Source organism: Pleurodeles waltl, chromosome 2_1, assembly GCF_031143425.1.
Source record: "Pleurodeles waltl isolate 20211129_DDA chromosome 2_1, aPleWal1.hap1.20221129, whole genome shotgun sequence".
NCBI classification, from domain to species: domain Eukaryota; kingdom Metazoa; phylum Chordata; class Amphibia; order Caudata; family Salamandridae; genus Pleurodeles; species Pleurodeles waltl.
The window spans coordinates 230,630,924-230,703,012 of NC_090438.1; positions in this window are offsets into that span (position 1 = coordinate 230,630,924).

Here is a 72,089-nt window from a genome sequence, read left to right on the forward strand (position 1 = left end):
CCAACAGGATCCTTACACAACATCACCGGACAGGAGGTGCCAGCCATATCCAGTCCCCCCACAGAAGAGGCCCACAGTGACGACAGCAGCTCTGTATGCCTGGATCAAGATGACCAGCCCTGCCCATCAGGGCCCTCTGGACAGTCGGTTCCCCTGCCACAGTCCCAACCCACCACAGAACCTCCCCCCTCAGGAAACACCACCACAGCACCCACCCAGCGGGCCTATGTCACTGTCCCTAGGACCCGTCAATTAGCAGTGTGTCCACCACTATAGGGACCCCAAGCAAACACACTAACCCAAGCAAATCAGGGACCTGGGGTCAGTGGCAGTGGTTCACGGTTTAGGGGACAGAGGCACAGGATAAAAGGGAAGCTGAGAGGGCTGCTGTGCGACAGGGGGAGGACAGGCCCAGGGAACCAACCCTCCATTAGGCACTATCAAACATCATGGGAGCATACCACCAGGAGACCATGGGCATGGTACTGACCAGGTTTCAGGAGACCCAGCGGCTGCAGGAGGGACAGTACCTGGGGATCAGGGAGGACTTGAAGTCCATTAACACCACCCTGGTCACCATTTCAGGGGTGCTGGCAGACATGGCCTGCACCATGAGGAAGACATTGGCATACCACCGAGACCCTGACATCAGCCCGAACAATGAACAGCCTTCCACCAGTGGTAGTGGACAGGAGGTCCCGCCACAGGACCAACAGGCCACCAGCACCCCACCCCTCCAGAAGGAGAACCACCCCGCAAACAGTCCCTGCGATCTAGGCAGAAGACAGAGAAAATTGCCAAGACCACGCCCGGAAATAAGACTCTTCTGATTGACACCCTTCTGTTCCACTCTGTCACCCTGTCCACCTTTAACTGACATTGCTCCACTTCCTATGCCGCACTGGACAATGCACCTGTGATACCGAGAGACGGGCCTCTACTATGGACCTTCCTCCACCATCACCCCAGCCCCTTCCACATACTCCTATACACATTACACCATAAATAAACACCCTTGAATCACAAACCAATCTGGAGCCAGTCTGTACTTTCACAAATGTATAATTACAAATTAGTTCACAAATATCAATGTAAATGTTCATTTGCGCATACCAATGTATGACAGTTGTTGGGCAGCAATAAATATAGCAGAAGGCAGAATGAGGTACCTAGAACTGTGAAATGGAAAGCCAAAGTGAACTGTCAGTGTCCATACTCAGAGGTTAAGAGGCTGACTTATACAATGTCCTACAGTAGTCAGATATGATATGAGCAGTGCCAGTCTCTTACCTGTGTCTCACTGGAAGTACTGCATGATGATGTTGTTTCGGTTGTCAATATCTTCTTCCTCTGCCTCTTCTTCCTCGCTGTCCACAGGCTCCACAGCTCTCACAAGACCATCATCAGGCCCATCTTCCTGCAGAAAAGGCACCTGGCGTCGCAAAGCCAGGTTCTGCAACATGTAGCATGTCACGATTATCTGGCACACCTTCTTCGGTGAGTAGTATATGGAGCCACCTGTTAGATGGAGGTACCGGAATCTGGCCTTCAGGAGGCCGAAAGTCCGCTCAATAATACGTCTAGTTCGGCCATATGCCTCATTGTAGCATTCCTCTGCCCTTGTCCTGGCATTCCTCACTGGGGGTCAGTAGCCATGAGAGGCTGGGGTAACCAGAGTCACCTGCAAATGTTGAGGGAAATCTGTTAGACACACACTAACCCTTAGTGACTACCCCATACCCAGACACCTATCCATACTGTGTGGGGACTGTGGTCTCACCTATTAGCGTCACCCGGTGCCTCTGGAGTTGGCCCATCACATAAGGGATGCTGCTATTCCTCAAAATGTAAGCGTCACGCACAGAGCCAGGATACTTGGCATTCACATGAGAGATGTACTGGTCTGCCAAACACACCATCTGCACATTTATAGAATGGTAGCTTTTTCAATTTCTGTACACTTATTCATTTCTGCGGGGGGGACAAACGCCACATGTGTATCATCAATGGGACCAATTATGTTGGGGATATTTCCCAGGGCATAGAAGTCAGCTTTCACTGTGGGCAAATACTCCACCTGGGGGAATACAATGTAGCTGTGCCTGTGTTTCAGCAGAGCTGACAACACTCTGGTCAACACGTTAGAAAACATTGGCTGAGACATCCCTGATGCCATGGCCACTGTTGTTTGAAAGGAGCCACTTGCCAGGAAATGGAGCGCTGACAGGACCTGCACTGGAGGGGGGATTCCTGTGAATAGGGGGATAGCTGACATCAGGTCTGGCTCCAATTGGGCACAAAGTGCTTGGATTGTGGCACAATCAAGTCTGTAGATGATAATGATGTGTCTGTCTTCCATTGTCGACTGGTCCACCAGGGGACTGTACACCAGAGGATGATGCCATCTCATCATCTGCCCCAGCGGATGTGCCCTATGGAGCAGAATGGTGAGCAGAGGGTCTTGTACCACATAGCTTGCACAAGTGTTTTTGCTATAATGTGAGTAAATCATGTGAGGCGTGCTTTGTCCGTATTTCTGACAAAATGTGCTGTGGCTCAGTTAGGTGCCATGCCATGTGCCCCCTTGAAATGGGAGCTGCCTGACCTGTAAGGAGAAACAAGGGGAAATGAGGTAACTGAACTGGCTTTGTGCAGCATCGCGATAGGCGGTCGAAGACCGCCATGCAATTTAGCATTGGTTATCATTGGGCCCTATGGGTTCCAGGAGCCAATGACGAGGAACGCCGGCGGTGACGGTACGCACTGCCGCAGACGTGACCGCCATTTTCTATCTGTTCACTCACTTGATACCTGACCTTCAACAGGAGAGGACTCACACACCAAGTGCTGCTGTGACCTCAGTCTGGAAGAGACAATGGTTCATGTGCCTGGGGAACGGGCCCTTACATTCACCGCAGAGGAGTTGGACAAACTGGTGGATGGGGTCCTCCACCGGTACACACTACTCTACGGTCGTCCAGACAAACAGGTGAGTACACTGTGAGCATGATGCGTGGGCAATGAATGTATGGAGTGGTGTGGATGGAAGATAGATGTGGGAGGGGCTGAGGCCTGCATGTGAGGATGGTGAGTGTATGTGCGTCAGAGCCTGGGTGGGAACTGGTGGGCAATGAGTATGATGGTCCAGATGGGAGATTAATTTACTTTCATCCTGTACCTTTTCTCTAGGTCAGCACCCACCAGAAGAAGGGTATTTGGCGTGCCATCGCCAAGGAAGTGCAGACCATGGGGGTTTATCATAGACAGAGCACCCACTGCCGCAAGAGATGGGAGGACCTGCACCCCTGGAGCAAGAAGACGGCGGAGGCCCAGCTGGGGATGGCCTCCCAATGTGGAAGGGGTGCCCGTCACACCATGACCCCCCCCCCTGATGTTCCAGATCCTGGCGTCTGGCATATCCGGACCTGGATGGGCGCTTGAGGGCGTCACAACAGCCACAAGGGGGTGAGTACAGTCTCATTCAGCTGATTCTGCACCCTTTACGAGGTGTCTGGGTGGGGGATGTGGGCTGTGGGTTCTGCTAGGCCAGGACAAACTTGGTAGGGTGGGTCCCTTGTTAGGAAGGCTCTGAGGCACTCCAACCCCAATAGTGATGGTGGGCATCTACAACTAGTCAGGCTCCTGTGGGTTCCAGGTGTGCAGCAAATGGTGTTGGGCATAGTTCCCCATGGGCAGGTGCTAGTGCATAGGGCTGCTCCCTGTGTGTTGTGTCCACCAGCGGTAGTGGTGTTGCTGGCATTGACCATGTGTCTCCTCTGTCTTTACCCCGCTTCTTGTTTTGTCACCCTGTCTTTGTGTGCATTAGCATCATCTGGTGGAGGAGCAGAGGCACCGGAGACGGAGGGAGCTGCATCCCACATGGCCCAGGAGGGTGAATCCACGGAGGGTGAAGGCACCAGTGGGACGGAGGGCAAGGGGAGCTCCAGGACAGGGACAGGAAGGGACACCAGGGACAGTGGCATCTCCTCTGATGAGAGCTCGCTTGCGGTGGCGGGCACCTCTGTGCCCACAGCAACAGCAGGTATTGCCACCAGCCCCCCAACCAGCACCACCCTCCCAGCAGCCCCTCAGCGTGTTTCCTGTGCCTGCTCACCCAGGAGGGTGGGCATCTCCTTCACCCAGGCACCTCAGGCCCTGCCCTGGTTTTGAGAATGTAGCCTCTTTCTAGCCTTGTTACCCCCAATTTTGGCATGTTTGTGAGTATATGTCAGTGTGTTTTCACTGTCTCACTGGGATCCTGCTAGCCAGGGCCCATTGCTCATAGTGAAAACCCTATGGTGTCAGTATGTTTGTTATGTGTCACTGGGACCCTGCTAGCCAGGACCCCAGTGCTCATATGTTTGTGGCCTATAAGTATGTGTTCCCTGTGAGATGCCTAACTGTCTCACTGAGGCTCTGCTAATCAGAACCTCAGTGGTTATGCTCTCTCTGCTTTCCAAATTTGTCACTAACAGGCTAGTGACTACATTTACCAATTCACATTGGCATACTGGTACACCCATATAATTCCCTAGTATATGGTACTGAGGTACCCAGGGTATTGGGGTTCCAGGAGATCCCTATGGGCTGAAGCATTTCTTTTGCCTCCCATAGGGAGCTCTGACAATTCTTACACAGGCCTGCCACTGCAGCCTGCGTGAAATAACGTACAAGCTATTTCACAGCCATATACCACTGCACGTAAGTAACTTATAGGTCACCTATATGTCTAACCTTCACCTGGTGATGGTTGGGTGCAAAGTTACTTAGTGTGTGGGCACCCTGGCACTAGCCAAGGTGCCCCCACTTCGTTCAGGGCAAATTCCCCGGACTTTGTGAGTGCGGGAACACCATTACACATGTGCACTGTGCATAGGCCAATACCTATGTACAGCATCACAATGGTAACTCTGAACATGGCCATGTAACATGTCTAAGATCATGGAATTGTCACCCCAATGCCATTCTGGCATTGGGGGGACAATACCATGATCCCCCAGGTCTCTAGCACAGAACCCGGGTACTGCCAAACTGACTTTTCAGGGCTTCTGCCTGGATCGCAGGGACCGTTTGTGGGGTGGTTCTCCTTCTGCAGGGGGAGGGGGGGGTTGGTGGCCTGTTGGTCCTGTGGCAGGGCCTCCTGTCCACTAGCTTCAGCGGAGGAGAAAGGCTGTTCATCAGAGTGGCTTGTGTCAGGGGCCCGTTGGTGTGCCACTGCCTCCCTCATGGTGTTGGCCATGTCTGTCAGCACCCTTGCAATGGTGACCAGGGTGGTGTTGATGTCCCTGATCCCCAGGTACTGTCCCTCCTGCAGACGCTGGGTCTCCTGCAACTTGGCCAGTATCTGGCCCATGGTCTCCTGGGAATGGTGGTATGCTCCCAGGATGTTGGTGAGTGCCTGGTAGAGAGTTGGTTTCCTGGGCCTGTTCTCCCCTTGTCGCACAGCAGTCCTCTCACCCTCCCTGTTGTCCTGTGCCTCTGTCGCCTGAACCGCGTGCCCACTGCCACTGACCCCAGGTCCCTGATCGTCCTGTGTTTGTGGGGTTTCCTGGGGTCCCTGTAGTGGTGGACACACTGCTGATTGATGTGTCCTGGGAACAGTGGTATGGGCCCGCTCGGTGGGTGCTGTGCTGGTATTTCCTGAGGGGGAGGATCTGTGGCGGTATGGGACTGTGCCTGGGTAACCGACTTTCCAGAGATCCCTGATGGGCCAGGTTGGTCATCCAGATCCAGGCGTGCAGAGCTGCTGTCATCACTGTGGGCCTCTTCTGTTGGGGGACTGGATGTTGCTGGCACCTCCTCTCTGGTGACATAGTGTGGGGATCCTGTGGGGATGTAAATGCAGTGTCATTGTTTCTGCGTGTGACATTTTGTGCATGGGTATGTTGCTCTCTATGGTTGTTATTGCCATGGCAGATTGGCCTTAGTCTGAGTTGTTATTTGGTTGGCTAACTGATTGTCTCTAGTGCGCATGCAGTGGTGATGGTTGTCCACGCCGGTCTGTGAGTGATACCCATGCATTGGTGTTGCATGCAGGGCTTGGTTGAGGAAGGGATGGGTCGTGATGGTGGGGTATGTCCTCCTGCTACTTCTGCCAGGCCCTCAGGATGCAGTATTGCCAAGACTTGCTCCTCCCATGTTGTTAGTTGGGGGGAGTAGGCGGGGGTCCACCACCAGTCATCTGTACAGCTATCTGGTGTCTTGCAACCACAGAACGCACCTTCCCCTGTAGGTCGTTCTACCTCTTCCTGATGTCATCCCTTGTTCTTGGGTGCTGTCTCACAGCATTGACCCTGTCCCCACGACTGTCTGTCAAAGCTCCATCTTCCTTGCAATGGATGTCAGCTACACCTGTGATCCAAATAGCTGTGGCTCTACCTGGATGATTTCCTCAACCATGACCCTTAGCTCCTCCTCAGAGAATCTGGGGTGTCTTGTGGTGCCATGGGTGTAGTATGTGTGGTGTGTGTGAGGGTATGTGGGGTGAGGTTTTTGGGTGTGGGGTGTGAGGTGTGTGGATGGTGTATGGGTGATGGTGTCCTGTGGCTCTGGTTCTATGGGTGCTCTTGGTGTGTCTTTCTCTCTGTTGTAACTTTTTGAAGTCGTAATGGGTTGTGGGTAATGGGGGGGTGTGTTTTATAGTGATGTGTGGGGTGTGTATGTATGTCAGGTGTGTGTGGTTTGAATTGTCCAATGTGGTGTTGTTTTGTAAGGTTGTGTGTATTTTGATGGTGTCAGTATGTACCCCTTGAATGTCCACCACAGTGATTTGTGGGTCATAATGCTGTGGGCGTAGTTCTGTTGGCATAACAGTGTGGGTTTTGGTACCACCAATTTATCACTGACATTTGGGCTGGCGGACTTGTGTGTGTGTCTCTTATATTGGTGGAATTCTATGTGTGGGTCATAATACGGGTAGCAGTATACTGCTGCGGTCACGGTATGTTGGCGGCAGTCAGCCTGACTGTAAGCAGCACTTACTGCCAATGTCACAATGAGAGTCATAGTCCATTGTCAATTCATCATTCAATGGACGATTCCCCATGGATGAGAGGGCAGAGCACTTTACTATTCTTTTTCAATTCCACACCCTTCCATCAGTTAATCACACTGCATTATTCAACACATCCACAACTTCTATTGGTCTTTCTTTGGGTACCTTTCTAGGTTTCTTCACTCTTACCTCCTGACCCACTACAGTTTCAAATTTTTTAGTGCCATGTTTGTTGTCATACCAGTTCTTTCTGTTTGACTGAATAGATTCCAATCTCACCTTTATAGACTCTTACGACCACTGTATAATACTAGATCTAAATAACCATCCAGACGTATTCTTGGTCCTTGGGTTACCACATCTCATTAAAACAAAAGACTATCCCCATTGCTTAACACACCAATACACTTCATGTCCAAAATATTTTCACCAACTGAAGCTCACATCTATTTTGGGTTTGGCCTGCAAATTGAATTGTGTTCTTTACCACTCGGTTAAAGCGCTCAACCAATTCCATTATTGTTTGGGTTGTACTGTACAGTAGTTATATGCTTAATGCCCAGTCTGTCAAAGTATTCTGTAGTTTTTTGAGATGCAAATTGCACCTATTGTCACTAAGTATGTTTGCTAGAATACCTTCCAACAAAAATCCCTAATCCAGAAATTACAAAACCATGGGCCAGATGTAGGAAGCCTTTTGCGCCTCGCAAACTGCTAAAAGCGCAGTTTGCCAGGCGCAAAAGGCTGAACGCGATGCAGAATCACATTTTGCAAGTTGGTACCGACTCGCAAAATGTGATTCTGACTCGCAAATAGGAAGGGGTGTTCCCTTCCTATTTGTGACCGCATCACGATGCAGAGTTGCTTTGTGACCGCGAAAGCGGTCGCAAACCAACTCGCAGTTACCATCCACGTGAATGCTCACAAAAATATTTTTTCAGAGCAGGCAGTGGTCCTATGGACCACTGCCTACTCTGAAAAAACCGAAACAAAAAGTTTTCGGTATTTTTTCTTTTTGCAGCTCATTTTCCTTTAAGGAAAATGGGCTGCAAAGAGAAAAAAAAAACTGCTTTATTTAAAAGCAGTCACGGACATGGTGGTCTGCTGACTCCAGCAGGCCACCATCCCCGTGAGTGCCTAGACTCGCTATGGGGTCGCAAACTGCGACCCACCTCATAAATATTTATGAGGTGGGTCTTTGCGACCCCATAGCGAGTCGCAGAAGGAGTCTGAGACACCTTTCTGCATTTCCTTTTGCGAGTTGCAAATTGCGAGTCGCTGGGACTCGCAATTTGCAACTTGCAAAAGAAAACCTACCTACATCTGGCCCCATGTCCTTGTCCACCTTTTCCACCAAGAGGCCATACAGAAAACATAAACTATAAGTACTATGATATACCTATGGTCCATGTGAGTGATACTCAAAGTAAACCTGGGGGTAGCATGTGGCCCTCCTGACCTTTACATGCGTCCCCCTGGTGGACAGCAGCACTGGGCTATTGTTTAGTCAATTCAGTAATAACTTTAAAAATATTTTAAATAGACAAGCATTTATTCAAAGGTTAATTGAAGTTAAACAAATGGAGTTACAATTAATGACACCTTGCAGCTAACAAGAACAAATATGTCAGAAACATATAAAATTCTAAGTGTATTTTATTAACATGGACAACAAATTAACCTTAGTAAATCAGATTATATCAGTGTTTTGAGAAACATTTTTTTAAAGGGATAGTTTTCAAACATGATTTTAGAAACATTCAGCCTTCCCACCACCCTGGCAACAATGCAAATAATGAGCTAAGAAGCAAGTCAGTTATTATGTGCACCCTTTGGGTGGCCTGGTTTGCTTTTATACAGGAACAATATTATAGTTTATTAAATCAAACACAGGAGACTGTTTTCTACAACGCACATCCTGAAGTCATGTATTTTGAGGTCATCTTATAAGTTGCAGTGAAGAAAAATGATTGAACATGAAATAAAACAATTGTCTAGGATCCTACAATTTGGTCAAGTTTGGAAGCTTGGATGGATCCCAGGTTTTCTGGTTTAACATTGTGCAATTCAACCACTAGACGTCAATGTTTTGCTTCCCATAAATCCACCTTACATTGCTCTCTACCCTCCCATTCTCTCCCCCATGTCTACCAACCTGCTGGCATCAGGATGACCTTCAGTCACACCACAGACAGCATTTTTGGCCCTGGGAAAATGTTTGTGAATAACCGTACTCTATGTCTGATGAACTCATAATGGCAATAGCGACACATATTTTATCAGTTGTTCTACAGTCATGTACATATGTCTCCCTTTCCACATCTATGTGAGACCACCAGAATGACACTTTAGCAGTTTGTTTAGTCCTGACAATGCCAAATTGTGCTTCATGGCACAAACATACAACTGATTTTCTTAAACGTTTCTGGGGAATTACCCTCTCACCTCTCCAATTGTATCCTCCCTGCACACATAGTTAAAATCTTACTACCCAAAGAAGGTTTTATTGGTTTTACTACTCCCACCTTCCTTGGCCATCCATCTCTAAGATGTTCTCTGATCTTGAGAAAATCCTCATCTTTTTTTGTACTCAACCTCACATATATCTATTTTGATGTAAGTGTTACCATGGTCATGTACATATTCAATTTAGTCTGCATTCCACAATTCTTCTTCAACATATATCCAGTTTAGCCATTCTACATAGGAAATCAGCAATTACGTTTTCTTTGACATGAACAAATTTGATTCTACAATAATAATCCTGCAATATTATTGATAACCTTACAACCCTAGCTGATGAGTTATTTGATCCTAGAATTATAATCCGAATATAATCCTGCAATATTGTTGATAATCTTAGAACCCTAGTTGAAGTGTAAATCGTAACTTCAGTTGTAAGCACTTTTACTAATGGCTTGTGATCAACCCTCAGTGTGAAACATTTTCCCCACACAAGCACTCTAAAATGATCCACACCCCAAACACAAGCCAGTGTTTCTTTTTCTTTCATAGATTATCCCTCTTCTGAAGGTGACAACAATTTGGAAGCACACCTTATCACATTATGTTTTTCATTACTCTCCATTTAATTAAGGCCCATCCCTAAATCTTTACCACTTGCATCTATGGCAATCACACATATTGCCTAAGGGTCAAAACTTTTCAATGAGGCTACATTTTCAAAACATTCCTTCACATTAAATACGTCTGATTCACATTCAGGTGACCACTTAAATTTGCTCTTGTTTTTCATTAGTTGTCTAATGTTGTAAGTTCTGGCCAAAAAGTTTGAAAGATACTTCAAACAGAATTTTGAGAAGCCTAAGAATGATCCCACCTCTTCTTGGCTGCTTGAGGCTGGCATATTCTGAATAGCGTCAACCAGAGAGGGTTTGGTTTAATGCCATCATAACTGATTACATGACCTAAATAAGTAACATTACTTGCATCAAACATACACTTTGAATATTCAGTGCTTAAACCATTTAACCCCAGTATCACAACTCTTCCAATGTTTTGTCATGCTCCAACTTACTTCATATATCGTACTGAAAAAAGTTTGCATCCTTATTATTCCCAAATAAATTATGCACTAACCATTGAAAAACGTCAGTCACTGATGCCAAACCAAATAGAATTATCTTAAATTGATATCATCCTTGCGGCATAATAAATACAATATACTTTTTATTATCACTATTTGATGATACTCTGCAGATAAATTAAATGTTGAAAATAACTTTGCCCTTTTAAACAACGATAGCATTTCATTTATCTTTGGCAGCGGACTTGTTCATGATATTGATATTGACATGACATTGTTGTTTACATGGTGTAAATCTACATGCAGCCTCAGTTTACCATTGTTCTTCTGTGCTACTATCAGTGACAAAATCAGTACAGATGCCTCTATGGGTTATTTATTCCAGCAACAAACAATTTATCCAGTTCCTTTGCTACATCCTTCCTTAAAGAGATGGGATTATTTTTAACCTTATGCATTTTTGGTACAGCCCCTTCTTGAGTCTTAAGTCTAATCCTATTCTCAAATCTACCTACTTTGCCAATTTTGTTTCTGAACACAGGTGGAAAAGTTTATAACAATCGTTATCCTACTTTCACACCTTCATCCGTAACCAAAACCTGTTTTTTGCCATTTGGATAAAGAATGAAGTGCAACTCTTTCTAACCCCAAGGACAGATGGACCCTTCTTTAAAACATACAGTTTCCTATATGCGCTGCAGTTCGTGAATTCAAACATGAACCAGCTGCATCCTGCCACTGCAATCTTTTCCCCTCCATAAACTTCTGGTTCAATATCAGGAGGAAATAGTTTTACACCCACTTAGGGCCTGATTTAAGAAAAGTGGAGCTGCACATATTGCGTATAAAAAATATTACATAAAGAAATCTTTTAGATTTCTTTGCACCAGTTTTTCAGCACCCCTAACGGGGGAGGGCCCCCTTTGCATAGAATATGCCAGTGGCAGGCATAATGTAGCTTAAAGATTTACAAAGTGTGCAATGCATGTATTATGCCACTTTGTCAATTTGGTGCAGCAATTTTGGCCTCGTTGGGCCATATTAGTGTAAATAAAATTCCACTTATGTAGTGCAAGGAGGTGCTAGGAGCTCTTAAATCTGCCCCTACGTACATTAACACTTTCAAGTAGGTCTCCATATGATGGGTAATAGGGGCATTTTGCAACATCCATTACTGTAGCTCTTTCTAGTGGGTCTCTTTTCTTACAGCATTCACACAGGTTTTTTAACTGCCCAACAATTTCTGTTTGCAATCGGGTCACGGACAAGAGCTGTAACTTGCCATGTAATATATCAGAGCAGCTCTTTTCCTGCTAGCATTTATGCGGTCTTTGGACTGCCCAGTCATTTAGGTATTTGGATCTTTGTATTATAATTAGGCATGTTGTGTGGCTGTTCATATCATAACTCTATATAAACCATGAGAATGATGGCACATGGTTTAAATGCTTCGAGCAAACAAGTCCATATCATGGCCTTAAGCATTTATACATTCTTTGGAATGCCCTGGAATGTTGTATTAATATTATTTTAGTTTTTGCAATTGTGAATTCCTTTGAAATTTAAAATAGCATTATGTGAATTCTTATGCTTCATATTTATGGTGAACCACTATGCAATAAGTTTTTGATATACTATTGTTACCTTTCCATTTCCCTACACTGGTAAACAATGTTACTTTCCTGCAGAAATAAAGCACTATATGTTATTTTCCCTCAGATGCAATTGGGATTTCACACAGTGCTGTGTATTCCTTTGTAAAAGCCATAATAAGGCCTCATGGTCACTTACCTGTGTACAGCTGCGGTCTCTCCTCCATCCTCTTCTCTTCCTGACTCCTGGTAGCACAGAAGCACACAGTCTCCCAGCCAATCACAACGCTGCTGTCACCAGCATGATAGCAGTGTTGTGATTTGTCTGAGCAACCTGGTTCGGCACTCAGACAGGTAGTGGGAACCTGTGCATGTTCTCCACCTGGCTGTGCAATACAGCTGAGTGGAGAAATGTCAAGTGCGCATGTCTGTTTAGCTGGCTCAAGACGGCCAACCAAACCATAATGCGCACTTATGGTGCACATAACACTCCTCCTTCCTGTGACACAGCCCAGCCCTGCCTTACCCTGCTTCCACACTTAAAAAATAAAATGATAATAACCTTGTGTTATTATCATTTTATTTTTCCTTTTTTGCACTGCTCAGAGCAGTGGGGATACACTCCTCCAACTTAGTGGAGGAGCTGCTGTTGCTTCTTAGTTTCTCCAATGTTTGTAGCCAACTACATTATAGTCTGTCTCCAAAAATGCCATGGGTCTTTGAGCTCTGTTTATTGTTTCGCTTGAGTTTTCTAATATTGATTCTCTGTGGGACATTGTGAAAAAATGCATTTGCTTGGATCATAATATTATGTTGAAATCTGTGAAGTGCATTTCAACATATGAATTACAGTTTTGATAAGTAAGCTATTTGCTATTTTTACCTTTCCATGTACTTACTCTGGTGATCTATTTGTTATTCCTCCTCGGATACAATTGGGACATTGCACATTGGTGTGGATTCCTCTGAGCAAGCAATAATAAGTTATTTAGTCTTTCCTTTGCCTTCTTTAGTTACTCCAATTGGATTATAATACTGTGTTGAGCTCTGTGAAGCTCATTTCTATATATAACAGGATCTCCAACACCTTTGGTATTTACAAGATCAAGTTCATGAGATACACTTCTTCATAGATAAATACTTAACAACAACTGAATATGTATGTGGAACAGTAGTGGTTAACGAATGAGGTATTGGTTTTTGTATACTTAATTCTGTCATGGGTTCTTCTAAAGAATAGAATAAAACAGTTCAACTATGCCAACTGATTTAAATGCAATTCTGATTAAATGAAGCAGGATAATTCTTTGTTTCTCTTTATTTAATATGATTATATAAGTTTGGCGATGGTCCTAATTTATGTGCTGATGGCTCTAAATTATGTGGCCTAAGTGAAGTTAGTACTTTTTGTTTTTGAATAGTTCATCTAGATGGTTTTCACCTGTGTATTTGTCTCTATAAGTGTCTTCTATAGTAAAGAAATACGTTGAATATGTATTCATTAAAATTTTTGTAACAATGAAGAAGTTCTTAAAGAATGAAACACATTAGTTGGTTTTGACTACAAGTAAGTTGATTTAAATGAAGTTTAAATAAAGTACTTGAAACAAACTGTGTTGAAGACCATCCTTGAATACACTGAATGTGAATGATTGCGATTTTTTTGCAACATGGAGTCATTCCACATGTGAAGATTTAGGATATTGGACACAGAGATAATAATATACATAGTGTGCAAATTAACATTATTTAATATATAAGTATGTGCAGAAATGTGTAACTCTGGACTGCTAAATAAAATCTCCCACTCCACTGACACTCCTGCCACCACTACCCCTCTGTTACAGTTGTTTAAATGGGAGTCTCACTTAAATATCCGTGGTTTAGAACTGGACACACAAAATAATTAATGAAAACTTATTGTCTACACACTACCATGTGTATTACCATTAGTGAATGCCTTCTGCCCAATGTATCATACATAACTGCTGATCAACCTGACAAAACATGATTCAAACCACATCCCGAATAGTGCTACAGATGCTACTACCAAACGCCTAGTCCATCATTTGTGTTAACCAGAAGACTACGTCTGGAGAGAATGTTGACCTCATCCAAAATAACACCCTGCACTTAAATGTCTCTGTTCAAATACAATAGAGCCATCTTAACCCATAATCCTATGTTCAGCAGTTTAGGAAGCAAAATCCATATTGATTAGTGGATTTAAATGAAAGCATTGTTCTTGGTGAGTTTAATCTCCACTTGGGTGACAACTCAGGTGGAGCAGATTCTCAATCTCATTTCCTTCTTTAACTCACCCTGCACAGCACTGTCCCTATCACTCCTATAAAAAAAGAGAGACCTTCAATGTTTTGAAAGTTACCACTATTCATATCCATCATTTTCTCCCAGTTAATTGTTATGATCAGCCCCCCATACCTTTATATTTAGTCACAGAGATAATCTGAGCAAGATACAATGTGGGTGGATGAGTGAAACCAAAACTATTGACCTTAACAGACCTAGGGCCTGATTTAGGGTGTAGTGAAGAGGGTATCCAGTAGCCTGTCCAATAAACTGACAGTCTACCCCTCAATTTAGATTCATGGACACAATGCTGTGCAGTGCCTTACAAGTGGTAGAGTTAAGGAGACAGAACTATGTTCGTGTATACCATATTGCTTTGCATTCAGCTACCTCAGTGGTGGCCTCCACAGAGACAGAATTCATGGTAGACCTGTCTGGAGAACAGACGCAGCTTTTGAAATACTGAATAAAGTGATTTCATCCACTGTCAGAAAAAGTCTCAGGCTTGAGATGAATGGTCTTTATGAACAATTCTGTTCAGGGGATTAGGCCTCATTTGTATCATCCTTCAATGAGGAAGTGACACACGGATATGTCAGGAATTAATCATTCTAGGTGTCAGCAACCCTGAGAAGGGAAGTATAATAAAGCCTAAGCATCTTGGAGTAGGACACAGGATGTGATTCCTACGTGTGTACCAATGTAACTCCAGGCCTTTATCCAAAGACTGCATCAGAATCAAGAAATATCATTAAAATAATTGTCACCATTGCACCAGCTAAATTCCATTGCTTGCTGTTATAGAATTTTAGCACTCGATGGGTACCAGACAATGACAGGATTTCCACAGACTGTAGTCATTAGCCAGGACATAAATGTTGAGGTTGTTGACACAAGTGCCCAACTTTATTTAAAATGCTGTTTCAAATTCTTTGGAGTTTCAGGCCTCTGTGGTCTTGTTAATGAACTCCTTTCTTGTTTCCTTTAACTCAAATCACACTTAGGCCCTCTTTTGGAAACTGGCAGAGTGGGTGAACTGCCATAAAATGGTGATTTATCTGCCAAATAAAAACATATAGTTGTGGTTGAGTCACAAGGTTTCCAAGGTTGGAGTCTAAGTTGGCTCTGGAGTCATAAAAACTTGACCAGACAACTTGTCTGCCACAGGGCCACCAGATCATATTGATGGTTGCCCTGTCCTATTTAGGTCAGGAATGTCCATCAGTAAATCTCCCTGCCCGGGACTGAAATGTGAGTCTCTGTGATATTGGGTGGGGAAATTAATCAATGGCCCAAGTGTGCAGGAAGAAAACTCCCACTGCTTCAGGCTGTTGATTGTTTGTTTTACTTTGTTTTACAAAAATGGGCTCTCACTTTGGGAGATTGTTTTTTCTTCAAAATTATAATCCCAAGGAAAGGTCAGAACAAAATGGCACCTACTCAGCATGCTCTCCAGCCTAGAGTGGAGTTGCTACACTCTGGTTGCGCTGTAATGTAGATCTCTGTCAATCAGCCAGGTGGGCCATCCACTAAACTACAAATCTCCTATAAACGTTGTGACTTTGACTTAAACCAATTAATTATCATCCTCTTCATTTTCCCTAGTTATGTACTATGGAAACTTTGAAAGAAGGCCCCTGTTAACACTCACTTTTTCTTTCAATTCTACCCACATGTTTTTCCTTGCCTACGTTTTTTTAATTTGCTTTCTCAACCCCACAATATGGGGTTTAAACCAAATTATCCATGCTCCTCTTGTTGGGTTATTTCTGCTTTGAAATCATCTATCCTCTACCTATTTTCTCTAAGTATTTTTCAAGAAAAAATTGTCCAATCACTGTTGGAATTGTTGATATGTTGACATATTTTCTTGTAATTGCATCATAAGCCGAGCCATATTTTCTTTGCTACCTGGCGAAAATTGACATGAGCCTAGTCCATTTCTCAGAGCTTCCTAGAACATTTGTTGTAATACCCACAATAAGTAAGTGTGGTATTCTTACTGATCCTTCAAATGTATTTGTAAATGTGGAATCACATGCTGAAACATGCGTAGAGATACCGCCATTTCTTCTCTAATGCTAATGGACTATGCATTCACATGGTGTCATGTGGTATTACTGCACTACACATGTTGTGTTACATATGTGATGCAGTACAATTGATTGAAGCCTGAAATCTCTGTATATATGTAATTCTCTAATTTCTTTATAACACTCAATTTGTGGCAGCTCTAGTCATCAGTATGAACACAATTATGTAGCTGCTCAAATTTAAGAGCTTATTACCAATGACTGTGACATCATGATGCCTGATCTTAAAGTGAGCAGCCAAGGTGAAATGCAGTTCACACAGCTTATTTACCTGCTGCAAAATAATAAAAACTGTATTTTCCTTCTTCTTATCTGCTTTTCAAATGAAAAGTGATCAACAAAAAACAAATGGTTATGGTAACATATTTCTTTTTTGTGTGTTATAAGCCTTAACTGGAAAGATAGAATCTGCATGCTTCTACAGCATTTTCTATTTTAAAACAATATTCTCATATCATTTTGCAACAAATTACTAACAGCTTGTGGAGTGTTTTATTTTTTAACTAAAGATACTACTTTCATTAATGTCTGCAAATATCATATCTCTTTTATATGCAAAAGCAGTTCACAAAGGATTTAAGTGGTTTATGTGAAGGATGATCAGGAATTTTATGGAATAAAGTACCCTATGCCATACATTCAGCCTCGTTTTTCTGGATGCACACATAACTCTTCAGTGACATGCAGTATCCTTATGATGTATGGCAGGGGTACTTATCCCATTTATAATACACAGAAGAAATTATGTTGTTACTCACATGCAGTCATTTATTACAGTTTCATTCTGACTTGACAGTCCTTTGCACTGGCAGATCATGGAGTATCTTTCCAGCTGTAGTGTAAACTAGGAAAACAGGAAGTGCCTTTTCCTTGTTCTGGTGTTTTGTTTTTCTCCAAAGAAAAAAAAAAGATCAGTAGAAAGCAATTTATTGGAACCTGGTTATTTTTTTCCATGCTCTAGTTCATTATCTACATAATGTTAGCCAAAGCATTTTTACATCTGATTTATATTAAACTGATTCTAATATATTTTTTGAAAAACATGACTAGGTGTGTTTTGGTGTGTTTAATCTCACTTTTCATAAATCTGCCCCTATATGTTATAGAACCATCATGCTACCATCTGCATTTTCTCTCCAAAATTATGGCAAACCGTCTGAACTTGTGCACCTCTCATAGCCTGGACTTTCCCGAGGTTCTCAACTGGTTACAGACTAGTTCTCAACAAAGCATGCAGGTAGTTCTACTGGCCTCACCTCTGTGGCCTTTAAGGCCACTGGAGATGAGAGGTGACTATTGCATCTCTCAGCAATTTTGATACAGTTGATCATGAAATCTTGATATGCTGTTTATCCACAGTTGGGATTGCTAGGAGAAGGACTAAAATGTTCATGTGTCACAAAACAAAATGGTAAACCATGGTGGCCATTTTAAAATGCAGTTCAACTATTATCAATCTAAATGAACATAGCTTTTGTCTACAAATTGCATTATCATGTCTATGCATTAATGTTGTATTCATGCAAAATATTCCCTATATAAAGGTCACCAGTAAAAAAAAAATAGGGGTATAACCCAGGTTATTTCACTGCCACTGTGTCATTCTACAGAATTACTTCTGTTATGTGGAGGAGACTCATGTTCTGCTCTGTCCACAATATACTTTAAAAAGTGTATAACCACTAGAGTAACTGATTGGCCTATTTGAGTTCCAAGCATTTTCCCATGCAGCTAACATTCAGCAACTCTCAGCCAACAATCCTCTGACTTTAGCTGTAAGCTAGAAAAGTAGCTGTTGGATTTGGATGACAGATAACTTTAATAAGGTGAGTACTCCTCCTTTTGGTCAAAAAATGGTGGTGAGAGCAATTGGGCGAGCCTCTCTCCTGTGGCTGCAGCTAGGTACTTGATCATTCTCTATGGTCATAAAGTAGCTATCAGAAGCCAAATCCAGAAGTTGGCATGTTTCGCACAGCTGTGTTTGTTCCTAAAAATCCTACTTTTCTTTTTCTTTCAAAGGACTCTGTGACTGTGGGGGATTGAGTCATTTCCTGAACTGTGGCAGTTGATTATACATTGAGCTTCTTATTATTCTGATTCACAAGTGTAAAAAACTATAGAATATGTATGTTTAGTCAGCAGTCACGATAGATTTGATCTTGTCTCTGCACCTTGTCAATCACTCCATTGAAGAGTGGTCAAGCAATTTTTCCAGGTCAAAACCGTGTGATTTGTTCCCAGTCTTCTACAAAACTATATCCCAATTACTTTCTATTCGATAGGCCCCATATTTTCAATTGTAGATTCTTAGATTTGTCTATTCCCTACTTTAAGTGTGTTCAAAGCATTGTTGAAAGTTATGGGAACAATTTTCCGTTAACTCTGTAATTCTATTATGAGTAGCTGCAATTTCTGCTTTAAAGGTTTAACTATAACACTCAAATTTGTTGTGAAAGCTTTGTTGCCCTTTGGACTCTGCTGGTTTCTAGCATCACAATACCCCAAGGTGCACCTTTGCTTTATAAACAAATAAACACACAATTTAGTAAGTTAAACACCCCCTCAAAGTCAGGGTTAGTTTCTTGGAAACATATTTTCAATAGCTTGATGCAAAGTTTACTCCTTGCAAATAAGGGCCATTGACTGTGTTTTCCATGCCCATCATACCCTATGCATATATCAACCATGCTGGACTAATAGTTTAGGTTTGCTGACTTACGCAGATGGGAAGTTCTGTGGTGCATGTGAACTAATAAAGTCTCCACTGTTAGAAACCTTGTGGTTCTCTCACCTGTAAATGAAAATACAAAACTTCAGTTTATCAGGGCTCCAGCTACCACTAAACCATAATTCACCATGCTATTCTCTTTTTTAGAAGTTAAAAAACTTTCAGTGGCTAGAACCATAGGTTGCAAATCGATCCAAGAGACAGGGTGCATTGAATATCGCATCTTACTCATGCCTGATATTTTGTGCAAACATTTATGAGTAGAAGAACTTACAAACTGTAACCTCTGCGGTAACATCCTCATTGGACACACTTTGTCACCTTCACACCTTTACCTGCTCACATGTTTAACAATAAGATCTAATCACTTTTTAAACCATTACCTTCTACTGCAGATCAGACTAGTAGGCACAGTTAGAAGGGCTTCACAATGTATGATATCTGATTTTTACTGTCCCTGAGGAACCACAAATGTCATGGCAAAAAGCAACACAAAAGATTAAACCAGGTCACCCTGCCCACAGATGATGCCCCTGTGTTGGCTACCCTGAGTATCTTGTCCTAGGCCTGTATGAGTGAAATACATTCTAAAGTTCTAACTTTGCAAAAAGATAATATCTACATTCTTGTTACTTTCATTGCTGCCAAACATTCAGACACAGATTATAGAGTGTCTGACCACAAACTGTGGTGAAATGCACAATTATAAAACACTTCTTAAGCAGGTGTAGTGATATTTATGTCTTGACCCCTGACTTTGTGTCGCACCACTTTGCACTTGGTTTAGGTGTCCACTGTCACATTAGTGGTCACCAGTTACAGACTCTATTTTGTATTCAGCTTAGTCTTAGCTCACTGCCACGTTAAAGGTGCGAGTAGTTTTCCATCCAAAACATGTTATGGAACAGGTTTTCCAATCTGTGTGTTCTTTTTCTCACCGAAGAGCTAGGACATAATGTGGAGGAGTCAGTCAGTCAGTACGATAAGGATGTACTAGAATAATGTTTATGGTACAGCAGGGAATGGCTTAGGCTTGGAAGAGACACTTTAGGAAACTGGCCAGTTCCAACCTGTTTCTTTCAACCCTGACCTAAAATAGCCAGTATTTTTTAATATGTCTTGGGCAGCGGACGGTCAGGAAACAACCGATGAGAAGTGTGACAATCTCACTCAGAAAATTACCAACAACATTACTACTGATGACGTGTGTTATTACATGTCCTGCAATTCGTGTGACATTGGAAAATGCATTCAATTGCATTTAGAAAAGAAAACATCAGCCTCTCAACATGGGAACACAGAGTTTTGTGCTTTTGCTGAACGGATAGACATTGTAAAAACATGACATACCACATGGCTTGTCATCATCTAGTGACTGCTGCCAGTCACATTCAATATGTCAAGGTGCCAGTTGGCTGGCTGTTCTCGTGGGGAAACCTTACTTTTATCTATATCCCAGCTAACATAACAGGTAGGCCGTGCACTTTCACACGCCTGGGACTTATGATGTTTCTATCTAAATCTATACATACTTGTTATCCTAGAGACAATATGCAACTAGATGAAAATTGTGACTCAGATATTCAATCATTATCCCAATCAGAGTATCTAAGCTTAAGTCTTTCTATTGTATGCTTGCCTGGTTCAGCTGTATACAATATTAGGGTAATTAACAAATTAGCTTGTCTAAAAATATTAATCACACTTCTATCTCCTTCTCTGAATTTTTTTGCGGCGTGCGTGGTGTAGAAAGCTCCATTACGAAACAGGGCTCCTATGGACTGACGTTTGCTAAAACATAATCATGGCTATTTTGATTTTGAAGGCATGTGTTGTTTTAACCTTTCTGACCACTCTAAATCTATCCAGGCCCACATTGATACACTACATACATTAGTGAAAGGGGTAAAACAGGATATGGATCAGGGATGGTGGGACTAGTTGTTTCAGTGGTTAACTAATTTTGGACAATTATGCAAGGTTTTGGGTGGAATTTGTGTGGTATTAGCTCTTATCATATCATTATGTTTTTGTGTACAAGTTATTCCTAATCTGCTTGCAATGTTTAGACCGAAAAGTTGATTTTAAACCTATAGCTACAAAAGTCATTGGTAAAAGGGAAGAATGGAGTGATATTTGAGTCTTGACCACTGACTTTGTGTCGCACCACTTTGCACTTGGCTTAGCTGTCCGCCGTTGCATTATTGGTCACCAGTTACAGACTCCATTTTGTATTCAGCTTAGCTTCACTGCCATGTTAAAGATGCAAGTAGTTTTCCATAAATCCCATGTCATGCAACATGTTTTCTGTTCTACATGTTCTTTTTCTCAACAAAGAACTAGGACATAACGTGGAGGAGTCAGTCAGTCAGCACAATAAGGATGTACTAGAATAATGTTTATTGAACAGCAGGGAACAGCTAAGCTTGGGAGAGACATCTAGGGAAACTTGCCAGTTCCAACCTGTTTCTTTCACCACTGACCTAAAATAGCCAGCATTTCTTTATACTTTTTGCGCAGCAGTCGAGGTTTTTCTACAAAGCCGTTTCCATGTTTGTTTAAGATATATAGGAGTCCCAGGTCGACAGTGGGGGATTCAGAGTCCTCAATCAGGATTTTAGATGTCGAATGCCTGATATATTTCACATGAGGGTAGAGTTCTCTCTTTCTCGTTTCAGTCAAATGGGGTCAACAACTTGCTGGCAGGAGAAAGATGAAGCACCAGATAGGCCTTACAGTGATGCATGTTTATTAGTTATTTTCTTTGCATTGTGTATGAGTATATATACATATATCAACATAATGTTTGTATCCTTGCATCTATATATTTGCTGTTTATAGATTGAAGAATCTTTGTACAATGTCTTAATTTGTTGTTGCACATTTCAAAAGTACACTCTTGGATTATACAGGCCTTCCTTCACGAGCCTTGCAAAAAGATATAATATATGTCTTCTTCAGATTAAGAGTTGCATTCCAGAGAATCTTTTTGACTCCTTTTAGTGTGTTTATTTTGGCTCAGTCAAAGGTAAAGCAAAACAGCAGGGGGTCAGCCAAAACTCAGTGCAACTGGCTTACTTCTTCTTTGAAGATGCACTCAGACTTCAGCTTCTCTAATCATAGTCCTGAGAATTGTCATCACCTCTTGAAAGTCAAAAGTAAGCAGATTTTTCTCAGTCTTTCCTTTCTTTCTAGAAGGACACTGCCCACTGTAGGTTCATGACTTTCCAGGTTAAAGCCACATTCTGCATTCTATGTGCCACAAGCTTTAATTTATATAGGGTAACTCCACAGTGATCTCAGAACCCTAAAATTATCACTTAGGAGTTTTCTTGATGGCCGTCCTACATATTGCATTTATTGAACACAAGCAACCCAGGGCCAGTTTTTCCCTCATTAGGCCTCTTCAGTCAAGTATAACTTGGATATATTGGCACAGTGAGCCCAAGACCCTCACCTGGCATCCCTGGTGCACTAAGGCCCGTATTTATACTTTTTGACGCTAAACTGCGCTAACGCAGTTTAGCGTCAAAAAGTTTAGCGCCGGCTAACGCCATTCTGAAGCGCCATGCGGGCGCCGTATTTATTGAATGGCGTTAGCCGGCGCTAGCAGACCGGCGCTGCCTGGTGTGCGTGGAAAAAAACCACGTACACCAGGCAGCGCCGGCGTTGGGGAAAATGGCGTTAGGGCATCTTAAAAATGGTGCAAGTCAGGTTGACGCTAAAAAATCGCCTCCACCCGATTTGCGCCATTTTTAACGACGCCCAGACGCCATTTACATGACTCCTGTCTTAGTAAAGAAAGGAGTCATGCCCCCTTGCCCAATGGCCATGCCCAGGGGACTTATGTCCCCTGGGCATGGTCATTGGGCATTGAGGCATGTAGGGGGGCACAAATCAGGCCCCCCTATGCCAAAAAAAAAATTAAAAAAATAAAAATGTATACTTACCTGAACTTACCTGAATGTCCCTGGGATGGGTCCCTCCATCCTTGGGTGTCCTCCTGGGGTGGGCAAGGGTGGCAGGGGGGGTCCCTGGGGGCATGGGAGGGCAGCTGTGGGCTCATTTTGAGCCCACAGGTCCCTTAACGCCTGCCCTGACCCAGGCGTTAAAAAGAGGTGCAAATGCGGGGTTTTTTGCCCCGCCTACTCCCGGGCGCGATTTTTGCCCGGAAGTATAAATACGACGCATTTGTGTCGCAGTCATTTTTTTGGACGGGAACGCCTACCTTGCATCTCATTAACGCAAGGAAGGCGTTCACGCAAAAAAATTACGCTCTTTCCTCATACTTTGGCGCTATACGCGTCTAACGCCAAAGTATAAATATGGCGTTGGTTTTGCGCCTAATTTGCGTCGAAAAAAATGGCGCTAATTCGGCGCAAACGGAGTATAAATATGCCCCTCAGTGTGTCAAAAGCAAAAACAACAAAGTGATGGATCAATTGCTTTGAATTAATATCAGCATCTAGCAGTAGCTGAGGTCTTGATTGCTTGTGTTTCTGGTCATGGAAGTCCTGGCTTGGTTGTTCAGGCTGGATTGTTCCCATTGGAGCAGGGTAAAGACTGATTTGCATGCACCTGGGTCCAAACTGAGGTGGCCTGGTAGACAACATAACTATGGACTGAGATGCAGCCTGAGTATTTACCAGTGGTAGAGATTAATTCAAGCATTCCATCTATCACTTTTTGTAAAATTCCTACATATTGCAGCACTTCCTGCATTTTCTGTCAGGAATTATCACAAGAAGCAATATTCCTGTTGTTTTTAACCTGGCTGAAGTGAGGCTCTGAGGCCAGCGTACATGTCAGGTCTGCCTAAGCCACCTCTCTGTAACATAATAGTAATTAAGATCATTCCATCAAAGGGAATATCTCTCATACTGTTGATCTATCTGCTCCTCTTGAAGTCAAAAATGTGTTTGTCTATGGAAAGACTATGGGGCATATTTACAAAATAATGATACAGCCTGGTGCTGCAAGCCATCTTGCAGCATGAGCTGTGCCATTAGGAAAGTGCAGGGATGTGTCATATTTACACATCCCTGTACTTTCCTCAGCGCTGGCACACAATTGGCAGACAGGGTTCCAATGCAGGTACCCTTGCACCATGGCGTAAGGGAGCCTGTGTTGCAGGAATGATTGTTTATGTGCAGGAAGGAACACCTTCCTACACATAAACAATCATTAATGACGTTTTCCTCCTTCTATGTGTGCTGCAGAAAGGAGCACACATAGAAAGAGGAAAAAACGAGGGTGAATAAAGATATTTCTCATTTTTGCACCACATTTATGCCAGCCCTTGGTGGCGTAGGAATGTGTTGCATTCCTGGCCTTGTAAATCTGGGAATGCATCAGATTCCATGGTGTTCCATGGGAACTCCCACAGCAACACCCAAGGAATGCCCCGATCACACATAACAATGCGTGAAAGCGGGCATATTTACAAGGCCATGAAAAAAAATTGCAAAGTGATGCTCCAGTGGTGTTAAGGGCTTGTAAATATGCCCGCAGTTCTAAAGCCTTTTTCAGTGTGTCCTTCCTTTCATTAATGAGTCAAAATGATAGAAGACATCCCTTCCATTTTGTGGGACAAGTGGCCAACTCCCACTGTTCACCTCATTACTCCTTGCTTAGTACATGCTTGAATGTCTCCTGTAGTTATGTTTCTTTGTCTTTCTGATAGTGTGCTCACGGCAGGTGCCAGTAAGCTGAAAGGCTCATGCACTCCAGAAAGTGCACTAATGTTTAAGCACTTCACCCTAATGCCAATGTTCTTGGACAGTTAACTTATTTAGTGTTGATACTGCACCTTTGTTCCATGGCTGCCTAGTACCCCTGTAGACATTTATGTTTTTAATACAATACTTGAGTTGTTTTACATCGTGATGTGCTCCCCAGTAGATATTTTAATTTTTTGGCACATTCAAAATGGGAGAGCTAAAAAAGGATGCATTTTCCTATACAGGCTCTTTGATATTTGATGAAATCATATCCAAGATCCTTTTCATTTTTTTGAAAAAAAAAAAAAAAAAAACTACCAACGCGGCAGTTATTTAAAAAAAAAGGTCTATTTACCCCCACACAATGGGAGTTTTCTCTCATCTAGTAAAGCTTTCTATCATATCGTGGGGATCATTATATATATATTTTTGCTTTACCTCACCACAAAACATGGTGGTGACAGACAGTTAAAAAAGCCATCCGGTCGCCTACTCTAAATTGGGAAAGTTGGGGGATGGCTTTGTGTGCGAGAGAGCAGGACCATGTTACATACTTATGGTCAGTCTACCCCTAATCCATTGCGACAGGGTGCCCTCTCCGACAAAACCAGCTCCTCTAGTTCCATTGTACAAATGAAATAAAAAGATGCCTTTTGTTAATGAGATGTTTTAAAAATTATGTAACTGCACAAAAAACACCTTTATAGTTATGTATGAACATACCTTCTAATTTGTAGCAGAAATACATTATCAAGTGTCTTCACCTGAATCTAAAGTCCAATACTGAAGCATCCCTGCTTCTTGTAAATGTTTAAAAACATGAAAGGATTTTCAAGTGCTTATGAGAAAAAAATTGCATGCAGCGATCTTTTAAATCAATTATTTCCTTTCTTAAGAATTACAATTTACCTAAACCGCCACATTTCAGTGCCACAACTAAGTCAATAATTTGCATGAGAATGCTGGTGGCGATCCCAATAGTGTTTGTTTATCATTTTACTATGAGAAATATTTAGTTGTTTTAGAAGCGCAACAAGCACAGCTCAGTGTAGGATCAGCTGATGTTCAACTCTGGCTGCCATGGCTACTGTACAGGTTCTTATTTTTAGCTGAGTGGGAGAAGTTCCACTGTGACTGCTCATTTCATCTGTGCGGAGGTGGATTCCCATTTGAAATTCAGCGGAATGCGGCAGTGTGCCAGGATATGTACAGATTTCTCTTTTTAGGTAGTCATTAGAGATGCTGTGGATCGCATCTTTATGAGCATCTCATCAATATTGCTAAGAAAAGCATGCATGTTGTTTAAACTTTAGGCCAAATTAGTTGAATTTGTCATTGTGTTTACCATTTGATTTGAAATGTGTTTACCCGAGCAATGCTGTGCTACTGGCGTTTTGCAATTTCCAGAAAATGTGTCAATGCATACATGCCATAAACAATGTACCGTCACAAATGTGGAGAAAATGCTGTAAGAATCTTCTGTTAGAACAGAGACATCCTGTCATTAAAGATGCATGTCCGGCAAAAAATGGCGGCTCCAATGTAGAAAGGGGCAAAATTCGTGCACTGCAAGCAAAGTGCATGAAATTTGCCTGTGTTTTTTTTTCCCCCCTCTCAAGCAGAATTGGGGCTGATCAGCAGATCTATGGGCAGAAAAGAAGCTCAAAAAGCAAGGTTGCTTTTAGAGGCATTTTAAGGGGCTATGCTTTTTATTTACAATACTGATATTTACATTAAGGTAAATACATTGCCGGGTCCATGACAATGCATTTCAAAGCAACTTCCCCATGCAGAGTCCTCCGTGTGGACTAGGAGGCAGGCTCCACACAAAAGCTCTGCTGCTCAGAAAGTTGCTTTGAAAAGTGCTGTCAGAGCCCTGGCAACTGTAAAAAACGTAATATAATAATTAATAATTAATATAATTACCTTGTCCTGCCCCTGTCAATGCTGTCAACATTAGAATTCCTTGTTTCTTGTATTCTTCAGTGCCCAGAATTAGGAATTTGGGTTTTGCAGTCCATTTCGCCTTGTTCACTCCATTTTTCAGAGCTGGTCAGTGATGTAGAGATGGCCGAATTGCCAGCAGTTTTCAATCCAATTGCCGATCCTTGCAAATTCTGGGGCATATTTACAAGCACCTACGGCCGCCTCCCGCAGCCCCACATACATTTTTGTTACACTAAGGTGGCATTAAGGAGGCAATTCCCCGCACCATAGTTACAAATGGGCGAAATGCATGCATTGCGCAACTTTGCAACCGCCTGCACCACATTATGCCTGCGCCAGGCATAATGTATGCAAGGGGGATGTTCCCCCACAGTGGGGCATGAAAAAATGGTGCAGTGAACTTTACAAGATTTCACTGCACCATTTTTTCTGTAATTTTTGACGATTGCCCAAGGCAGGTGTTAGAGTGACGCTCCTGTATTGGCCTATGGGCCTCCCATTGCTTTGCTGCACTAGCGCCAAATGCTTGGCACCAGTGCATCAAAGCACCACAACAGCACCAAAAATGTTGACGTTGTTGTAATCATTGCCATGGTGCACTGTATCATAAATATGGTGCAACCATGGTGTTGTTAGGGGGCACAGACAGACGCAAGAAAAGTGATACATCGGGACCAGTGCACCACTTTCCTGTAAATATGCCCCTCTGAACTTTACCCATCCCTAGTTCAATATACTAGCATACAAAAAAAAAGAAAAATGGATGTGACCCACCCCTCAATTTTGGGTGCCCAGCCGTCTGCAACCTAAAGGTTTATTAGAGCCATGCTTGTTTCTATTAATTTTTCAGATGTCATTCTTGTCCCTTTATCAAAGTTGGCAAAATTTTAATTTTCATTGTGTTAATTTCTGACACCATGTCTTTATTGAGAACCATTGGCTATGTCCATGTGGGATTTGCCAACATAGATGCCTAAATGATGTGTGTGTACAGACATAAAAAAACACAGCAATGGGCAAGCAGATGTAAAAGCAAAGAGAGTCATGGCCAGGTCAAAAGTACGTGAACAGAGTATGGAGGCCTGGGTGGAGGCTGGGAGAGGTGTTACCAAGGAGAAATGGAGGTAGGAGGAGACCTAGACAGTTAGAGATATATACAGGGCGAGGCTAAGTAGACAGAGGTTGTTAATGCTGAAATTTTATTAATACATATTCAAGTGTTTTGAATGTTGAATCTGCATAGAAAATGACTTAAGAGAAAGAATTATTAATGTAAAATGTTGTGCTAATTTTTAGATTAATGTAGTAGTATGTTCTATTAATGATCATGCATTTGCTTTATTAATCATACGCCTTAAATTAGCGAGGTCTTTGGCCTAGTTGCACAGCCTCATGTCAAGTCGCATTGCTTAAACGAGTCACATAAAATGGTTTCATAGAAAAGTAATTTGTAATTTTCCAGTGCGTTGACCAGATGCTAGTAACTAGGGGCCAGATGTAGGTAGCTGTTTGCATGTCGCAAAATGTGAAAAACGCAGTTTGCGCCATGCAAACAGTCTAACGATACCGACTCGCAATTTGGGGATGCGACACTCAAATAGGAAGGGGTGTTCCCTTCCTATTTGCGACCGCATCGCCATTCAGAGTTGCTTTGTGACCGCGAATGCGGTTGCAAACCAACTCGCAGTTACCACTAGTGTCACACTGGTGGTAACTCATTCGCAAAAGGGAAGGGGTCCCCAAGGGACCCCTTCCCCTTTGTGAATGCCGAAAAAAATATTTTTTCAGAGCATGGACCACTGCCTACTCTGAAAAAAACGAAACCAAATGGTTTCGGTTAAGTTTTCATTTTGCAGCTCGTTTTCCTTTATGGAAAACGGGCTGCAAAATAAAAATAAAAAACTGCTTTATTTACAAAGCATTCACAGACATGGAGGTCTGCTGACTACAGCAGGCCACCATCCCTGTGAGTGCAGGGACTCGCTATGGGGTCGCAAACTGCGACCCACCTCATGAATATTGATGAGGTGGGTCTTTGCGACCCCATAGCGAGTCGCAGAAGGTGTCTGAGACACCTTTCTGCATACAATTTTGCGAGTTGCAAATTGCGAGTCAGTCAGACTCGCAATTTGCAAGTCACAAAATTGAAGTTTCCTACATCTGGCCCTAGATTTCTTTCCCATAAGAACTGCTTGCTAGAATATGTTGTACTAGCTGTTGATACTTTGTAGAATTTAGGGGGTTATTACAACTTTGGAGGATGTGTTAATCCGTCCCAAAAGTGACAGTAAAGTGACGGATATACCACCAGCCGTATTACGAGTCCATTATATCCTATGGAACTCGTAATACGGCTGGTGGTATATCCGTCACATTTGGGACGGATTAACACCTCCTCCAAAGTTGTAATCACTTCCTTAGTGTGTGTAAAGGTGATGTTTCCAGGAACTAACAATGGATGCACTCACTGGAGTATAAGGTGATACAAAATTGTTACCTGACAAGCCCAACAACAGGAACAGGAGAAGAGGAGACATGTGAAAGACAGTTTAGTTATATCTTAGATTTGAGGTTCTACTTTAATTGGACTAAATGTAAAAGTATGATTCTTTGACCACTAGCAATGTGGGAAGATGTCCTAGGGAATCTAACTTAGCCAGACTGTACCGAGAGGACACACACACACATTTTTCCTAACTGTCCCGAGAGGAGAAGCCGCCCTTTTTCCTAACCGGCCCGAGAGGAGACGCGCTTAATGTTTTCTAACTCTGTTGCCAAGAAGTGACATTCTGAATATGTCCATTCCTGAGACATTTCTATCTGAACTTTATTGCTGAGTCCCGATGCCATGCTGACTGAACAGATGTCCACTTGATGAAGACTATTGCAGCTTGCTCAGCCATACCGAGGCAAGGTATAAGACTACGGGCCTCATTACGAAGCTGGCGGTCTTAAAACAGGGTGGTCCAACCACCCCATTATGACCATGGTGGAGCCGCCACGGTCAAATCCCCAACACCTGACGTTCCTGGCGGTTGTAATCCACCAGCAGTTGCTGGCCGACAGATGCAGTCAAGGAGAGGTGCATATATAGACAGGTGCTGGAAGAATTATGTGCAGGGAATGTTAGAGATAGACACGGGCAGGGAGATGCTAAAGCAAAAAGACAAACAAATGGGTACATAAGAATGAATACCAGAATGGTTTAAAGACTGCAGACCACGGTCTCCACATAAATAGACTAGAAAATGTGTGCTATTTCATAGAAAGAAGCACACCTAGGAATAAGTCCCACAGTATTCATGGCTTTACTATTGTTTAGATGCACTATCATAATGTGGAATTAGCAGGCAAGGTGGACACATTTCCAGTTTAAGGTGCAGATTTTAAAATGCCTATATGCAGGCACATCTAGTTGTGAAATCACTCTGTGTATATGTTTGTTTTTTTAATCATTGTCAAAAATTATTCCACCTCCAGAATTTCGGTTTACTACACCGTGATGCAACAACTTTCTTGTTGTCATAGGACGAAGTCCACCGAACAGCGATGAAAGAAAGATAAGATATGACTATCATTTGTTGCTTGGTTGTTTAAGACATGATAATCTCCTGTGAGAAAAGCGCGAAGAATGAAACAGAAAATGATCGTAAGAAGTAATTGCACTGCTTATGCAGCACTATTTTGTGTACTGTGTGTTTAAGTTGCGAATTCAACACAATGATATCATGAAAATAAAAGAAAATAAAAAAGAGCAGCACTGTGTAGTTAATGACGCGTTCTTGCCTAAAGCTTAGTTACCCAGACCTACATTGTGAAGTCAAAGACTACTTTTGTCTTTAAGCACCTCATTCATTTATAAAGCTACACTATAGACATATTCTTTCTTAAATATTCCTCAGGAGGCTTGATGATGACTGTCACAGTCTGGAGCTCAATGTTGTTAGGGCCTAAATACCCCGAAACATCTTTAAATATCTCATGTGAGTTCAGGAGGAGACGCCTTCTGCACAGGGAAATGTGACTAAGAGTGGTGGATCTCAATCATCCTCGGTAGAGAAAAATTGTATGAAAGGGCAGCCCAGTTCCCCAACAGATTAACATTAATGCTCAAGAGGAGTCCTAGTAGTAGGGATATCATTTCATACTCTTTATTTGATCATCCGGTTACAAAAGTGTTCTAAACTACACAGATCATAAAATAGACATAAATAAAATATAATAATCCATTAGCAAATTGCAGACCTCAATTGTATAGCACTATGGGGGTCATTCCGGCCGGGGACCACGGAAGCACCGCCAACAGGCTGGCGTGCTTCCTGGGCTATTCTGGGTTTACCCTTGGCCCAGGGAATCCTCCATGGCGGCGCTGCTTGCAGCGCCGCCATGGGGATTCCGACCCCCTTCCCGCCAGCCTGTTTCTGGCGGTTTTCACCGCCAGAACCAGGCTGGCGGGAACGGGTGTCGTGGGGCCCCTGGGGGCCCCACAAAGATTTTCAGTGTCTGCTTTGCAGACACTGAAAATCGCGATGGGTGCCACTGCACCGGTCGCACCCCTGCAACTCCGCCGGCTCCATTCGGAGTCGGCTTCCTCGTTGCAGGGTCTTTCCCGCTGGGCCGGCGGGCGGCCTTTTGGCGGTCGCCCGCCGGCCCAGCGGGAAAGCCAGAATGGCCGCCGCGGTCTTTTGACTGTGGTGCGGTCATTCGGCGGTGACCGCATGGCGGGCGGCGCGGTCAGAATAACCGCCTATGTATGAATATTGCAGTACAGTAACATACCTTCATTGTTGGCACTGACTGTAAAAATTCCATAGAGGCCTGCACTGTCTAAAATTAGCCTGGATTAAAAAATGTATGATGAGCAGTTTTAATAGCAAGGTATAGTACTTGCAGAAAAGAATAAAGTGCAACATGCTTTGTGGAGAATGCCCATCACAAGGGCAAGGCGGTAGATCATCCGTATATATATCCTGTTTGGCTATTTCAACAAGGTAGAGTACTGGGTTCAGCCTGAACCTAGTTAATTAAGACCTATGATGTGCTTTGTTAACCCAGGTTAGGTAAGGATCAATACCAAGAAGTGCAGATTTTGCCATGGGCAACAACAGTGGCTATAACAGCGTTATTGCCATTCTCTCTTCCTTGCATTTTGCTAGGAACAATTTCCTCAGTTATTTGGAGAATCCAACAGAAAAAATAATCACATCACTTTAGTCCTAATGGTTGCACTGTTTTTTTATATATGAAGCCCAGGGTATTTTTAGACCCTTCTCCAACTTAGGGCAAACGGCTAAAATTAAATGGTAGAAAGAGGTTTCCTCCTGTGTCCATATCTTTAACCATAGCAAGAGTGGTTGTATCTTCACAGCATCATTTATGTACCCTATCCCGATTTCAGTGTGACATACGTAGTTAGGTACAGTTAGCAATCTTTTTATAAATCCATTTCCACCATCTCCAGCCCTAATTTGTCATCAATACCCCATACACCAGCCCCATATGTAGCACCTAGACAGCACTTGGGCTTACAGACTCTTATTACTTATTTAATCGTCTTGCTTCCCAGTCTAGACACAAAGCCTGGAACTGCCTCTGTGCTTCTTAGAAGAGCCGCTGCCCTGATGGGTTTCAATGTGTCCCAGGTAAGCCTATCATCAAAAATTAATCCTAAGCATGGGTATGAGGGAAACTTACTAATATCTGTGTAATGTATTTGAAAGACCTTGTTTTTCTTATCTGGGATCCAAAGTCCATTATATGTGGTTTATTTTAATTGACCACAAGATCCAGACTACTCATAAAGGTGAAAAACTGGTCTAGTAATTACTGCAAGTCTAATGCAATTCTGGCCAATAAGACTGCAGATCAAAGCAGGTATGCTACATCACCTGCAGTATGGCAATCTACATTAGAATCCAACATGTGTTTTTCCATCCCAGTGATATACAGAGAAAAGAGAAAAGGGGCCTGAACTCTGCCCTACTATACACCTCTATTGAGTCTAAATGCGTCAGTTCGTTCTCTATCTGTCCCAAATCTCACACTGGTGGTTACTTCTAGATGCAGCTCCCTCATTAAATTCACAATACTCGGCTCTACCCTTAGGTCTGTAATGATTGTCCAGAGTTTTGATCTATTTACACATTCTAAGTCCTAGCTGAAAATCCATAAGGATAGATAGATCTCGCTTTCCTTGGCCATTGTCTACTTGTTGATTAAGAGATCGAAATTTAGGCACCGCTCCACCACTTCACCATCCCAACGCTTGTGCGAAAACCAAACTGAAGGTCAGAAAGCACCTTGGTTTCACTCACCCAAACTTGCAGCTTTTCTAACAGGATCCTGCCTATGATTTTTGTGGCAGAACGTATTAATGAGATGGGAGGTTAGCATTGCGGTTTACCCTCAGAACCTTTATTGAAGATCGGGACCGTGGTTGCATTCCACCAGTCCTTTGGAGGGCCCATGGGCAGAGAAGCCTTGAGGAAATTGGTCAGGAGAGGGGCCCAAAGGGGTATGTTTCCCCTTTGTAGATCCACTCTAATCCCATCTGGCCCTGGAGCCTTCCCTGTGGGACATGTATTAACAGCCTCTATCACTTCAAATTGATCAATCTCAAGACCACACAAAGGCTGAAAAGGAGCCATGTGGGCTGAAACTGTTATACAGCTTCTAATCTGGTTGGGTCCCCCCGACATGCTGGGCTGGAATACAATTGAGTAAAATGCCTAATCCAGACCCATGGGGGAATCACTGAGTCAAACCCAGTTTGGATCAGGGTTCCTCTAAGTAATTATGATTCACTCTGTGCCAAAAGATTTTGCTGTCCACAGTGAGACTATGATAAGCTTACTTACACAATGCTTTTTTTGCGGGCCACTAATGCCTTCTTAAACAGTTTCCTACAGATGCGCACCTCTTCAGGGTCTTTTGGCACAGCTTTAAGAGTTGACAGTAAGTGTTTGTGGGACTTTGTAAAGTTGGAGTCAAACCATCTTGCTTGTTTATGCTATTTGTAATGGTGAACATTCACTTTGGCTTCCCCACAAATCCTGCAAAAATCTTTAATTATTTCAAGCCCCCCTCCTTGATCTCCCTGAGACAAGTTAAAAGTTAAAAATTCACAACATGTGTGTCCCTTTACTTTTGATAGGAAAGGGTCATACTCAACTTTTGTCCAATTCATAATGACACCCTTGTTAGTTGTGTGTGCAAATGGTAATGTAAGGGTCGTCATTTTAACCTTAGTAAAAAAATAAATAAATAAATTACTGACCGAAACAGCAATAAGCCTGTGATCGCTCAGAGGAAAATCTAATAACACATACTCTCTGATCCATGACCTAAACTTTTGTGAGAATAAGATGAAGTCAATTAAACTAAAGCAAACATACCCCAACAAATTGGGGGCAACAACTGGACTTCTAGTTAAGTAGTAAAAAGCACCAGGTCATGTCTCATTAAAAACAGATTTAGGCCCTCATTACGACACCGCCGACAGCCTGGCGGTGCCCCGCGGGGCATTCTGACCGCGGCGCTTTGGCCGCGGTCAGAAAGGGAAAACCGGCGGTCTCCCGCCGGTTTTCCACTGCCCCTTAGAATCCTCCAAGGCGGCGCAGCTCGCTGCGCCGCCGAGGGGATTCTGACAATCCCTACCGCCATCCTGTTCCTGGCGGCTCGCCCGCCAGGAACAGGATGGCGGTAGGGATTGTCGTGGGGCCCCTGGGGGCCCCTGCAGTGCCCATGCCAATGGCATGGGCACTGCAGGGGCCCCCGTAAGAGGGCCCCTAAAAGTATTTCACTGTCTGCTTGGCAGACAGTGAAATACGCGACGGGTGCAACTGCACCCGTCGCACCTTCCCACTCCACCGGCTCGATTACGAGCCGGCATCCTCGTGGGAAGGTCGTTTTCCCCTGGGCTGGCGGGCGGCCTTTTGGCGGCCGCCCGCCAGCCCAGGGGAAAACTCAGAATACCCGCCGCGGTCTTTTGACCGTGGCGCAGTATTTTGGAGGGGGGAATTCTGGCGGGCGGCCTCCGCCGCCCGCCAGAATTGGAATGAGGGCCTTAGTTTGCTACCATATACACTGTGTTCAAAGTGTATGATCGGATCCCTATCAGTGGTCATCAAGCCACAAGATACTCCAGATGAAAAGTAACAATGTTTTGCATTGACATTTCTCATCCTCACAATCACATAGCTGCCATTTAACCTTTCTAGAGCTTGTTCAATCTCCACATGCAATGCTGTAGTTACCGCAGAACTTCTAGCATCAAAAACGTTATTATAAAAATTGACCAGTAATATATATTTTGTTTGGTACTTTATAAACAGCATTTGATAATAAGGCAAGTCCATGTTCTCCCACACAACTTGACCCAGAAATGTCAGGGAGACTAATATGACTAGGCCTCTCTTAGCTCTTCCCATAGATCCCAAAATGGCGAGAGAGAAATAGGTCACACATCCGTCAATAAAAACAATTACTCTCAGCCAAGTTTCTTGTATGGATAGTATCTCATAAGGTTTCATAAAATGTAACCAATTGGACTTGCCAGTTTTGCAGACAACCCTGACACTTTCCATGATGCAAGCCTTACTGGTTCATCTCAGGTTTTTCTGGAGCATTTCCTGGGAGTGATTGACTTAATTGAGATGGGAGGATTGGGCATAATCCCTGCATGGCCTGCTGTGCGGCAATCTGCTGCATTATCTGTAGGATGGCTGGGGTTATTTTCCCGACCTAGGAGTCAATCCAATTGATCTAAATGTGAAAAAGGCAGCAACCTATTCTTCATGGGGACAGAGTTAAGGAAACTTGGAATACCAGGGATGGTTACTTGTTGGTCTATAGAAGAATCCCATAGGAAGGGTTTCAATGGCTAAAAGGCTATATGTAAAGCAGATCAATACCTTCAAAATGTATTTGACAACAGCTCTGTTCGTAAAATTGTAAGTATGCAGTTAGTGATGTCAGGTTTAAGATGGAGCCCAACCTAAGTTCCTCTCTACACAAGATTGATCTGGATATGAAGTTGCCCTGAATCGCCAAGCCTCTTACTTAACCAGTGCACCACCTTGTTTAATAGTTGGTCATGACTGTCTTGTGTGCCCAGCCTCAGGGGGTTACCCCTTTGAGGACAAGGAGAGTGGCCTGGTAGTACAGATAGAGAGATGGAAGAGTTAAATGACAGGACACCACACAGGGCATATGGCAAAGACCCTCATCTTCCATATTAGTACACACAGGCCCCCTGGTTACACATTGAGGCTAGTCTGCAGACCACAATTCTCCAGAAGTAGACCAAAAGACTGTGTGGGGCAATGTGCTGGGAGCGTTCTTAAGGGAGGCTGAAAAAGATTGTCAGGATCCCTAGGACCAGAGGCAGACCCCCAGTCCCTGGTTTCCGTGCAGACCTTCCTAGTCAATGGCCTAGAGAGCTGTCCAGTTTGACTGGAGCCCCTAAAAAGGGCCTCTAGAGAACCTAGCCTGTCCATCACATCCGTTACAAAGTCTGATAATTTGATCTTCAGACAAACAAGCTTATATATTTCCAGCTCAAAGGGCAGCACTCTCCCCCCAGAGGAGATACCAGCTATTGGGTTGGAAACCATAATTAATTTTACCTTCCTGTTTTGGTGCTGCTTGTTGTTTAGCCAGAGGAAATGAGAAATGTGCGTGAAGTGCAGTGGTATTTGCAGACACAGCCTCCATTAGGGATACTTATCTCCTACCAGGAAAATAGTCTTTCTTTTTTAAAAGGACTCTCACCCACACACGTTTGGCATGCTTCATCACTGAGTCTTGTGTCCAACACAGCTACTGTTGCTGGATGGGCTCAGCCATACTTTTGGAGAGAGCTTTTTGATGGTAGTCCTAAGGACTTATCAGGGGTCAGATTTTTATTGGAAAGTTAAAATAGCCTTCACGTGTCCCCAAATACTCCTACTAGAAGGGGACCTTTGGCTGTTTAAAAACAAGAGGGATATGCTGGTGGCTTTATTGGATCCCGTGATCAGCGTGTTTCATTGGTTATTTTTAGCCTAAGAATTTATCCAGGTTTCACTCGGACTGTACGGATCCCCTTAAACTCTTTAATGTTCACTCATTTTATGGTATTGTATTGGTATTATCAATGTGTGCCACTCAATAACCTGCATTCACTTGGTAAAGTATATGTTCCAACCAAGATTACCTTTTTTAATCATGTTCACACTCAATTGTCAGTGGGGAAAATAAAAACAAAATTGTGTGAATTGGAGCACCCATATCTTGCTAATCATTTACACTGTTTTGCAAATAAAGTAACATTAGAGATACCACTTTTCCTCTAGAGATATGTATTTTAAGTGGGGTAGTATTGCCTCATAGGACATCACAGACACAGGCTTCCTCTGCCACATACTGAAAAGAAGAACATATAATTGTTTCCATAGGCTTAGAGCTTAAGATAAACTAAAACAAAAAAATGTGTCCATACAGAAATTGTACTCACTACTTCTCAGCGTGCACCAGTAATCAACCTACTTGGTTCTGGTCAGATTCTCATATTATTAAGCAAGTGGAGCCTTCATATTTAAAAGAAATGCCGGTTCCTTTACAATTGTGTGCATTACACATGGGGGCATGTCGGGAAGAAGACATCTGTTTGATAATGTGTATAGAGCATGCCTAGTAGCTTCATTGAGCAAACTACTTAAATGATCATACTCTCCGGTGTTTTTCTAGTCCATCACCTTCATTGACCAAAAACTGCCTGGAATGCTGTAGTGTGGGGTATTTCTTAGCCAGTTTCCTTTGTAGCCAACTATCTACATTGGCTAAAACTACTTGGAATACTTTACTAGCATTATTTCAAATAGTTATGTTGTATGTATGTCAAAAGTATTCATTTGTAATCCCACCCATCATATTTTGAGGTGTTTTTTATTCAATTATCCTCATTAGCCAAAGCTACTTCGAATACTAGCATTATTTCCTTTCAGAAGTTTGTAATATCCTAGGAATGTATGATAACTTTTTAATCCTAGCAAAGGCCTGTTCTAATCTCAATTCACTATGCGTTTATTCATCTTGAGTGATTAACTCAAATACGTAGTTACTCTGAAGCAATCATAAAGAAAACAAGAGAAAAAGGAAGAAACAATAACAGGGAGGCATTGGTCAAACTCAATATTAAAAGGGATGGAAATCCATGTATGGTTGGCGTGATTGCCCACTCGGCTATAACTAACCCCTTGAGTGCTGATGAAGTAACGGTAATGTCCTGGACCCCCGTGGGCCTCCCACCCCCCTCCCCTGGGCAGGGATGGAAGGGAATCACTTCCCCTTCCACCCCTGACCCTCTCCACTGACGTCTGATGACCTCAGCCTGCGATCACGAGCTGACCTCATCAGAGGTCCCCACCATGATCGGAAGAAAAATGATTCCATTTCTCTTCCAATCAAGGGGTGAAAGGGATCAGAGAGGCATTCCTTTGATGTCTTTCTGAGCATTCCTGTTGCCCGATCATATAGCGATCGGGCTGCAGGAATGCCCACTAGACACCAAGGAGTTTGTTTACTTTTAGTAAACAAACAAGGGGAGCGCCCCCTTAAGCAAGGGCTGCTACCCAAGGGGGGCATTTTTTTATTAGGTGTTTTCTGTCCCCTTTGGGAGCCAATCAGACTATTTTAATTAGGCTGATCTGCCCCCGGGGGGCAGAAGCCACTATGCACCAGGGATAATTTTTGAAAGGGTCAGTCCCCCAGGGAGCAATTTTATTTTAGGCCATTTCTGTCCCCCTTGGGGGCAGAACAGCTTATTTTAATTAGGCCGATCTGCCACTCAAGGGGGGCAGAAACCATCAGGCACTAGGGATTTTTTTTTTTTTTAAAGATGGGGAGCGACCACTCGGGCAAGGGTCGCTCCACCGGGAGCAATTTTATCTGAGGCCATTCCTGCCCCCTTTTTGGGCAGATTGGCCTATTCCTTCTAGGCCCATCTACCCCCAAGGGGAACAGAAACCACTTAGGCACCTGGGATTAGTGTGTGTATTTTATTTGCCCCTTGGGCAAATCCCAATGGGGGCACATTACTGTTGGCTATAACTGCACCCCCTGGAGACAGATCAGCCTATTTTTGTAAGGCCTATCTGCACTCAATGGGGGGCAGAAAGCCCACTAGAGACCAGGGAAGATTTATTTTGAAAATGGAGAGTGGGCTCATGGCCATACCCCACCCCAAATCAATGGGGACAAAATGGTTCTGCTCCCTGGTGGGGCAAATGGGGCAATTACCCCTGATCCACTCCCTGTGGGGGGGGGGCAGAAAGCCTACTAGATGCCAGGGAATAAAAAAAAAATAGTGGGGTGGTGGCTGAAGAGAGTAACAGTCTTTCAGTCTCCCCCTGTACACTAAAGGATCTTGGGCCAGATGTACAAAGCTTTTGGCATGTCGCAAACAGCGAAATTCGCTGTTTGCGACGTGCAAAAAGCACTTTGCAATGCACAAACCCCATTTTGCGATTCGGTAACCTGGTTACCGAATCACAAAATGGGTTTGCGAGTCGCAATTAGGAAGGGGTGTTCCCTTCCTAATTGCGAGTTGCAGTGCAATGCAGGACTGCTTTGTGACCGTGAACGCGGTCGCAAACCAATCGCAGTTTGCCCCCTTTTGAAACGGGTAATAACCCATTCGCCAAAGGGAAGGGGTTCCATATGGCACTGCAAACATTTTTTCAGAGCAGGCAGTGGTCCTATGGACCACAGCCTGCTCTGAAAAAATGAAACTAAAACATTTCATTTTTTGTTTTTGTAATGCATCTTGTTTTCCTTTAAGGAAAAAGGGCTGCATTACAAAAAAAAACTGCTTTATTAAAAAGCAGTCACAGACATGGTGGTCTGCTGTCCGCAGCAGGCCACCATCCCTGTGAGGGCCGCCATTCGCTAGGGGATCGCAAATTGCGACCCACCTCAAGATTATTCATGAGGTGGGCCTTTGCGACCCCCTTGCGAGTCGCAGATGGTGTCAGGGACATCATCCAACATTCTGAATTGTGACTCGCAAATTGCGTGTCGCTCTGACTCACAATTTTTGGGTCGCAATTTGGAATGTTCCTACATCTGGCCCCTGATCCCTACGGCAAGCACGAGGAAATTTGATTATTTTGGCTTTTGATTTTACATTTCGGCCATGAGAGCTTTGCTACCTCTCAAAATCGTACCACTTGCAATGGCAAGGGCTTCACTTTTTGGACTTTGGATGCTGCCATCTAAAAAAATCTACGAGACCTAGACACATCTGAAAACTAAACATCTGGTAGAGTCCAGGGTGGTGTGCTTCCCATGCACCCGCACCATTTTCTTACCCACAATGCCCTGCAAACCTCCAACTTTGCTGGAAATGACACATTTTCCCCACATTTTTGTGATTGAACCTTCCATAATCTGCAGGAATCCACAAAATTCCTACCACCCAGCATTGACACATCTATACCGATAAAAATTCTGCCCCATTTGTAAGCCTAAAAATGTTTTGTTTTTTTCAAACTGCCCCTGCCTTTTGGACCCGCTTTAGTTCCTCCTCAATTTCAACATTTATTTGGCTCTTACCGGTCACAGGTACTTGGCCCACCTACACAAAAGAGGTATAATTTTTATTGGGAGACTGAGGGGGACATTGGATGGTAGAAAATGTATGCCGGTGCCCACTCACAAATGTGGGGAAAGTTTGATTTTTTTTTGCTAAATTTGAGGTTTGCTGAGGATTCTAGGTAAGAAAACACTGGAGAATTCACGCAAGTCACGTCCCTGGACTCTCTGGAGTGCCTAGTTTTCCGAAATGTCTGGGTTTGGTAGGCTTCCCTAGATGGCTGCTAAGGCCAGGACCTAAAACAGGTTGTTTTGTAATTGATAATTTTCATGTGTTCAGGTAGTGTTTTGGGGCATTTCCTGTTGCGGGCACTAGACCTACTCACAAAAGTGAGGTAATATTTTTATAAGGGGATGTGGGGGAATGCTGGGTAGAAGGAAGTTTTGGCTTGCCTCAGATTTCTGAACTTTGCAGCACCAAAATGTGAGGAAAAAGTTTTTTTTGGCCACATTTTGAGGTTTGCAAAGGATTCTGGTTAACAGAACCTGGTGGCAAGTTACAACAGAACCTTAACAAGTTACCCCACCCTCGGTTCCCCAAGGTGTCCAGTTTTCAGAAATGTCCAGGTTTGCTAGGTTTTCCTAGGTGCTGGATGAGCTAGAGGCCAAAATACACAGCTAGGCACTTTGCAAAAAAACAGGTCAGTTTTCATAAGAAAAATTTGATGTGTCCATGTTGTGTTTTGGTGCATTTCCAGTCGCGGGCACTAGGCCTACCCACACAAGTTAGGAATAATTTTTATCAGGAGACTTGGGGAAATGCTGGGTGGAAGGAAATTTGTGGCTCCTCTCAAATTCCAGAACTTAATTTCATTTAAATGTGAGGAAAAAGTGTTTTTTGTTTAGGTTTGCAAAGGATTCTGGATAACAGAACCTAGTGAGAGCCCAACAAGTCACCCCATTACGCATTTCCCTAGGTGTCTAGTTTTAAAAAATGTATAGGCTTGCCAGGTTTCCCTAGGTGCCGGCTAAGCTAGAGGCCAAAATCCACAGCTAGGCACTTTACAAAAACAGGTCATTTTTCTTTGCAAAAATGTGATATAACAACCTTGTGTTTTGGGGAATTTCCTGTAGCGGATACAAGGCCTACCCACACAAGTGAGGTACCATTTTTATTGGGAGACTTGGGGGAGTGCTGGGTTGAAGGAAGTTTGTGGCTCCTCTCAGATTCCAGAACTTTGCAGCACCAAAATGTGAGGGAAAAGTGTTTTTTTGCAAACATTTGAGGTTTGCAAAGTATTCTTGGTAACAGCACCTGGTGAGAGCCCACAAGTCACCCCATCCTAAGTGTCTAGTTTCCAAAAATGCACAGCTGTGGTGGTTTCCATAGGTGCCGACTGAGCTCGAGGCCAAAATCCACACCTTGGCACTTTCCAAAAAACACATCAGATTTCAATGTAAAAATGTGATGTGCCATGTTGTGTTTCCTGTCGCAGGCAATAGGCCTACCCACACAAGTGAGGTACCATTTTATTGAGAGATGTGGGGGAATGCTGGGTAGAAGGAACTTTGTGGCTCCCCTCAGATTTCTGAATTTTGCAGCACCGAAATGAGAGGAAAAAGGGGTTTTTTTGGCTACATTTTGAGGTTTGCAAAGGATTCTGGACCTGGTGAGAGCCCCACAAGTCACCCCATCCTGGATTTCACTAAGTGTCTAGTTTTAAAAAATGCACAGGTTTGGTAGGGTTCCCTTGGTGCCAGTTGAGATAGAGGCCAAAATCCACAGCTTGGCACTTTCCGAAAAAACACGTCAGATTTCAATTTAAAAATAGGATGTGTCCATGTTGTGTTTCCTGTCTCGGGCACTAGGCCTACCCACACAAGTGAGGTACCATTTTTATCGGGAGACTTGGGGGAACACAGAAATGAGGAACAAGTGTTATTGACCCTTGTCTTTCTCTACATTTTTTCCTTCCAATTTTAAGACAGTGTTAAAAAAATGAAGTCTATTTGAGAAATGCCCTGTAATTCACATGCTATTATGGGGACCCCAGATTTCATATATGTGCAAATTACCACTGTTTCTCAACACCTTATCTTGTTCCCATTTTGGAGTTATAAAGGGTTCCTTTATACCTATTTTTCACTCTTTATATATCAACATAAGAATTGCTGTATTCCCGGTATACAATGAAAACCCATTGCAAGGTGCAGCTCGATTATTGGCTATGGGTGCCTAGGGTTTGTGATAAACCTTCAAGCCCTATAAATCCCTGCAATCAGAAGAGTCCAGAAGACGTAACGATATATTGCTGTAAAAAATCTGCCATGGTGGAAAAAGTTATAGAAGAAAAAGTGGACAGAAATGACTCTTTTTTTCACCTCAATTTCAATATTTTTTTATTTTAGCAGTTACTTTCTGTAGGAAAACCTTGACGGACCTACACACATGACCCCTTTCTGAATTCAGAATTTTTTCTACTTTTCAGAAATGTTTAGCTGTCTGGGATCCAACATTTGCTTTATACCTATTTCCGTCACTAACTGGTAGTTGGCTGAAAGCACAAAAAAATAGTAAAAATATGGTATGACACTGTAAAATGCCAAAATTGTGTTGAAAAATGTGGTTTTCTGATTCAAGTCTACCTGTTCCTGAAAGCTGTGAAAAAGGTTATTTTAGCACCAGAAACCCTATGTCGATAACGTTTCCAGGGAAAAAATACATGCTTTCTTCTGCAGAACTTTTTCCCATTAAAAAATTAAAAAAAACATTTTTGCTGTATTTTGACTAATTTCTTGGTCTCCTCCAGCGGAACCCACAAACTCTAGGTACCTCTAGAATACCTAGGATGTTGGAAAAAAGGAAGTAAATTTAGCATGGGTACCTTACGTGGACAAAATGTTATGAGGGCCGAAGCACGAACTACCCCAAATAGCCAAAAAAAGTCTCAGCACCTAAGGGGGAAAAGGCCTGTCAGCGAAGGGGCTAATCATGAGAAAAACATCAACAGGAACCAGAGAATCCTAAACACTGGCACCCTATCCTTTGAAAAACCTAATTTCACTAATACACTGGGGTTTAACTTAAGTGATGACTTGGTCCATACCAGGACAAAGAAAACAGCTATGACAGAACAGCAACTAACTCTGTGGGGCTTCCCGCAGGAATCAGGACGTTATCCAAGTGGTAGTTGTAGTGTGTGCCGCATCATCAAGTCCATTAAAAGTCTACATTTGGGCTTGGGAAAAGAGTGGATCTGAAGTGAACACACCAATTAAAAGTCTATCACTCGCCCATGAGACATGAAGTGCACAGGGAGGGGATGTAGGAAAGTAAAACTACAGATTGGAGAACACTGCAGCAACCTGTGAGCACATGGGCAAGAATGAAGATGGCAATGCACCTCATCAGTTAGGGCCACTCTGAAAATGATTGTACCTGGATGACATTTGAACAAGTACGGAAAACCTTGGCCATGAAACAGCTGTCTAAACTCCTAATGGAGCATGAACAGCAATAGGCATACCATCTATGCACAAACAAAAGGAGCCTGAATGATGACATTCCTTGGCTAAGTCTGGGCTGATGATACCTGGAGTGATACTATACTTTGAAGGAATATCTACTGTTTATATGTACTATAACTGGAATAACCTGAAAGAAATCCATGAAGTCACACTACATTTGTTATGTAACAATTTGAATTATTTACTATGCAGTAAGTCAGTGGCCGCTTGTGAAATTTGAGAGTAGTGTGGCGAAACCACTGCCTCAAACTGCACCTTACGAGTGAGACTAAGGAGTGATCCCACATTCTCTTCCTAGGAGGGGTGGAAGAGTTCTTCGTCCAATAAAATGTAAAAAAGAAATGTGTTAAAACTGTACATTTTGCAGCATAATTTTCAGACTGGTGAAAAAAGCATAGCTTTTACATGGTTTTTAAAAGGGCACTCAAGAATATTCAAATCACAATGTAGCAACAAAGTCTATCTCATCCGTGCAGTGTTTGTGATCACTGAGGACTCTTTTCCCAAGAAACCTTTGAAAAATTGAGTCAAAACGTTATCATTGCATAATTTCCCCAAAACAATGGGTAAAAAGCCACAGATAGTTTAAATAATCTAAGGAGTGCACATTGACAAGGACTGCAATCAATTAAAAAAAGCATCTCCCTTTGTTTTTTCACATTAATCAATCATGCAAGAAGAGAATTTTTTGGAAAGTGCCAAATGGAACACTTAAAAGATACCACATTATCAGGTGTTGTACAGCAGTGCTGCTCCCATGTTAGAAATATGTCATACACTGTGAGAGAGTAGTATCCTCTCTGGTTACAGATGTTGTAAATATAAAAACGCCTTAAATAGCCGTTATGATTTATGATAGCAAGATCACAAAAAAGCTTCAATGCAGTTTTTAAGGCTTTAACCATAAAACACGTGAAATGAAGTTCTTCAAAGTGTATAACAGGCCACCCTTGCAGGATTTCTTTACGTATGAGTAGTCGTGGCTCACAGGAGGGAGAAGGGGCGGGGCGCTGTGTGGTGGGTGGATAGGGAGAGTGAGTGACCAAAAAACAAAAAGTAATAATGAAAAAAAAAACGTTTCCACTTTTGCCGCACCTACACAGTACCACTTCTCAGCTGCAGGCACAGGCACAGGCTCCAAGCCTGCCCTGCGTCCAATCCTAATGCTGCTTTCATGCTGCTGGCAGCATGAAAGCTGTGGTAGGATGGAACAGTGGACCTCCCTGGGTGCTCAGAGGCAGAGGGAAAGCCTCTGTCTGCTCTCTCCAATCGAGCACTGCTTTGCTGGGTTGGAGAGAAAGCAAAAGTGCAACCTGCAAGTGGGGAACAGGTGGGACAGAACACTAGCACTAGCTAGCCGTGAGTCCTACTGAAGTTAGCATATGGTGACCAATACCACCTCTCCAGCCCCACAAACAGGCTTCTTCGGAATGCTTGAGCCTCCGATTTCCACTGTTGTAGCCTGCTGAGTGTTAATGGCATTTGCCTTTGTTTATTCACCTGATGGCAATGCACTAATTTATACCTCAGGCTGCTACCCGCCTCCTCTAGGGGCTGCTTCACCAGCCCTGCTGAAAGAGGTCAAAAAAAGAATGAGATATGGTGCTTGTGTATGGCTGTTAAAGGGCTTATGGAGGCTCCAATCAATTTTTACACTTTTGACCTTCTGTAATGGTATGTGTAGGAAGCCGGGTGCAATTTGATAATCACTACTCACCTCTGAGTCAAATTACTGTGCTGAGCTGCTGGCTGGTGAAGACTGAAGGCAGCTACTGAACTCACATCCTTCTTACATGCATACAATTTGCACTGCTTTTCTAATGGAAACAAAAGTATGGTCTCCACGAGGAAGACGACCAAATTACAGAGGAACTCCTCATGTAATCATGTACATTTCCATAGCTTGCTATAGAATGGGTGGGGTTACTAAGCTTTGCTAACCACACCCTAACTGAAACGTAATGGAAAGGGATGGGTTATAGAAGTGAAAGGAACACAGCACAAATTAATGATCTCATTCAATACCAGGCTGTGTACTCTTGCACCGATGGAGGATTAGCATTGAGTCAGTGGGCGCATTTGCAGTTTAAAAGATTTCATCTAAATGCGCCATTGCTGTTGTGCACCAGAAAATGGGGATTGACAGAGGTAAACGCTCCAAGCATATGTAATATTGCTGACAGTTAAAAAAAAAATATTGAAGCTGAGAAACACATATAGTGCATTTTTGAATGGTACGATTGTTTTCTCTTCATGCCAGACACAAATAAGAGGACATCACCCCAATGCTCTTGAAAAGCAGTCACCCATGCACCAAGCTATTTTTGACAATTGAGATATATATGTCATGAAGTTTGATGGACCTAGCTCTCTCTGAACGGTCACCTCCAAACGCTTTGCCTTCACCATTCTTGCCTTAATGACTGTGTTTTTGTTGGTTTTAGGCTCTATGTACCACTGCCAAACAGTGTAACACTGCTGTGCTCTCTCCCTAAAACTTGGTTGCATTGGCTTGCATCTCACAGGCACTTTTAATTTACTTATAAATCCCTAGTAGATGGCACTACATGTATCCAAGGCATGTAAGTTAAATGCTTCTAGTGGGCCTGCTGCACTCATTGTTCCACACATTAAAGTAACCTTTTAAAACGTGTCTCTAACCTGCCACTGCAGCCTTTAGTTAAGTTTTACCCATAAGATATGCCATAAAGTCTCAGAGGACAGGCTGCATTGTAATTTCAAATGTCCCTTAATAGCAAATTTGGATTTTAAGTCACAATTCAGACAAGGCCACTTTAAGAAAGTTTACATTTTTTGTCCTAACGATTTGTGCCTTTTGCCAGTGTCCTGGGTCACATGACTGTGAATGGCAACAAGCCTAAGGAAAGTAGCATGAAGTCTATAGCTACAGCTGACATAAATGGATAGGGCAGACAAAGGATTAAAGACTGGCATTAAGGGACTTGGGGGCATATTTATACTCTGTTTGCGCCAAGTTTGCATCAAACCTAACACCATATTTATACTTTGACGCCCGAGCCTGCGAATGTCAAAATTCAGAAGTGTGCGTCATTTTCTAGATGCGGGAAACTGCCTTGCGTTAATGACATGCAAGGTAGGCATTCCCATCCAAAAAATGACTTAAACACCCATGCGCCTTATTTATACTCCCACGTCATTTTGACGCACAGGAGGGGGCGGGCCTTAAAAAATGGCGCACAGCCTGATGTGAGCCATTTTTTAGCGCCTGGGTCAGGGCAGGCGCTAAGGGACCTGTGGGCTCATTCCATGATGGGAGACCATAGAAGCAGTCCACAGGTGCCTTTCCCTGCCCCCAGGAACACCCCCAGCCCCCCCACCCCTGGAGGACACCCATGGATGGGGGGGACCCATCCCAGGTAAGTAGAGGTAAGTATTTATTTATTTATTTTTTAAATGGCATAGGGGGGCCTAACTTGGGCCCACCTACAATGCCACTGTGCCCAATGCCCATGCCCAGGGGACATAAGTCCTATGCTAAGACAGGAGTCATTTCAATGGGGGTTGTGCATCAAAAAATGTCGCAAGTCCGGTGACAGCCATGATTTTTTACTCTAACCTTACTTGCACCATTTTTTGACGCACAACCCCCATTCGTCCATACGCCTGCGCTGCCCGGTTAGAGTTTTTTTTTTTTTCCTCTAACCAGCCTGCAGCGCCGGCTACCGTCAATCCATAAATAAGGCGCCCACCTGGCGCGTTGGAATGGAGTTATCTGATGGAAATGTTTTTGACGCAAGCCGGCGCTGGTTTGCGTCAAAAAGGATAAATATGGGCCTAGGTCTCACAGAGCATTCTATGAGGCACTACAAAGAGAAATTCCATACAGTAATGGCGGAGGCAGCTTCTCAACACAGAAAAACAGCCACACTCTGCAGTTACAACAACTTATTTACCCCCATTAGTCAATGCCGAGGAAGATCTCATCTCAGTGATAAAAGTGATTGCACAGGGCGAACAAGACTACCCAGTATGAGTACAAACAAATTACATGTGACTTGGAATTCTCCTTGCTCTGATGTGCTGATAATTGGTCGAAAATAGAATAGCAAAACAATCACAGAAGCATCATCACAAAGACGAATATACTTTTCTGAGACGTAAACCGGCTGGGAAATCCAGAGAAGCTCTGTGACAAAAAAAACAGAATTCATTTGTCTTGAGACACAGCCTGTTTTCGGATCTGTCATAGCCAGCCTAAACCAGCTTACTTAATTTTTTTGATAGCAATAATAATGTGCTTGAAGAAAGGGGCTGTTATACTGTGACAATGTAATAGTATAATAGTACTAGAAAGTCCAAATCAAAGGCACTGTTTCCACAGTCTAAAAGCACTTCATTCAACAGTCCTGTAATATTTAATTCTGTTCGTGCATGCCTTCCAATGGATGTGGATGTTAAAACAGGGCCTGTATTGATGTAGATCCAGTATGTAGTAAGGAAACTCCAGATAAGTGATGGTGATGTGGAGGAAAACACAGAGGAGGTAGTTATCCTTTACCCTTCTTTGAAGTGAGTGGTGTGGATTGATGCATGTTCGCAGAGAAGATAATGTATAAACATTATTATAGTTAATATTATAGTATAGAAGATCAGAAGTGGTCAAAATAAACTAAATTAATCTGTTCTCCCTTGAAGGAATATCATGACAAACGTTTAGACAAAGGAGTATCTAAAATACAGAGCTAGTAAATAAGTATTTGTTAAAGAACATCATACAATAGGGAAGTTAGGAAATATATTTGACTTGAACTGATTTCAAAGTTGTAACAAACTGCACAGAAGAGTAATATTTTCTTCCATTTCGGAGCAAAAAATTATCAATGAAATCTATTACCACAGGTGGCTGTTAGATTATTTCAATGACATTTAACTGAATACCGTTGGGGCTGTTCAGAAAGGTAACTTACAAGTATGAGTGATTTATATCTATAATTTACTCTCTGACTTTTAAGTAATTTTATTACTTGTGGCTTTTCCAAAATCCAACTGTAATGTGCCTCAAAAGTTTAGATTTACACCTCTCCACCCCCTTTAAAAGGGTGCAGAGACAAATTTACAAGTTTAGGTTACTACTGCCCAAACAAATAGTAAGTTCAGCACAACACATGATCAACCACTAATGCTGCAAAACTCTCCAGTGTAAAGCAGTGGAGGTAGAGACTCAAAGTTCAAATAAAACTTCATAAGAGAATTTGTTACATTAATGTCAAATATTTAAAAGAGTCCCTTATATTTTAATAAGATTTAGGCCCATATTTATACTTTTTGACGCTAAACTGCGCTAACGCAGTTTAGCGTCAAAAAGTTTTGCGCCGTCTAACGCCATTCTGAAGCGCCATGCGGGCGCCGTATTTATGGAATGGCGTAAGACGGCGCAATCAGACCGGCGCTGCCTGGTTTGCGTGGGAAAAAACCACGTAGACCAGACAGCGCCGGCGTAGGGGGAAAATGGCGCATGGGCGTCTTAAAATGGGGCAAGTCAGGTTACGTCGAAAAAATCGTCTTAACCCGACTTGCGCCATTTTTTAACGACGCCCATCCCCCATCAACATGACTCCTATCATTGTAAAGATAGGAGTCATGCCCCCTTGCCCAATGGCCATGCCCAGGGGACTTCTGTCCCCTGGGCATGGTCATTGGGCATAGTGGCATGTAGGGGGGCACAAATCAGGCCCCCCTATGCCACAAAATATTATTCAAAAAAAAAAAAAAAAAACTTACCTGAACTTACCTGAATGTCCCTGGGGTGGGTCCCTCCAGCCTTGGGTGTCCTCCTGGGGTGGGCAAGGGTGGCAGGGGGGGTCCCTGGGGGCAGGGGAGGGCACTGTGGGCTCATTTTGAGCCCACTTGTCCCTTAACGCCATGCCTGACCCAGGCGTTAAAAAGCGGCGCAAATGCGCCGTTTTTAGCCACGCCCACTCCCGGGCGTCGCTTTTGCCCGGGAGTATAAATACCACGTAAAGGCCTGGGAGTCATTTTTTAGACGGGAACGCCTCCCTTGCATATCATTAACGCAAGGAAGGGGTTCACGCTAAAAAATGACGCACATTCCGGGAACTTTGGCGCTATTCGCCTCTAACGCCATAGTATAAATATGGCGTTAGTTGGCGTTAGTTTTGCGTCGAAATTGCGTCAAAAAAAACGACGCAATTTCGGCGCAAACGGAGTATAAATATGGCCCTTAATGTTACATGAAGATGCAAATTAAACTAGGATTGTTAAATATGTTATAATCATGAATGAATATGTTTTATTTTATACTATTCAACATTAAATATTTATTTATATGTTTTACTATTTTAAATAATTTAATAATTTATTTTAACATTATATCCTATAGGGTTGTATTTTAAGTCCCTACCACCATTATTTTGTTTTACTCAAAATATTTGTATTAATATATTTTTAAAGTACAAATGTTTCAGGAAGGAATAACCTATTAGCTTTAAATTACATCAAGTATACTGTTGCATTATAAGAGGTGGAACCCAGCATGCGGAAAAAAGATATCACTCAATACTGGTGAATTATTAGCCCTTGGTGACGGGGAAAATGACCTGAAAGTATCAGTGCAATGTGTCTATAACAATTTTGCCATAGACATCAACAATAATGCATGGGGGAAATCAAACAATGGGAAAATAATAGCCTGGATTGAGTAAAAGATTGAGCCCCTACCACCATTATTTTGTTTTACTCAAAATATTTTTATTAATAGATTTTGAAAGTACAAAGGTTTCAGGAATGAATAACGTATTAGCTTTATAGTACATCAAGTATACTGCTGCATTATAAGAGGTGGAACCCAGCATGCGGAAAAAAGATATCACTCCATACAGATGAATCAGTAGCCTCTGGAGACAGGGAAAATGACCTGAAAGTATCAGTGCAATGTGTGTATAGCAATTATACCATAGACATCAACAATAATGCATGGGGGAAATCAAACAATGGAAAAATAATAGCCTGGATTGAGTAAAAGTGTTGGTGATAGTCATCAGGCTGGGCAGAGGGGCAAGGATAGGTTGGGGGATGTAAAGGTGAGGTAGAAAGTCAGGAGGGGAGGGGGGGTATTCTGCATATTAAGGGGTCCCTCCTATGTCTATGAGTCTGGTGGAGTACGGTTTTGAGTCTGGGGGATGTGAAACATTAGTGTTCTAGTCGTGAAAAGTATTGAATGAGAGATCGGCATATATAGGCGAACTTGCCTTCACTGCAGCTGAATCTATGAGGCAGAGTTCCATAGATAGGACGTGCCAGATGCATATGTACTATTGAGTTATTGGTGGGGCTGAGGGTTTCTTACAATGTAGGGCAACTAGTTGTTTGGTGGCTCCCATCACGTTGCTAATTAAAAGCCACTCAGCATGTGTCATGGCTTTCAGATGTGGGGGTCTGATACCAAGGATCGCAATCTATTAGAATTCTGCGATGGGGAAGCCTCGAACCCTCTTAATATGACTGTTGATTTCTTTCCAAATTGTTGCAAAGATTGAACAGGAACACCATATGTGGAGAAAGTCACCTGGAGCCACGGAGCAGCACCAGCAGAGGGGTGAGAAAAATTAAACAAAGCCTCACTGGGGTGAAATACCAATGTGTCCTTACTTTATATGCTATTTTTCATTGGCCTATGCTTCTGTTGGTGTGAAGTATGTCCTGTCACAGTTGTTCCCATAGTTTTGGGGGATTGTCTTCAGTTTATCCGCATGCCATATCATTTGGTAAGGATGGGGGGGTGGCATGTTGAAGCGCTTGGTACATGGGTAACACCATTATTTATTTATCGGAAGGTGTTACTGTACAAGGAGTTGGCCATGTGTGGTGCTGGGTGTACGGCAGCTCTCAGGTGGATCCATTTGGTACTGTTGTGGGTCCTTTTTTCCCTGTAGTAACTTTACAAGTGCAGTTTTGTCAATAACAATGGTCTTAGTCATTTCTGGGTGAGTGGATTTCCTTCTCTATACACCTCCCTGAACCCCTTGCTGCTCCTCCATAAATCCCTCCATGTAGTAATAAGTATGCCACTTTTTTCAGGCACTCTCAATGGTCCCTCCCAGATTTCCTACTATGTAGTAAACATACATAGGAGAGAATGAAGTGGATATTTACAATCCAAGGTTTGTGAATTGCATTTTGTAGGACTTTAGTTATATTACTGTAGTACTACTAAATGTACTACAAAATGCAGTTACTGAATAGGTCCTGATATCTTTTCTTAAAACAGTGTGATGGTACTGTATGTATTTTAGTATTTCTTGTGTCATATAATCTGTGCAGTGCTTTAGAGATGTTGTATATGAATGTGAATATTTATGGATTGTCAGTGGCCATTCCAGAGCAAGAGTAAATGCAGATAATGTTAATGGAAGACTCAGGCAAATGCATCAGTTAGTATCAATTTTGACAGGTAAGTTCAATTGTTTATAGATATAGACACAGCAATTGGGCCATCAAGATAGAGGACCTGATTTACGTTTGGTGGATTGGTACACTGACAGAAGCGTGATAGGAATCCTTTGTGCCTCATTACACGTGACATAGGATGTACTGCACTTAATAGGGGGAAAGGATATCCGCCATATTTGTGACAAAGTAATCCTTCCGCCAAATGATCATTCAGCCTTTAGTCTCCCTAAAATCACACTACTGTGGCTCTGTGTGCTGGCTTACCAAGGTAGATGGTCAGCAATGGCCCATGCATTGGTAGTCATATGATTATGATCATTGGTTGGACAACTCCAATAGCTGAGTTAGTTACAAAACCCATTTCACCCTGATGTTTAATTTACAAGTGATGCATTTTAAATTTAGACTGAGGCATCTTGCAGTGCTCATCTATATTTTTCTGTCTTGGAGAGAACAATGACATCAACTGGCATTAGTAAGTAACATGACTGCAGAGTTAATTTAAATAATCTTGAGAACAAAGTATCTGAATGCATTCCTATATTACTGCAAATACATGCTAATTTTCAAGCATACATCTCCAACTCACAATAGAAAGGTTTGTAAATATCTGGGAAAATGACTAAGGACTGCAGATGACAAGCTGTCAGAGACAAATCTGGGGTGGGCAGAGGGGGTACCTCTCCAAGACAGGGAAAGAGTACATGTGCTGAATTCAGTCTTTGGGATATGTCCATGTTGTTAATTACTGAGATGGATGCACTGAAGCTGCATAGTGTGGAGCTGGTCTGGTTTCCCTTTCTCTGAGAGCACTGGACTGGTCTATGTAATGGCATCCACCATGCATGATGGACTTGATCATTTAGGAGGGAGTGTGAGTGTATAACAGAGGAATCTACATCTTGTTTTGCCATATTCCCACTGTTGGGGTGGTGAGCAAGCCTCATCATTCCCCACGACTACATATGCTGTACGTTGGCACATGGAGTGGAGGGGACCCAGCCTCCCAACAATGATCCTGCTGGCAAAGCAGAGGCTGGACCTAACACTTCAATCTGCTGTGGTACCTAATGAAGCAGTGTTTTTGTCCTTCTTCTCAACATGTATCATCTGTATCTTCTTTTTCAACATTTCACAGCATAGACTCATGACAAAGACAGAATTTGGTACAGCCTTCTTTCCCTTCTTGTGTGGGGGACCCAGCCCCAGGCTTTTTATGGGGCCATCACTGTAGCGACCCACTAATTATTCCAGAGTCGCACCAAGTCACATGTCCTGAAAGCAAATGACATCATGTCAGCAATGGATGTAGCCATGTCTATTTTTGCAACACATACATCTCAGTGAGCATCACGATGTGCCACAAAATCACTTTAATACTCTAACTTATCTCAAGATCTTATAGACTTGAATGGAGAAGGGCAGCACAGAGGCATAGTCTTGGGGAACAAGTATATTTAGTTTCAGATTTATCAATAGTTCACACAACGCAATGCAGCAAGACAACTTGATGTGCTGCCTGAAAGGACGGGAATATGACATATTGATCAATATATGACATATCCCTGGACTGCGCAATCTGCTGCCCAGCACCAATCCAGGCATCGTTGTGTCATAGGTCAAGAGCTCCTGCATTGCAGGAAGGATTGTTTTTGTGCAGGAAGGGACACTTTCTTGCATAAAAACAGTTGTCTGCAGCACACTTAGAAAGAGGAAACAACAAAGAGAAATAAACACACTTCTCTTCATTGCACATTTCCTGGGAAGGCGTAGCATTTTGATGCATTGCCAGATTTACCATTGTCAGTAAGTCTAAATGCACCAATATCTATTTTTGGATGCTTGGGAACTTCGACACTCCACCAATGGAATGCCTTCCCAGGGCAGGGTAACGCAAGGCAGCAACTCCAGATTTACCAAGCAACGCGGGGCCATGCAAGGTGGCCTTGTGTTTCTTGGTAAATCTGGCTCAGGGATTGTGTTACCCTTGCAACACCGTGCGTGATGCACAGGCAATGCAATACCTTGATAAATCCGGCTCTTAATTTCAACAAGATTTCATGCACCCTCTCTGGCAAGAAGTAACAGTGCCCTGCAAATACAGAGACTTTAAAAAAGGGTGAAAGAACAACATGCTTGTTGGATGGCTCAACTGATCAACTTCAATAAAATGGGGATTGGCATGGACCTATGTGACTGCATTTTGATATTCTTTGATGATTCATTTGTAGGGGTAGTCTAAATCTAGACACACTCAACGTTTTGCTTAAAAGTCCAAGATGTGTACCTTTGAAGCACGTTCCACAATGGCATGCACGCAGTGTCTTTCTTTCGAATCAGCAATGTGGCTTAGGATGCGAAGAGAAAGATTGACTGTTGGTTCCAACCACAAAGTTTCAATGTTAAGACAAGTTAGAAATACACCCCCATCTTCATACGCAGCAATGAATCGCCTACATCCCACATGCACTGATTAATTCTGATTTTCACTTATTTTCTAGAACTTGTTCCACTGTTAGCAAGCCAAAATTAACTTAGCACTTCCACTGCCTTAGTGTTTGTGTTCGGAGGGGGTTAGGTGTAAAATCTTTGAATCACACTTTCATAAGTGATCTGTGCCATATTCTATCATGATTAATGCTGTTATCTCAGCAACGGGTTGGCACATTTTGTTGGCTCTCACTTGTTTTGGAAAACAAGACAATGTTTATTTTCCATGTATTTACCTCATTTATCGTGGATCTCTTTTGACTAAAAAGGCAGCGAAAATAGTCACGATGAGAAGCCAGCTTAAGCGGCACAATTAATCCTTCCGAAAATAACTATTACAAGTCACTTTACAACAAAATTAACAAATGAAATATGGAAAATGCACAGCGTATTTGTCACCATAGTTACTGTTCTTTGCTTAGAATCTCAACATGTCCTGAAACTTGAAAATGATGTAAGAGTTATTATTTGCTATTTTGAAGTCAACTACACATTTTTGTTCCGTGTGGCCTTTTTGCAGTTGGTACAAAATGTACCTATATATCATACAGGGACAAGGTGAATTTCCCAATATTCCCTTATTCGTATTACGCTTGTGTATTTTTTCACATACTCTTAGGCACTGATGACGAATTGGTAGGGGTGATATCTCTGTGTAGCTCCACCCCAGACTAATGTTACATAAGGAATGGCTATTTTCTATATACTCGTGGAACCATTTTTTTGCAATTGGGTACACCATCTTTGTATTATGGAAGATGTAATAGTGTTTGTGCAATAATAGGAACGTACTTTTTAGTATGCCATGGCACCACAGAGACCTCTATGGCCCCCTCGCCAACATCGTACGCAAACACAGCATCATCATCACCTCCTACGCCGACGACACTCAACTGATACTTTCCCTCACCAAGGACCCCACCAGCGCCAAGACCAACCTGCAAGATGGAATGAAAGACGTCGCAGATTGGATGAAACTCAGCCATCTGAAACTGAACTCAGACAAAACGGAAGTCCTCATCCTCGGAAACACCCCGACCGCCTGGGACGTCTCCTGGTGGCCCACGGCCCTTGGCACCGCACCGACCCCCTCTGACCACGCACGCAACCTCGGTTTCATCCTGGACCCACTTCTCACCATGACCAAACAAGTCAACGCCATATCATCCTCCTGCTTCCTCACACTCCGCATGCTCCGAAAGATCTTCCGTTGGATCCCCGCCGACACCAGAAAGACCGTGACCCACGCCCTTGTCACGAGCCGCCTGGAGTACGGCAACACCCTATACGCAGGAACCACCGCTAAACTCCAGAAACGTCTGCAACGAATTCAAAACGCCTCTGCCCGCCTCATCCTCAACATACCCTGCAACAGCCACATCTCCGCCCACCTGAGACACCTGCACTGGCTTCCCGTCAACAAAAGGATCACCTTCCAACTCCTCACCCACGCACACAAAGCCCTCCACAACAAGGGACCTGAATACCTCAACCGCCGCCTCAGCTTCTACACACCCACCTGTCCTCTTCGCTCCGCCAACCTTGCTCTCGCCGCAGTCCCTCGCATCCGCCGCACCACGGCGGGTGGGAGGTCCTTCTCCTACCTAGCGGCCAAGACATGGAACTCCCTCCCCACCATCCTCAGGACCACCCAGGACCACTCCGCTTTCCGGAGACTACTCAAGACCTGACTCTTCGAGCAGCAGTGACCCCTTCCTCCTAGCACCTTGAGACCCGCACGGGTGAGTAGCGCGCTTTATAAATGTTTATGATTTGATTTGATTTGATGACTAAGATGCCCAACACAGCCCCAAGCGTTATATGCTGGCTCTGCTGGGTCTTCATGCAAATATATATGATGACTTTTTGAGACATTACTGTCACATTCTCTTTTCCATCCCACCCTGTACCAGACCAGAGGAAAGCAGTTGGAACAAAAGACAAAAAGACTGACAAACAAATCCTCTTTATTTTTGACTCACATGGTGCTGAAATTACGTTCTCCACAACCCCAAACTGAGGTTCCTCTATCTTCGCCCAATGACTGCTTTGCTATAGAATGTGCATTGCAGCCCCAGGTCTGGACAACTGTTAGAAAAAAGTGAGAAAAAAAAAGTTTTGAAAAGGTTGACTCGCCTTCTCTGGATGCAGCTGCCCGTATTCCAACTTTGTGGAGGTTTTCCAAATCTTTCTGTTGCCCAATCTGTTCAGAAAATCACTTTTTAAATTTTTTAAATTAAGTTGGAGGGATGTATGATGGAACAAAGCATGCACTTACAACGCATGCCTTTACAACACGGTAAGTAGACTGCATGGTCATTACCATGCATGCACTTACCACAAAATGTTTTTACAAACAATGGTAAAGGTAAATTCGTGGTAAAGGCATGGGTAGTAAAGCCATGCGTGGTAAACGCACATGCGTTGTAAATGCATTGTGGTAAATGTATTTCCGTGCATTCACCGTGATGTAAGTGATGTTTCCCGTTAAGAGAATTACGTGGTAGATTAGCCAGGACTATTACTGATTTTAAACATTCATGGGATTTTGGTCACATTAAAGGGAGATGCAATTCATAAGCACGCCTAAATTAGTTCTTAGAAATCCATTGTCACCTTTTCTGATGTACTAGAAGAGGTGCAGCTATCAACCGCCCCGCATTAGGCATTTTTATCCTCTGTTCCTTGCCAGTACTTATTTTAAGATTCTTCACCTAGGCAGCGCTAGGTTATGGCTGTCCCCTCGGGTCATGTAATGCTACATCATTTAAAGTGAACTGTAGCAAAATCACTCAACTAAAAAGGCAATTAAAGAAATGCACCTGCCTTTTTTCTGCTTCTTACATGCAAACATCCTTTGCTGCATTTTAAAGCCAAATAAATATCTACCAATCTCTGTTCCTATGCTTTCTGGTCACAGAATCACATTGAAACTCACAGGGGTTGTGAGCGGCCCTATGGGCTGACATGTGATTAAATTATGTAAAAACGAAGTGCAATGCAGATCTAGGTTTAAACTGGCTTTTTAAAGCATTTCACAAACCCTTTCCCTTTGTACTGGAGCTGTCTACACGTGCCTTTTGGAGTCCGTAGACCATACATCTCTGGATCCCGCAGCAGTCTGCTCAGACCTGCGCATAGCACTCTTCAGATTATTTTTTAAAAATAATTGTTATTAAGTTTTCGATTGAGGATTACAAACGATGGAGTCAAGAATATATTGAAAGGTATGAACATAATACATTGATCCAGGTGTGGTTTGAGACATGTTCGTGTACTCCGTGTGGAGAGCTTGACAAGTTGTAAAATAAGTGATCAGGACCCATGTAATCCCCTGTAGGTAACAATGGAAGTGTGTATGTGTGTAACGAATAGAGTCATCTAACGAACGATGAAATGCAGTACAGGATGAGTTGGGGGTTCTCCCTCTGTTAGGTCCCAGAGTGCACCACATGCACTAATCAAATAGAACTTTAAGATAATATGGATCTGTCAATAACAATTCAGCATCAGGTTTACATTACTTTTTCAAGAAAGGCATCCAGCTCCTCCTGCCTTACTGGCCATTAGTAACGTATTGTGGATTTACATTTATGGGCATGCCAGTCTCTTTCCAATTGACTGAAGCTGCCAAATGCCCCGAAAAGACTGTTAGAGATTGCCTAAGGTCAAAAGTGCAAATCATCTTCACCCCTTAATAGCCTTTTTGATAGAAATCTCTTTTTAACGCTGTTTTCAAGCTTTGTACTGTTACCATCTTTCACTGTTGGTCCACTTTTGTACTTTATCAACCCCAGTGTTAGAATCACCTGCCTTTATTCACCCCATTTTTCTTGCCATTAAGAAGTAGGATTCATTTTCTCCCTTCTTGATTTGACAGAAACCCTACATCTGGAAATTGCTCAACCTGACAGCTGACACTGGGCTTTGAATGTACCTCGTTTATCATCTGACTTAGGTTCAACTTAACCCCTCAGTGGGGCATATCATCAAATAGAAAATTGTGACCTTGGTCAGACACCTGACACCGGAAGTCTCCTTTTGGCCCTATTAGGCTTCACAAGCCTCTATGTCCTAAATTATTGTGCTCCCCATTGTTAACACCCACAGTCATCAGTCCATCTTTTACATCTACCATAAAGTAACCCATTTCCTTCTGAAGGCATCAAGCAAGCCACTCTAAAATTGGTATACACATTCCCACCTAGCCACTGGTGGCTTATCATCTGGGTACTGCATGTCATAATAACGCTGTGCTTAAATATTGGGTGTGAGAGAGTCTTGGATTCTAGAAGGCAGGCCCTTCGGTCAGGTTATTTAATTCATATAGGTCTCCTGATGAAGTACATGACCTGCTCTTGTTATGGGTTCTTGGTACAGGCACATTGCAGATGCATGCACCAACAGCTACCCTTATGTCAGCATTTTAGTACTTACTTAGGAGAAACAAATATTGACTCAGGGAAAGGGAAAACATGGGAAGGAGAAGACACTAGAGTCATGAAGAAGCAGGAGAGCCTATATAGTAAATCAGAGATAACATTGACATAAAATACAATAATACTTACAGTGAGTTAGCGGACATGAGGGAATTGAAACATATTCACAAAGAGTCAGAATTTACAGACAGTGGCTCATGGAACCTATCAACAACATCCAAGACATGCAATAATATTATGATATAGAATTAGACAGAACATTAGCTGACACTGGGCACTTAGGAAAAATGTTGCTTAAAGACACATATTGGTGAATAAAGGAATCATCAATACGGTAGAGGAGATGAAAGAAGATACAAAGACACTGGGATGTAAACAGACTGGCACTGGAAGAAATACCTCAATGCTACTAGGACAGACAACCATCTGTCTCCAAATTAAAGACAAACATAGAGCGGGTACTCAGAGAACTTGACAAAGGCACATAGAGACACATACATCATGAAGGCAAAGACTATCATGGGTCAAGCAGTTAGCATGGTGTTTCAGGGAATACACAGTGAGCCAGGGAACACACTATCTGTGCCTGTGTCTGGGACTAGGAATTCAAAGACAATGGAACAGTAATACTTTGCATGGGCCCTGGGGATGCATGGGTAATGAAGAATGGGGAAGCTATAAGCACTGAAAAAAAATAATGGAATTTTAAAAGCAGTGACTCAAACACGGATATTGGATGATATGACTGCAAGGACCAAACTATCATTTAAACAAGAAAACATACACTTTTTTAATCAAAAAAGCATAGGCAACAAGGTAATGGGGATGTAGGGAGTCACATATAGAAAGTTGGTACTTAGCCATAGGATACAGACTATAAGAGGCAACTCACTGGAAAGAAACTCACTTGAACATACCAAGGCCCGAGGATTATTTTCAATACTTGGTCGCATTTGCATATCCCTTCAGACCACTGCTGAGAATCTGAAACACTTTTTAAGTGCATGGTTGTTTAGGTGCACAATGTGGCCTGTGTGGGAAGCATTGAGCATTATGTGTGAGGTTTGAAAGGGCTCATCAACTGTGTATCTGTGGTTAAGCATAAAGTGTTGCAGAAAGTTGTAGCCAAAAATAGAATTGTAGAGTGTGCTCGCAGATAATCAAATTTTCCTTTTTCCTGTCTAATCCTTGGGAGGATCAGAATTTTGTGAGCAAGTAGGTCTTTACATGTACCCATATGCAGGACTTCCTGAAAGAAAGAAGCAATGATGTGGAACAGGATTTGCCTAGATTGGAATCTCCTCCTTTGTAAGTAGGAACTATGTGTAAGATAAAGGTAGACTGGTATTGTGAGCAGTTTCTAGAGTGAGTGAATCAGAGAACCTTGAAGGAGAAACACCCTCACAACATCCAAGAACCATTATCCTTCCCCATCCCTCTCGTTGGGTACAACCTCATTATTCCTACATATGTACCTTACAACATATCTTATATTCCAACTCTTCCCTGCATTGACCAACAGACAGTTGTTCCAAGTAATAGCACCTACACCAGAGAACCAACTTAAGAATCTCTCTTCGCAAGTAATCATGTTAACTTTCTCCTCACCAAGGGCCTTATTAGAAGGCTGGCAGCCATTATACCACCAGCCTCACAGTGGTGCTCTGGATCACCACTGCTATGGCGGTCTGACCACCACATTAAGACCCTGGCAGTCAGACTGCCAGGGTGCTGCCATCTCCGCTGGGATCGGTGATCCTGAAGGGCTGACGGTGGCAGAGGTCAGAATCAGCCAGGATGGCGCTGCATGCAGGGCCACCCTGCTGATTACAACCTGGTTCTCTGCCAACCTTTTCATGGCACTATCACCGTCATGAAAAGGCTGGTGGAGAACAAGTGCAGGGGGCCCCTGTGCTGCCCAGGCACTTGGAATGGGCAGTGCTGGGGTCCTCCTGCCCAGCACCATTGCAATACTCACTGTCTGTCGTGCAGACATTGATCTTTGCGAGGGTGCTGGTGCATCTTTCAGCATCAGCATTGCCACCGGCTCAGTTATGAGCCAGCAACAATGCTGCCTTCACTTTCCAACTGGGCTGACATGTGGAAACCTTGATTTCTGCATGACAACTCAGCGGGAAACTTGTAATGGGCCCGGCAGGGCGGAACCCAGCATGGACATAACCTCCCTGTTGGAAGATCAGCAGACGGGTTATTCCATTCGCCAAACTCATAATGAGGCCCCAAGTCTTCCACCTTCAAATCAATTAGTTTGACCCTTGGCATAATACCTCTTACTCTTGAGCATCTTATACATTCTTTTTTGTTGCAGTCAACCCCACACTTATGTCATGCTTCACCATTTTCTTCCAGGGACAAACAGAGTGTAGAATTATACTATGCATCTACATACAATCAATTACTTCGTTGTATTAATCCATAAAGATGGCAAGGGTGTTTGTATGGCTTCTTTCACAACAGTACTTATTTAACCATTTGCATAGGGATTGTACCACAACATAGTAATGACACACCTTGTCCTGTAATTTCTGAAAAGTTTTATACTTTTGGCTGAATGCTATCCATGCACAATATCTGGGATAAAAAACACTTAAATGCCTTCAAAATGGAGTATATTTGCTAAAATCTCAAACACTCTTTCGGTTGTGGCCGCATCTATAAAAACATTTCTTTATATTTAGATCTGTGATCCACCATCTCCAATTCTAAACCAGAATTCTTCTGTATTCAAAGCCATCTGTATTTCAACTAATTTGTTTTCAATTTTAAATGAGAATTCAGCATGACAAATGTTACTCTTTGCCAATGATTGTCTTCCCATTGTGTTGTGTTTTGTATTGATTGTACTGGTACCCTCTTTACCGTGCAGCTATCCATCATTCTATTAGGGCCTAACAGCCTCCTAGTTTTTTTCTCATTTATAACTTTTGCATACTCCTTTGCATTTACATTATTATGATATGAAAATATAATTCATATTTGTCATCTGTTTTGATAACATGTTTTTGGTTTTCTAATTCATACATTTCTTTTTTGAAGGGTGTTCTATTGTTATAGAGAGACTGTATTTGTATAATGTTGAAATAGTTTTAATGAGCTTTTTCTAACATTACATCACAAAAGTTGAGCATATCTTTTTCACAATGGTTTTGAGAATCAATATGAAAGCTACCAGAGTTGGACATGGGAACCCCCACAAAGGAGGATAGCAATTGTGGGAAGGGTGTCCATCAACACACACCTGCTCAAAATAAACTCAGCAGCAATAGCTACAACTTTCACTGTATATGTCATCCAGAAGTACTGCAAAGTGTCCTGTGTCTGCTGACCAGATGTGTACAGCTGCCCAGCTCAATTGTGATAGACCAACTTCCGCTGCCGCTAGTGGGCAGGAGGGCCCACCACAGGACCCACAGGCCACCAGCACCCCTCCCCCTGCAGTATGTGAACCACCCCACAAATGTTCCCTAGTGACCCAGACAGAAGCCAGAGACACTTTCCAAGACAACTGCCAGGAAGTTAGACTCTCCTGATTGTCCCTCTTCTGTCCCACCCTGTCACATTGCTCACTTTGAACTGCCTTTGAACTGCCTTTGTCCCCCTTCCTATGTCCCCTTGGACACTAGAGTTGTGCTAAAAACAGACTGTAACAATACCCTAGACTTTCCTCCATCAACACCCCATTCCATTGCACTTTTCCCTCAGTTTCTTAGCACCACAATAAACACCCATGGACACAACTAGACTACTTGTATGTCATGTGTTGGAATTGTGTATTCTCTGAAACAGTCACATCCATTGCAACTGTACTGTACATTGTGAGAGCATACAAATAATGACAGGTATCTGGCTGTAGTTAGCACATCAGTACACAGTTGTTATATCACCAACATCTGAAAACTGACAAACCATAGGTGACAGTAAGTAGAGGTAAAAGGAAGTTAATGTCATCTTGCCACAGCCACACATAATACACCACTAGTCATAGAAATGTTAATCTGCACTGTTTTACCTGTGTGTCATTGGAAATACTGACGGATTACTGATGTTCTGTTCTCCTCATCCTCATCCTTAGCCTCTTCATCCTCACTGTCCCCAAGGTTCACTGCTGCCACAGAGGCATCTCCAGTCTCCTCCTCCTGCAGAAAAGGTGTATGTCGTCTGAGGGCCAGGTTGTGTAACATGCAGCATGCCACTACTATCTGGTAGACCTTCTCGGTGAGTAGCACAGGGATCCACCTGTCAGATGGAGGTACCCCAACCTGGCCTTTAGGAGGCTGAAGGTCCTCTTGATGATCTGTCTGGTTCGCCCATGCGCCTCATTATAACGTTCTTCAGCCCTTGTCCTGGCATTCCTCACAGGGGTCAGCAGCCACAATAGGTTTGGGTAGCCAGAGTCACCTGCAAGTATTGAGGGACAACATTTAGCCACACACAATCCTATGGGTTTGACACCAGAGGCATACTCCAACATACAGTGGGTGGGGACCAAGGCTTACCTATTAGCCACAGCCTGTGCCTCTGTAGTTGGGCCATCACATATGGGATGCTGCTATTCCTCAGAACAAAGGCATCATGCACCGACCCAGGATACTTATCATTGATGTGGGAGATGTACTGGTCTGCTAGGCACACCATTTGCACATTCATTGAGGGGAAACTATAACAATTCCTGAACACCTGTTCATTCTGACGGGGTTCAAACACAATATGTATCCGGTCAATCGCACTAATAATATTGGGGATATGTCCCATTGCATAGAATCTGGGCTTCACAGTGGCCAAATCTTCCACCTTGGGGAAAGGTATGTAGCTGTACATGTGTTTCATCAGGGCAGACTAAACTCTTGCCAGCACGATAGAAAACATTGGCTGTGACATTCCTGCTGCCAAGCCCATTGTCACTTGGAAAGAACCAGTTGCCAGAAAATGGAGCACGGGTAGAACTTGCACAAGAGGGGGTATCCCAGTGGGATGACGGATAGCTGATATCAGGTCAGGCTCCAACTGGGCACACAGCTCTGTGATTATGGCCCTGTCCAGTCTATAGGTCAGTATTATGTGCCTGTCCTCCAGTGTAGCCAAGTCCACCAGAGGCCTGTACAATGGGTTATGTCTCCACCTCCTATTCACCCGCAGCGGTAGTTATCTAAGGGACACGAGTGAGTAGGGTGTCACAATTGGAACAACAAAACCACAACTGCAGCCCACATGGTGCACTTATGTATTGGGACAGTGTAAATGGCAAAAAGGTACTCCAAAAAGGAGAGGGTCCAAAGACACAAACTTCCTGTATAGAATGTCTTATTGGTAACATGGGAGCTTGACCAGAGGACATGGACCCGAGTCCTCCATAAGGAATACAAAGATTAAGAATAGGTAAGGTCCCACTTAAGCAGTCTTATTTAAAGTCAGTATGCCGTTGAAGTTCAGTGGATTTGGTGTATGAGATTACGACAAAACAACTATGTTGCTCCAAAGATAATTTTTTATTTCAGAAGACGAATAACACCCAGTTGAGATAAAACTGGATGTGTTCTTTAGAAGAAACAGAGGGTCAGCCAACATGTGTTTCGCCCCACAGGCGCGTACGCCAGGGCTTTCTCAAGGCTGAAAAAGAGGAAAAACAATATTCAACTGGAGGGGATGTACTACGGTTGTATTTAGAGAGAAGAAAAGAGCGAACAAAACACCAGGTTGTGGAAACCCAAAGTCGTGCAACAAAGTTTCTCAAAAACGCTTAACCAAAAAAGTGGTGGTCCGAAAAGGGTGGGAAATGCAAGAGAATTGGAAGGCACACAGATAAAGCAGGATAGTAGTTACTCGTGCTTATGCTTGTGTCCTTACAAGCTACAAGAGGTATGGATTAGAAAGATGTGATAAACAAGAAAGCATGAATAAAGTCTCCTTGTGATTATTAAAGAGAACATAACCAGAGAGAATAACAAATAATTATCTTGAACGCTGAGTTAGTGGTGCCAATTGCCGAGTGTGAATTAAGATAGGGAGAGTGAGGGTAAGTATACTAGTTGGTGTTACACTAGAGAAGAATGGCTTTATCAAACAAGTTAATGACACAATATGTGACTATAAACATACCATATATACAAAGTGCAGCTTGCAGTGTAAGCAATTACATAAGCATTATTCCATTCTGCTTGTCTTCAAAGATAAATAAATAATAACAGTCGACATGTAACGTTTCCTGTAAGATTAAACAATATCATGAGAGGTCCACAAAAAATGTCATTATTGAAAAGCAAACAAGAGAATGATACTTCATATTAGCTGCCTATATTACTGTAGAAGATGCGAGAGTATTAGGGCGTGGAAGTAACACTACATTACTCGAGGAAAAGCAACAGAGGCTCCATATTTAGGAAGCTAATAACTACACGAAGTTGTTAGGTAATAAAGATATGAAAAAACTTTGGAAGGTCGGGATTAACCCGACATGAAACTCCTTAATGACTACATTATAGTTAGACAAAAGGGGGCACTGAAACAGAGCCCCGGTCTCACCTGTATAAGGTCAGTGCTGCGCAATATTTGGGCAATCACATCCGTTGTCGTAATGTTTTTAGAACATATACTGACGCGCCTACCTGGTTCCGCGTCTTATATGTGTATCGATATGCTGGAAGTCCCACCTCAGTGTTGACAATGAGGTGTGGACAGAGAAAAGGGACTACCAACAGTAAAAATGAGCGGCGCCATCTTTGAATTTAAGGTAATGGGTGGCGCCATCTTGTATTCGAGTATTTTCCTTCGTCTGAGATGCGGACGTAAAAAAGAAGAAATAAAAGGAAAAGATGGATAGTAAACTTATTAAAATTATGATGGAAAAAAAATGATGATAAAACAATTGAAAAGTAGATGATGGAAATGAGAGGAAATAGAGGGAGCGTGAACAGTAAAAAAGGGGGTAATTGTGATAAAAATGAATGATAATGATTAAACTACCTTATCGGGTTGAAACCTGGTCTGACAACAAACTGGTGCTATAAAGAGAACATAATGTGAAACAATGGACAAAGGACAGCAAAGATATAAATGTCAATTGACTAATAGGTGTAAAACTATGAGAATCACAACAGCAACAAAAGTATAATATTAGAATTAGGAGATGGAAAAAGGAAAGATGATCCTATCTGGCAAGAAAGATCACCAGAAGGTAACAATATACAATCAACATTTTACATTGGCCAAAAATGCCACTCATGATCTTTGTTAAGTCCATTATTGACTGTGTCATATTGAATGATCATGCGGCTTTCTTCCTGGCGCAGTCGTAGTAGTAAGTTGCCACCTCTTGGGGATGCTGAAAATCGTCGAAGACCGCTGAAAGCAAAGATACGTTGATGAGGATGAAATTCAGAAAAGTGTTCTACTAGTGGTGCCTTCATATCCAGTTTCTGCATGTTCCGGTAATGTTCTTGGATCCTAGTTTTGAGTGAACGGGTAGTGCTACCAATGTAGGCTAAATTACAGGAGCACCAGATTGCGTAAACAACATTAGAACTTTCACAATTTATGAAGTCCTTAATATGATGGCTATGATTATTTATGATGACTGTTCTGGATTTGGAGGGCCCCAGCTTTCAAATAGAACATTTACTGCAGGTGTAGAAACCTTTCGGTTTTGGGGGTAAAAATGTAGTAGGTGACTTCACGTGGAAGAAAGAAGAGCATAGTTTATCTCTTAGGTTGGGAGCCCGTCTAAAACCTATTTGTGGATAATTGGTTATATTTTGGTTGATAGAAGGATTGTTCTGTAATAAATACCAGTGTTTTCTCAGATGTTTTCGAATGAGATGATGGCCATTGTGAAACTCTGTAATGAACCGAATGGCAGAATTCTTACTGGTCTGTAGAGATTTGTTTAACAACTTGTTGCGATCCATGTCTTTCAGTTTATCCTTCGTGACATTTAGTGAACTACGACTGTAACCCCTGGCTGTCAGTCTCTCTGTCATTAGAGTGGAAGTAGTTTCATAATCAGATATGTTGGTGCAGTTCAGTCTCGCTTTCCGTATTCACCTTGAGGGATATTACGGATGGTACTGGGAGGATGACAACTGGTTGCATGAAGAATTGATTTGGCCTCTGTGGTTTTCCGGAAAAACCTGGTCTGTAGTTTATTATCTTGAATGAAAATCAAGAGATCTAGGTATTCCACTGAGGAGTTGTAAATTTGATATGTGATCTCAATACCCCATCTGTTGGGTGTAAGTGTCTGTAAGAATTGGTTAAGAAGATCCTTCTGGCCTTGCCAGATGAGCAAAAAGTCATCGATATAGCGTCCCCAAAAGATTATGGGGGTCATTACAACCTCGGCGGTCTTTTTACAAGACCGCAGAGGGACCACCGAGCGGAAGACCGCCAGTAGTGGCGGTTTGCCGCTCTGCGTATTATGACTGTTGGCTGCTCTCCGTCCTTTTTCCGACGGAGAGCCGCCAACAGCCACACTGGTGGGTGGCGGGGAAGTGGAGGTTGCTCCACCTTCACCGCCACGCCAACAGAACACCGCCCACCGAATCACGTCCTGTGATTTGGCGTGGTGGTGTTTTCTTGGCGGTGTGGTGTCGGCGGAGCAGCCCCCATGGCTCCCGTCCCCTCCCGGAGGATCGACGGAACAGGTAAGTCGATCGTCCGTCAGGGGAGGGGGGTGGGGGGGTGTTGTGTGTTGTGTGGGTGCATGGGGGTGTGCGTCTGTGTATGTAGAGGGGGTGTATGAGTGCGTGTATGCTTGTGGGGGTGTTGCGTGTTTTGGGAATGAGTGCGTGTATGTCTGTGGGTATGTCTGTATGGATGTGTGCGTGTATGTTTATATGTGGGTGTGCGTGTCTGACTGTGTGTGTGGATGTAGGCATGTATGTCGGTGTGTGTGCGTGTGTGTGTTGGTGGTGCCTGCGTGCGTGTCGTGTGTGTGGGGAGGGGGGCCCTGCCACCTTTGGGGGGTGGCAGGGGTGGTGGGGGGTGTAGGGGAGGGAGTCGGGGTGGGGGTGGGGGTTGGGGGAAACCCCTACCATTGCCAGGGAAGGAATTCCCTGGCACTGATAGTGCTTACCACCATGGATTTCATGGCGGTTCCAACCGCAAGAAATCCACGGCGGTAAGCCGGGTCAAAATACCGGCGGCGGTATAGTGACGGCCGCCGGGCTGGAGACCTAGGTCTCCAGCCCGGCGGTCGTCTCCGCCCTAGTGGGCAGAACGGAGATGCTGCGAATGACCATGGCAGTAACCGCCATGGTCATAATTCCAAAAAAAGACCTCCAGCCTGTTGGCGGTCTTACCGCCGCTTCTCCGCCTTCCGCCAGGGTCATAATGACCCCCTATGTGCTGTGAAAGATGCTCAGTTTGGTCATTCCAAAGCCAGGAGTTTTCCACTGTTCCCATCAGAATGCAAGCATACGGTGGTGCAAATTTCGCCCCATCGCTGTCCCTTGAACTTGTAAGTAATATTGACAGTCAAATAGAAAATAGTTATTTTCTAGACAAAATTTCAACATCTCCAATATCATAGAGTTGCGTGCCATGTATTTCACAGATTTGGTAGAAAGACATTTTCTAATGGTTTCTAAACCATCGCTATGTTTTATAGATGTGTAAAGGCTGACTACGTCAATGGTGATAAGAAAGTAGTCAGGTTGCCAATCGATATTTTGTAACTTTTGTAAAATGTCTTTGGTCTCTCTGACGAAAGAAGGTAAGTTTATCATAAAAGGCTGTAGCTTCTGATCAATTAAGGTACCCAGGTTGGAACACGTTGAATTGATACCTGATATTATTGGTCTGCCCTTTGGAGGGTGGCCTTTTTTGTGAATTTTGGGTAAGAAATACAGTGTGGGGATAGTGGGAAACTGAAGAAAGAGAGCATTTTTTTCTTTGCTTGAGAGGATTTAACAAGTGTGCCAGTACTCCAAAAAGGTCAGACAGCCTTTGTTGAATTTCAGCTGTTGGATTATTAGAAAGTTTTTTATAACAGTTCTTGTCCTGAAGATGCCAATATGCTTCCTGTAGATAATCATGGGTATTGAGGATAACAATATTTACGCCTTTGTCAGCCTCTTTTATAATAATCTGACTGTTTTTGCTCAGTTGTGATATAGCTTGTACTTGGTCTCTATTAGTGTTGGAGGGTAGGTATTTTCGTTTATCACAGTACCGTTTGTATTCTTGCTCAAGGTCCCTCAGAACAGCTGTTGAAAACAAGTCAATGGAATTACCTGCCGGGAGGATGGGGGTAAAAATAGATTTAGGTCTTAAATCAAAAGGATGATATTGATTAGTATCAACATCAAGTTCTTGAGCTATTAGGGAAAGTGGGAGGTCTGGTTCAACAGTATTGGATAGATTACATAAAAGAGCAATGTCTTCTAGGTCCTGAACAGAGAAGTCACTTGAGCTTTGAGAGAGAGAAGGAGGAGTGGAAACAGGGGAAATATTAGAAAAGAAAGATTTAAGTTTGAGGTGACGTATGAATTTAAAGAAGTCAATTTTAGTTTGGGTGAAATTCCAGTGATTGGTGGGACAGAATGAAAGACCTTGATTCAAAATAGATTGGTCAGTGGGGGAAAGATCATGGTCAGAAAGATTGACTATCAGTTGTTCGTCATAAGTCATGGTTTGATGGTTTTGCTGTGAGCTCTCGTTTGTATACCTGATGTACTTGGTACTTCCATTGAAGTATCTGGTGGTTTTGCTCGTATGTCTTTTAGCATTCCCAGGCGATAACGTCTTGCCTCTTCTGAAAAATTTACTTGGGGTCTACTTGATAGGCTTCTTTCAGAGTCATCAGAGGATTCAATTTCTGACAAAGGAAGGGTATCTGGACAATTTTGTAGATCCAAAGAAAGATTGGAGTCTTTAATGTTGTCGTATTTTTTGCTGAAAGTATACACTCTTCCATGTTGATAATCATAGAGGTCCCTTCTAAACTTGTGATTTTTCCTTTGAATTAGGTCCTCCTCATAACGATCAATTATGCTGTTGAGAATGGCATAATTTTTTATATATACTATAACAATTCCTGAACACCTGTTCATTCTGACGGGGGCTCAAACACAATATGTATCCGGTCAATCGCACTAATAATATTGGGGACATGTCCCATTGCATAGACTCTGGGCTTCACAGTGGCCAAATCTTCCACCTTGGGGAAAGGTATGTAGCTGCACACGTGTTTCACCAGGGCAGACAAAACTCTTGCCAGCACAATACAAAACATTGGCTGTGACATTCCTGCTGCCAAGCCCATTGTCACTTGGAAAGAACCAGTTGCCAGAAAATGGAGCACGGACAGAACTTGCACAAGAGGGGGTATCCCAGTGGGATGACGGATAGCTGATATCAGGTCAGGCTCCAACTGGGCACACAGCTCTGTGATTATGGCCCTGTCCAGTCTATAGGTCAGTATTATGTGCCTGTCCTCCAGTGTAGCCAAGTCTACCAGAGGCCTGTACAATGGGTTATGTCTCCAATTCCTATTCACCCGCAGCTGTAGTTATCTAAGGGACACGAGTGAGTAGGGTGTCACAATTGGAACAACAAAACCACAACTGCAGCCCACATGGTGCACTTATGTATTGGGACAGTGTAAATGGCGAAGTATGTGCTAATCTAATCTGTGATGGAGTAATTGTCGATAGGCCTGTGCCCCCCCCTTCGAAATGGTGACGGCCTGTCCTGTGTGGAGGGACAGGTGGAAGTGAGGTAATTCCGCTGACATTTGGCATCGTGGCAGAAGGCGGTCTTGCACTGCTGTGCAGTTCCTCATTGGATAATATTGGGTTCTATGTAGTACAGTGGCCAATGGGGATCAGCGCTGGTGGTGACAGTGTACTCCGCTGCGGAAGTGACCGCCATTTTCTATCTGATTCCTCACTTGTTTCCTGACCTTCAACAGGAGAACACCTACACTACGTGTGCTGCTGTGACCTGTGTCTGGAACCTACCATGGCCCGTGTGACCAGGGAACGGTCCCCAGCCTTCACTTCAGAGGAGTTGGAGCGACTGGCGGATGGGTTGCTACCCCAGTACAGACAGCTGTATGGGCCTCCAGACCAACAGGTGAGTACACTTTGGGCATGATGCATGTTGGAAGGATGCATGGAGATGTGTTTGCAAGCATTGTGTAAAGGGGAGGGGCGGTGGGGGAATGTCTAGTGGCGCGGTACATGTTGTGCGCTGGGCTATGTGTGTGCCAATGGATATGGAAACAGGTATGGGGGGCCATTTGTGTGACAGACTGGACAGTTTGTCTAATGGTGTTCTCCTGTATGTATTGCCTCTGCAGGTCAGCGCACATCAAAAGAAGGGAATATGCCGGGCCATCGCCAAGAATGTGTGGACCCTGAGGTTCTATGGCAGGCGGACCACCCACTGTCAGAAATGGTGGGGGACCAGAGATGCTGGGCAAGGAAGACTGCGGGGGGCCCAGCTGGGGATGGCCTCCCAATGAGGAAGGTGTGCCTGTCGGACCCTGACCCCCGATTGCCCGCATACTGGCGGTTGCCTACCCTGAGCTGGATGGGCGCTTGAGGGCATCACAGCAGCCACAAGGGGATGAGTACAGTGGGTATCAATACTTATTTGGGATGGTGGAGTGGTATCAGGGTGGTGGATGTGTGTTAGTGGGTGCCCCTAAGGCTGGGCCAG